The sequence below is a fragment of the Elaeis guineensis genome, chromosome 4 (assembly GCF_000442705.2).
Source record: "Elaeis guineensis isolate ETL-2024a chromosome 4, EG11, whole genome shotgun sequence".
Classification (NCBI taxonomy): domain Eukaryota; kingdom Viridiplantae; phylum Streptophyta; class Magnoliopsida; order Arecales; family Arecaceae; genus Elaeis; species Elaeis guineensis.
The window spans coordinates 3,830,454-3,902,325 of NC_025996.2; the positions used below are offsets into that span (position 1 = coordinate 3,830,454).

Sequence of the window (71,872 nt, forward strand, 5' to 3'; positions counted from 1 at the left end):
TCAGTTCCGATTCTGATACAGAATGTGCACAAATATACTAGTGCAAATTTTGCTGGCTTCCCTTGCTGCAATTTGAGTCCAGTAAAGACTCCTACTTCGGCTCCATTATGAGTCGACTGTAAAGTGGACGGGGCGGGCCATATTACATTTGGACTCGAGTTTGATTTAAATTTTTTTTCAAGTTGAGGTTTGGATATAGATTTTAAAATTTTTAAAAAATTCAATTCCAAATCTGACCGATAGAATTAGCCTAGAAGTTGAATGCCAAATTGGAAGTTGTATCAATGTCTTAACAAACCGTTAAATAAAAGCAGCATGTCAACTCATCTCGTGATTTGGACCCAATGCAACATTGTAAATCAAAAGGAATTTCATTTGCATCTAAGTAACGAGTACAATATGACAGGAAATCAACAATTTTGTCAAATGTAATGCATCAATGATATACCCAGATTATTCAAAAAGTAAAGGGCTGCATTGTTTATGCATGGGAAGGAAAGAAATCAAAAAAGTAAAAAACTTTGTATCAGTCTGAATTTGGGTTCGAGCTTGGGTTAAACCAATTATATATTTAGATCGGCTCAAAAACATGGACTCATAATTTAAGTCCAAATCTGGCATGAAATTTTTTGGCCTAGTCTATAGCTCGACCTCAAGTTGGCCCAGTCCAATAGGCTTTGAGCATGTCCGAATCTATTTCTAGCCCTAATTATAAGAGAATAGAGTCTTACTAACTTGGAATAGGAAAGAGCTCTCTTTGCTATAGGCGCTAAATAGTATAAGTAGGATGTAATTAAGTCACGTCAGATCGGATCAATATGGATTAGGTCAAAAAATCGTCAATCCGAACTTAATATATTTATTAAATAGGTCAAAAATTCAGATTTGAATCTGACCTGTTTATTATATAGGCAACCCAATCCAACCTGCTTAATTTGTTTATTAAATAGATCAAGTTAAGTTAAATAAATTTTTAATGGATTAAACAAGTTAAACAGATCGGAATAAACAGATCAGAAATCTGTTAAGTAGATTTTAAAAAGATCTTAAATAGATTAAATAGGTTAAATGTGTTAAACGGATTATCTAACTTGATCCAATCTGAATAATAAGTAGGTTAAATGGGTTGAATTGATCAAATATCTAAAATTCAAATTCGACTTAAATATTAAACGGATCGATCTATTTATGATCCAAATTATTTTTGTTTAAATTCAAACTTATTTATAACGGATCGAACATGGATCAAATTGATGTGTCGGGTCATATTTTGTCGGTCTTAGTGTGAAGCAATGTTCGGTGGAAAAAAAGAAGAAAGAGCAGGATTAAAAAAAAAAAAAAAAAGGGTGTCAATGGGGACGGTTTTAATTAAAATTAAATAAAAATGATTTCAATGATGTTTTTAGAAATGAAAAACCATTTGATTTTGATAAATTTTTGATTTAAATCTGATACGAAACCAAACCCGACACTGTAACTGGCATCAAACCCAAAACCAAATATATCCAAAATTTATTATTATCTTTTATATTTAGTATAAATCCTAGCCATCTATCTAATTCAATTTGTACCATTTATAGACCTTGGATGGGTAAAGGACTAAAATAGACAAACCCTAGATGCTAGAGAAATGGCTTTTGTCTTCCCTTTGGTTCTTCTTCAAATGCTAAAGAAGCTAAAGGACATATGCTAATTATAAATTTTTAGTTTTTTATCTAAAGTTTTAAGAAAAAGCACTTTCATTTTGAGTCTTATTAACTTGTTTTCAGCAAAATCTGCGAGCCAGAAAGCCCCTTAATTAGGTTCCAATTATCAGGATCAACTTAATTGTTAGCAAGCTTGGGCACAACTTCTTGGACCAAATAGTCTAAAGTCTGATCTACAATGCAATGTTCGGTTATCCGTCATATATGTGTTGATGAAACACATAAGATATCGTACAGGAAATGAGGGCAGTGCCTCGACAGAAAATAACATTACACATCTACCAGAGGTCAAGTTGCTTCCAACAATAAAAGGTAAAAAGTAAGTAGCCTAAACATACACCAGCATGAAGCAAACCATTTAGGGTGATCCAAAATTTCATCAAAAGAATGCCTCCCATATAATTTTTATTGTCCATAACTTCTGGACCCAACTAAAAAATTCAAGTTTCGCTCTCCATCCATAGAAATTTTAGTCCAGCTCATTAAGTCCAACTCATGGAACACCAACCTACTAAATTGAAATGAATTCATCCAAATTTCTTGGATCATTTTCAAATAATTTTTATAGATAGTCGGTTTTGGTTTTAGTTTTAGAGAATCAATTTAAATCAGTTCAATTTCAGATATACATCCAAACCAACCCGGCCTATTACATCTTATGAGTGCTTTTCAAAAATCAGCGAATGCCATGGAGAGTGAATAATATGAGCAGACCGACTTACGGATGTGGCGGTTGGAGACTTCAAAGTTTTTCCATGAGAAATAGAGCATGGCCGGCTGGTAGACCCGGACAGAGAGGTCCGAGCCCACTTATCCTAGCAATGATTAGTCACGGCGTCATGACGCGTCAAAGTTCATCCAATGGCTGCTGTGAATCTTGAGAAAATAGGACCCCAAAGAGATTTTCTCATTCATAACGAACTCTAGAACGAGTCGAACAGAGCTCTAAGAACATAGATTTTGAAAGAAGAAATTTTTTTTATTCGCTCAATATCTGATTAGAAGACCTATCTTTTTCTTTATATATGCAAGCATGTAACGATAAGAGCTAAAAAAAAAAATCCTACCTTTCTCTTAGCCTTTTTTCCTTCTTTCTTCTTCTGAGTATATCTCCTTTCTTCTTCATGGGTCGCCACAGGATCCTCATCAAGATGATCGAGAAAGAAAACGAGAGAAAGGCAGGGGTTTTTTTTTTTTAGCTCTTATTGTTGCATGCTTACACATATAAATAAAAAAGTAGATCTTCTAATTAGATATTGAGCAAATAAAAAAAATTTCTTCTTTCAAAATCTATGTTCTCAGATCTCTGTCCAACTCGTTCTAGAATTCGTTATATATGAGGAAACCTCTTTGGAGTCTATTTTCTCAGGATTCACAGCAGCCATCGGATAAATTTTTACGGCATCATGACGCTGTGACCTAATCATTGTTGGGATAAGTGGCTCGAACTTCTCTGTCAGGATCTACCAACCGGTCACGCCTCTGTTTCTCATGAAAAACTCCGAAGTCCCCAATCGCCACGTCCGTAAATCGGTTTCGCTCATACTGTTCACTCCTCATGGTATTCGCTGATTTTTGGGAGCACTTACAAGGATGTAACGGATCGGATTGGTTTGGATGTATATCTGAAATTTAACCGATTTAAATTGATTGTCTAGAATTAAAACTAAAATCGATTATCTATAAAAATTATTTAAAATGATCTACAAAATTTGGATGGATTCGTTTCAATTTAGTAGGTTGGTGTTCCATGAGTTGGACTTAATGGCTTGAAAGCAAGTGCCAGACCTTGGGAGTCCCATCCAAAGCCTTGGTGTAAATTCTTAGCAGAGATGACCAAAGACAACTTGGGTTTCATCTAATGTTGTAACGTGCTGCCCTCCAACAGTGAACATTCATTGGTAGAGAACCTTACAATGCCCTTCTGCATCTCATACAAAATGGTACACGTATGAAGCACGGAGCGTGTCTCCCATCTCCGCCCTAATCAAAAAGTCATAGAAATTTATCAAAAAGAAAAGAAGATTTACATTCTTTCTATGAAGCATTTCGCCAAACATTTTCTACTCGCCTCACAGCTGGGCACCAGGGGCCAACACATGGATCCTGGGGTGATGAACGATGACCTCGCCTCCTTATCATCGCCAGTGAAGAAGTTGTGGAGTTGTGCAGATCCTGGTCGCCTCAAGACCTCGATATCAGTGGTGAGGATGAAGACAACTAATAAAGAAGACGCCAACTGGAAGATGACGGTGATACGGGTTCGGACGTCGGTGGGAAAAATTTTTATTGGCTGGACGGTTCAGATTTTTCTATAATTTTTAATAAAAAATTATAAAAGAGCACAGTAATAAGTGCAAACAAATGGTGTCTGGATAAGCACGTCAGGATCCAAGCAGAAATTTTTCTTTTCTTTTTTTGCGCTGCAGTTTTTAAATATTTTTGGGTAAGCCGGTTTCTATTTTTTTTTTTTTTGGATAAAGTCATTTTCTAATTTAGAACACCCAATCTCCACAACCCCCACCCACCCCTCCCTCTCTCTCTCTCTATCTATATATATATATAAACTCTTAACCAGGTGGATTCCCATGGAACAGTCTTTCCCACTCCTTGTTCTAATCCACCTTAGATAAGTTGGTGCTGAAGCATGGAGAAGAAGAAAACGTGGATGTTGGCATGTGCTTTGTTTCTTCAGCTGCTCTGCTCGGTTTCTGAGCTGGACCGGAGCCAGTTCCCTTCATCGTTTCTGTTTGGAACTTCGACTTCTTCTTACCAGGTAACATCCATTAACTTGTATCTTTTGGCGGTCTTGATTTTTGCCATGATCGATCTAAAACCATGGCCACTGTAATGACTTCACAGGCCAGCCACATAGGTATTTCTCTGGTCCAAGGCGATTGTTTTACTGTTTCTGTTATTTGTTTATTTATTTTTGAGAAAGTTTCTGTTTCTTAATGACTAACAGTCACTGTAACAAGCACCATCTCATCCCTAAAGGCTAAAACATCTAATTATTTCGAGTTGATTAACGGGGCACATAACGGTCGTTATGTTCATTATAATCGTCTCTTTTTTCTTTTTTTTTTTTTTTGAAAGGAATATTTTCATTATACTCGCATCATAGGCTGAAACTCCACCATACTGTTACTTTATCATAGGCCACAATTCCACCACCGTGTTACTTTACCTCTAGGTCAAATCAAGCAATTGAGGTCGGCTGCGGGTTTAACATTATCTTTAGCACCCATTTTAGGTTGGGTAGGTTTAGCTTGGCAAGATGCCAAGATATGATTGTCTCTTGCCATCTAACATCCAAGTGGATGGTGGTTGCAAGTGAGTTTAATAACAAAGAGAGATTGGTACACCCTTTTGGCACGATGCTTTTTTTTTTTCTTTTTTAATGAGGTTTGTTCGTCTTTTAATTTGGTGGGGAGGGTGGGACTAGTGGAACAAAACGCCGTGAACGCTATGTTGGACAGTGACGTTCCAAGTGAGGCCAATCTCTTTTTGATCGATTGAAGTGTTTGACGGGGAAGCCATGCTGGTACTCTAAAATTCTCGAGAGGGGACCTTGCCGAGTTATCCACCGTGCATTTGCTCCACGATTTATCCTGATTCACTTAGATCCGATCCATGCAATAATTTCTCGCCCTGCAGCTCCACCGCTAGATTTATCAGACGCTCATTACTGATGGGTGAAAACATCATCACATCAACGGATGTGACATCAAATCTTTTTTACCAGATACTTATTGATTTGCTACATCAGGTCTTGGCAAGTGGGATGAAAACAATACGCTCGTGAGAATGCGACGGGAAAGGCACCAAAGGCTACTGGAGATATTAAACGCCTACCAACATCACGGAGGCTTATATGGGCCCTGTAGTTATTTTCCTCGCATGCCCCTCAAATGTAACGCTAAATATTGATAAATTATGGATACAAAATCAAGCTTGCGGGATAAGCATCAATTGTTTGTGTTTGTAACATTTTTTTATTATTTTTTTCTCACTGTTTGTTATTTAAATCACGTGATAAAATTATTTTATATACAAAAATAAAAAAATGTAATTTCATACTAGGCTTATGGTCAATATGATGCATCTAACAAGTTCTCTCTCAAAGAGCTATTTACCATGGCATGATGGCTCAGCCTGGTCCAAAGCAACACGAAACCCAAAAAAAAATACTCATTAAGTCGTGCTTGTTATGCGGTACGCATTGTTATAATAATCTTTATTTGCTCAACGATACGAACAATAGCATTGTTCGTGCGGTCACCATTCACCGGACAAATTCTAGTCAAATTTAATAATATTATTTAATTTAGATAAACAAAATAAAAGTTAAGTAACAGCCATTATTTAATTAACAGGTATTGTAACTTCACATTCTTATTTTTTAATATATATATATATAATGCAGTAGAATAGATAAAAGAATTTATAGATAAATTCAAAGGGTTCAGTGAATTCTAGGGCCAATACTGATATTTGATATATCTCATAATTTGTTCAAAAGCCTTTTGATGACTCACAATTATCTTTCAGATAGAAGGTGCATACCTAGAAGGTAACAAAAGCTTAAGTAATTGGGATGTATTCACTCATATACCAGGTAAGTTATTTCCCTTTCCACATTTCAGTAATGCGTTACTTGTAGTGTTAAATTGAGCTTCAGAAACTGGATAAAAAGGATTTTGGAAAAAAGGAAAGCATATACGGCTTCTAGCTTAGGGTTTCGGCACAGTATTCCTCAAAATTCAAACACTATGCGAACAAAAATTAGTTGAACAAGCCTTTAATTATGCCGTTTGTACCTCATGTCAGATGCCCCAAGCAGTGGTAGATGTACTTCGTTCATTCATTAAATCGATTTGTCTGTGCTCACTTCATGGCTAGCCACCTGGTCTAATTGACGAGGACTTTACCAGCTTGAAAAGTTGGCATTTTTGGCCATTTCTTTTTTTTAAGAGAGAAAAAAGAAATAGATTATGCATTTCAAAATCAAGAATATATTATTAAGTTGGATAAACAATAAAAGGATGCCCTTTTTTTATGTTTCAAAAAGCCATCCATTATAGCTATTACATGCAAGTCTAGTCTAGTATTGAAAACATGAAATCTATGAGACCTTGAGCAGACTAGAACTCATGAACTGTTCCAAACTAATTAGCGGATATCTGCCACTCAGGGCTACAAATTGACTAGTTCAATTGTCTGGTTTTATTTTATTTGCATTCTCTTGCATCCTTTATAATGAAATAATATTCGAATTTGTAAGATTTTATTGTGCATGACAAGTCAAACTTGTGGTGGTTGCACAAGCAATCCCAACTCATGGCGATGGTAGATCACAATTTGTTAGCTCATAGCATTGTATTCTCTTAAAAATATCGTGGCATCATATATTTTTCAGAGCTTAAAATTTCATGAAAAAAGGCTTTTTTTTTCTTTTCCTTTTTCTGCAAAGGTCTAGTGTTTTAGAAGGATCTTCAATATCTTTTTTTTTTTTTTTTGCTTGTCGGTATTTTATTTAGGTCATATCCAGGACAACAGTGATGGAGATATTGCTGACGATCATTATCATCTCTACATGGTGAGGATATTTCGGAGGCTTGGATTATCAAAATATCATCCACCGCAATTCATACAAAATGTTTGTAACACAAACCATGCAAACTATACTGATTTAGGATAGTTGCACCAAAACATGATGTGGATAGGTAGGAACATATGGTGAAATTTCAAAACTACAGTTGTTAGTTACTTGGGCCTATGGAGCAATTAACTCATTGTATAAATTGAGAATTCACTATTACACTATGAGTTGTTATGTAGTGGTTTATTAAAAATAGTATTTGATATGGAAAGACTTTTCCTTTCAAAATAATACCATAAGATTTTACATACTCGAGTGTTGTTGCATACAGGAGGATATTGAACTCATGCATCACCTTGGTGTCAACTCTTACAGATTCTCTATATCTTGGTCAAGAATTTTACCAAGTGAGTTATAGTCTAGTGATGGTACCCTAATATGTTTTCAGTGACTGATGATTTAGTTTCACTAAGGAAATTTATCCTACTGGCAACAGGAGGCAGATTTGGGAAGGTTAATTCAGTGGGCATCACGTTTTACAACAGACTTATTGATGCTCTACTACTTCAAGGTATTACTTCTCTCTTTTTTCCTTTTTTGTGGCCGCTTTTCTTGTTTCGTAGCATTAAAAAAAATGAATCTAAATTGCATGTTTGTCTATATAACAATTGATTTTGTAATTTTAGCATAGTCGATATTCCTTCCTTATTATTGATGCAGGGATACAGCCATTTGTTACATTAAATCACAATGATGTTCCTCAATATCTTGAAGATCGATATGGTGCATGGCTGAATCCCCAAATACAGTATAGTCTCTTTCCTTCACTACAAATCATTTTTCGCTTCTAGTTTTCTTTTTGGGACAAATAATAAAAATATCACCACATCAGGAATAATATGAAGAAAATATGAATAATAGTACATAAGCATTTATAAGGATGGAGAATCCAAAAGTATGACACACCGACACATACCAAGTGCTTGAGCTAAATATCACCTCATCAATCAATCTTGGTACATCTAATTGAGCTCGTGACTATTTCAATTTCTTTCTTTCTTTTTTTTCTTTTGTTTTTTTTTTTTTAAATACAGAAAAGACTTCGGACATTATGCAGATGTTTGTTTCAAAGCATTTGGGAGGAAAGTTAAATATTGGATTACATTCAATGAGCCAAACAACGTTGTGGTAAAAGGTTTTATAAGTGGAGTATATCCTCCTCAACGTTGCTCGAAGCCATTTGGTGATTGCCTCTCTGGCGACTCAAACATAGAACCATATATTGCTGCACATAACATCATACTAGCCCATGCAACTGCAGTCGAAACATACAAAAAGGAATATCAGGTAGATGTCAGAGTGTTAGAATCAAAGTGATTTTGCTTAGCTTTTATTATGAGAAAGTGGGGGAAAAAAGACAAGACAGAACATATCTTTTAGAGAGATTTTGGGCCAGTGTGTTTTGAAACATTCAATGGCAGCAACATAATCTCAGAAAAATGCCCTATTTATATTCTTCAAATCTATATTTATTTGATGGTGGACAGAACGTTAATCTATTGTTTTATCTTTTAGGCAAAGCAAGGAGGTTCTATTGGTATTGTAATATCCACAAGATGGTTTGAGCCACTTAGGGACATTCCAGCAGATCGTTTTGCAGTTCAACGGGCTTTAGCATTTGATATCGCATGGTAAATTGATAATCATACTTCAAATGGGTGTTAGTGAAGAATGCACCAAGCACTTAAACTATTCATATATTTATTACCAAATGAGACATTCCATCGTTTGCTGGTGCATTACATAAATTTATCCGAGTATTCATGATGTCTGATATGTAATTATCATGTTTGCAGGTTCCTTGATCCTGTCATATTTGGTGAATATCCTCCTGAAATGCGCCAGGTCCTGGGTTTAAGATTACCAACATTTTCGTCTGAGGATGGAAGAAAATTGCAACATAAATTGGATTTTATTGGTATCAATCATTACACAAGTAAATATATACAAGACTGCATATTTTCTCCATGTGAGGAAGGCAGCATAGAGTCAACTGCATTTGTGATCAGCACCGGGGAAAGAAATGGGATTCCAATTGGTACTCCGGTAGGAACAGAAGAACAACAGTACATTTCTTAAGCAACAGAATTAATCAGACTAGGAGAACTAGAACGATCATATGTGTGCAAGCTTTTTCTATTTTTATTTTTTTTGACTGGATAAGGAGGTATCAATCAATACCCCCACTTTATTGATAGAATAGCTGTGTACAAACAGAAGGTTTGGGGAAATGGGAGAAGTATTCAGAAGAGATAGGGAGAAGAATTACATGAACAAACAGAGAAGTTATGTATGCCAGCTTTAAATGACAATATAAAGCTTTTAGAATTCTAGCACCTAGCAGCATTAAGACAATACCATTTGATTTTGGACTTCTTCTACATGTCCTGAAAAGTTACTTACCAATTGAATCTTTCCTTGTAGACTTCAATGCCAGATAATTTTGTGTTTCCAGATGGTATGGAGAAGATGATCATGTACATTATGCAAAGATACAATAACATCCCCATGTTCATTACTGAAAATGGTAAGTCAAGAAAACATGGCAAGGAAAATGGATTTCTTATTATTGTTATATCTTCATCGATGTAAATTTGCATTTCCCATCATTTAAAATTTCATGATAATTTTATAATTAATTGATTACTCATCTAGATCCATGAACACAGCTACTCTCGTTTAGATGAGCAGGGAAGTCTTGTTATCGTGGTCAGCTAAAATATGGTGAAGCCAAATATTTGGGTATTCAAATAGTCGAACATTTAGTAACAGTGCGAAAAGAAAAGTGCTGCATTTTCACCCTCCCCCTCTCTTTGCCCTCCACTTCTAACACATAAACTTTGATTACTCCAATATATATTTTAGGTTCATGTGGATACTAATATAGATCTGCACAGGTTACGCACAAGGGAGTACCAGTAATGATCCAACAGCAGATATGCTGAATGACGAGGGCAGAGTGGAATATTTGCATAGCTACCTTACTTCTTTGACAAGAGCCATGAGGTGATTAACAATCATTAGGTTGTTTCATTAAAGAAATTTTTTTTGGCTTTAGACAAAAAAATTAGATATTGATAAACATTGATGTTACATCCATGAGGATGCTTGTCAAATGCAATGAACCTACAATATGTATAAGAAATTAAGGACATAATAAACATGAATGAATTCATAAAGAACAACATTCTGTAATGTAATCCATATTTCTGATTTATAAAATATAGAAAGTACTTCTTTCGACTTTGCTAACAAACTGCAACTTGTTTTCAGAATATAATATACATGGAGATTTATTTTATTCTAAGTTTACCTACAAAATAATTTGATATATGTTTGTGTGGTTGCAGGCAAGGAGCTGATGTCAGAGGCTACTTCATATGGTCTCTCCTTGACAATTTTGAGTGGCTCTTTGGCTATACTCAAAGGTTTGGGCTCTATCATGTGAATTTCGAGACACAAGAAAGGACTCCAAAACTATCTGCAAAATGGTTCAAAGAATTCCTAGAAGGTCCCGAAGTAATTGAAAGTGAATAGAGATTTGGAATCTCTACGATCCATATGCTAGTTGATACGGAGTGCTGATGTCTTATATGTAATATCCCAGTTAACAGGGAGCATATGGAGATATGAGATACAGATGATCTCCTCCATTCATAATCCAATCACTTTGCTTCCCTCAACCAAATGTTACGTGTCAACGCTTGATTCTCGCTGCTGGCATATTTTCATTAGCTTGGTTGTAAATATTTGTTATGCTGTAGCAAAAGCACTCTCACGGATAGCAAACTTTTATATTAGACAGAGACATGCAATCACACTTTTATGCTACCTGGAATGACTGAGAAGGAGAGAATGAAGCAGTTTTTGATGAGTATTAGCTGTTCAATCGATGGGAGAAAAATAGCAGTCTGAGCTTGTCTGTAACGGCTCAGATTTATATCATTCCAATAATATCTTTCTTTGTTTGAGCCATGACAGCCAATTATATACCAACATTTGGATGGAAGCCTAAAATTCACATTGAATGGATAAGTGACTTTGGATGATTTGTTGTCTGTTCTTACCTATGGATATAGATTCTCCAAATAATATGCCACACTATTATATAGTTGTTCACTTTCCCATATTCAATCCTAATCAATCTTCTTAGGGGGTGTTTGATTGGGGAGTGAGGGTCTGGAATCGGGATCGGAATGGGTGACTCTCATTCCAACAGTTTGGTTGAGAGGAGTTCCATTCTGATTTTAATTTCGAGGTGGAATGGGAATAGCTCAATCTATATAGAACTCAGGGGATGTTTGGTTCGCAATCGGAATTAGAATGGAAATGAGAATCGGAATGATTTAGAATCAAAATCGAAATGACCAAATTTTCTGAAGTATTTGATTTGTGATCGGAATCGGAATTGGAATGAAAATTTGAATTCACAGAGGGGGTGTTTGGTTGGAGAGAGTGGGGGTCTGAAATCGGAATGGGTGACTTCCATTCCAATCATTTGGTTGGGAGAGTTCCATTTCGATTTCGATTCCAGGATGAAATGAAAATGGCTCAATGTATATAGAACTCAATCCCTATTCTCCTCCATGGATTCAAATTTTTATTTTGATTTCGATTTCGATTCCGGTCATGAACCAAATGCTTCGAAAGATTTGGTAATTTCGATTCTGATTCCAAGCCATTCTGATTTTCATTCCCATTCTGATTTCGGTTACGAACCAAACACCCCCAGAGAAGAGTAGGAATTGAGTTTTATATAGATTGAGCCATTTCCATTCCACCTCAGAATCGGAATAGGACTCTTTCCAACCAAATGGTTTGAATGAGAGTCATCCATTTCGATTCTGATTCCAGACCCCCACTCTTCCCAATCAAACATCTCCTCAATCTCTACTCTTCTCTGTAGATTTCGATTCCGATTTTGATTCCAGTTATGAACCAAATGCTTTGAGGGATTTGGCTATTCCAATTTCAAGTCATTCCAATTTTTATTTTTATTTTCATTTTGGTTATGAATCAAACTCCTTTTTAATTTCTATCACCTTGACTCTCTTATCAATATTATGCATAATAATACTTGCTCCATGAGATGATTTATAAAGCACAGATATTGAAATCAAGCGTTACTTGAATTCTTTCCCCTCTTCAACCCTAGGCCCTCTTTTGCACCATTGGATCTGGTAAGCTTAGCACATCAATGAATCTTGTATCATTTTAGGCCTCTACGATGTTGAAAACCCTCTTGAAGGTTAAGAAGCCATCGATGTTGCCATGCCTCCGCCAACATCAAAACTTTGTGCATGATAAGCAATCATCTGGATATGGGCCCAAACTCTCTTGGAATTCACACCTTCCAAGAGCATATCTCCAATAGAGTTGGTGAAGTCATCGGAAGTTGATATCAATGACTTGGGTTTAGGTCCCACCCTCATCCCAACTTCAATTCGGTTTCCTGACCTAATTCACAAAAAAAATGGAAAAAGAGAAAAAGTGCATATAAGCTGTTTAAGAAAGCAATCCAAAAAAAAAAAAAATCCTAAATCTTCATTTGGTTCTGTTTCCATAGTCCGGCAACGAAGCATAGAGAATGGGAGCAGGGCATGGGAAGGCTGGGAACAGCTGTAGCATCGCAAAGATTAACTGATGCAATAATGATATAAATTCACTTGTCTCTTTGTGGTTGCTTACCAAAGCAAACCATGTCAAAAGAATGAATTCTTACCAAACTTATTTGAACAACATCAATTTACATAGAAGTTCAGAACAAGAAGATTGAGACATTAATGCTTCACAGAATACCTCAGATATGCTCCATGCCTTCAGCTTATGAAAGCTGATGGCAAACGTACAACTTAATAATACCAAATCAATAAAAAAAAGGAAAAAAAAATGAAAAGGAAAGGCTCAAGGGGAAAAGTTGGTCAGTACAAAGAATTAGACAATTAGCCCCAACATAAATAGTTGCAAGAATGACAAATGACCTTGAAACAGAGAGGTGATAAGGAGAGGGAAAATTCCAATTTTTAGTTCATGGACAGATAGAGCAGCTAATTGCCTGAATAAAAAGCACTGACGAGTACAAAGGAGATAAAAAGGAGAGAAGAAATGAGATTTTAATTTAGAGAGATTGTGTCAAAGAAAATGCCCCAAATTGAGAGAGACAGGAGGGTGATCAAAGTCTTATATCCGTACAAAGAAGAAATTCAGTTCTCGGAGATCCCAATGCCGCCAATAGAGGCGAGAGGGTGGGAGATTGCAGTTTGGTGGGGAGAGGATGGATTGGGAAAGCCAGAGACGCCGAAACTAGATTGCGCCAAAGATCATTGGGATGGAATTCAGAGCCACAGATTGAAAGTTTAGGGATGATGCTGATGCTGCCGCGTGTGCTCTCCATCGGCCGTTGACAATGTGAAGCCGTAAAGAGAAGATGAGGCAACCGGAGAGGAAGGGAATGATGCGTGCATAGATGTCAAAGTGTTGCGGCCAATCCCCTCGTCGCCTCGTCACCGGGAGCGAACGCCTGCAAAAAAAAGTCCGCACTGATCGGAGGTGGCTCCGGCGGGGACCCTCCGACGGTCAAGTCAGAGAGGAGACTAGACAACAGTAAAAAAAAATAAGGAGCTCAACGGGAAAGGGAGAGAGAGCTAGAGAGGAGGGAATTTCAGGGTTTCGAAAGGACCTTCCCGCACTGTTGCCTTCCCTGATATATATATAGTGAGAGAGGGTATGGTCCCACCGTCGGTGATGTAGACAACTGAAGAGTTGTCAAATCGCCAGGGTTGTCACGTCGTTGACGAGCTGACAGGTCCTAGAATTAATTCGCGTCCTTGGCAGGACAGCGCTCCGGACTTCTGGCAGGACAACGCCCCCTGGCGGTTGCACGACATGTCCTTGATAGGACTGCAGCCCATGCCGCTTATTCGGCGTCTAGAAGGGCCTGCTGGAGTCGGACGTTGGTTGTCCAAACCGATGGTGAGTCGGCGGTGTCCCACCCGACAGGGGGTCGGTGACGGGGGATCGGCCTTCGGGCGATCGGTAGTAATTGTCGGTGTTGCCCACGGTCGGTCAGACAAAGTCGGTCGGTCCATCCCGGTGGATGGGCCGGCATCGGGACCCGCCATTGAGTCGGCGTCGAGGACCGGTTGGCGCTGGTGAGTCGGCATTAGGGTCGGTCGGTATATCCCAACAGTTGCCCCCCCACTCCTGAGCTTGATGTCACATCGGTTCGCGTTTCCATGCGGGTGGGGTGTTGGTCGAAAGGAGTGGATTCTTTGTAGCATCATGCCTTGATTTTGCTGATCTCACCAGCTAATGGTCCGGACAAATCGATGTCAGGTGTCCTGATGTTCGATGATTCGACGTCAGATGATCTGGTGTCAACGATCCGGTGTCAGATGATCCAGTGTCGGACGATCTGGTGTCAGACGATCCAGTGTCGGACGATCTGGTGTCAGACGATCCCGTGTCAAGCACCTTCTGGGGAACGCAAACCGCCACCTAGCGCCTTTTTTGGGAGCGCGGACCACTGTCAGGCATCCCATCGGGGATGCGGATCGCCGTCAGCGATTTAATTCTGAGGTGCGGTCTCCTGCCACGCTTGGGAGGTCGTTGGGCTGGCGTCATTCGTATTAATGAAGGCGACGTGGCCCGATCTGGGAAGGGTGCGCCGAACCGTCGGGCCGAAGGAGGGCCTGGATGCCGCCACGCGTCGATCATCCAAGAGGTCTTGGTCGGCGCGGCCACATCCCGGCCGTCGGAAAGCCCTATATATATGGGGCCGCTTGTACTCAAAGCCTCACTTCTCACGGTCTTGCTGCGGAGACTCTGCCCAAACGGTCTCTCCTCCGTCGCAGGTAGCTACCCCCATCCCCGTTTTTCGGAAGGTTCATCCAGAGTTTGTGTTTCCTTTTGTCTTGCTCTTGCTTCCTTTGAAATCTTTTCTTCTCCTTCTTCTCTGGTTTTCCCTTCTTCTTGGTTCTGGTGTCATGGCCAGGACCTCTCCTCGGGAGGCTCGATCGGGGAACCCGACCGATGATCTTCGATCGACCCCGGAAGTGGAGGCTTTCTTACTTTCGGGGCCGAATGTCGATCGGCTTCGGGATCAGTATTGTATCCCGGAGCAGTTCCGACTCTCCGCCCCTGGGGCCGAGGAGCGGGTCAACAACCCGCCTGTGGGCCAGGTGGCTCTGTACATCGAGGACCTCTGGACTGGTCTTCAGCTTCCGATTTCGGAGTTTGTTCGGAATCTGCTAGATTATTACGGACTTTGTCCGGTGCAACTGGCGCCGAACTCAGTTTGGTTGATAATCAGCTTTACCCTGTTGTGTCAGCTCTTGCCGACCAACCCTCGGATTTCTCTCTTTTAGGCATTCTTTGTCCTCCGACCCCACCCTAAGGCCCGAGGGTGGTGGCTCTTCAACCCCGGAAGGATCTTTCTTTCATTACTGGTCTTCCATCGTCCATCCACGGGTGGAAGAACTAGTTTTTCTTCGTTTCCTATTCTTCTCCCTGGGGTTTTCCTTCTTGCTGGGGCGTGCCTCGGACCGAGGCGAACGAGAACAGCCGAGTGGAAGCGGACGACCGGAAGGATCTCCACCGGCTCAAGGACATGTCGGTACCGAAGCAGAGGGAGCTTGTTACCGAACAAGCCCTCTATGATGCTGGCTTGAGCCTGATCCCCCGTCTAGGTACCGCCTGATCCATCAGTTGTCTTTTGGTTTCGCGTTGGTCTCCGAACATGTGCTAATTCTCTTGTTGAAATTACAGGGACGCCGCCGAGGATGAGGCCGACCGACGCCAAGATCAGACAGTACGCGGTGAGGAAGAGGCCGGCATCCGGTGTCGGGCCCTCACGACCTCCGAAGAAGCCCTCGATAGTAGCGCCGGCCGCCACAACGTCGGAGGCCGATCAGTCAGAGCCGATCATCGCGCTTTCGGCTCCGACAGCGCTACCGGAGGAGCGGTCGGTGGAGGGAGTGACCGAGGGAACATCGATGGTTTCGCTAATGGAGGAGGCGTCGGATACCGTTCGGGAACCCGAATGTCATCCGTCGACGCCCGCTGCTGCCGTTGGGGGTGCTCAATCAAGCTCGAGCATCCCCTCCTTCCCCGACCTACGGGCCTGGGCGGCCGATCGGGGGAAAGCCCCGATGGCCCCTGCTGACGACCCAAGGTCGGAAAGTCGCACCATGTCACCTGACGCTCAGGCCCCCGAAGGAGCGTCAGCCCTGGCTGACCACAACTTGGCCTGGAGGCTATGTCAGGGAATCCTCCTCCCAGCCGACGTGGAGGTTCTGAAGGCTCGGCAGGTGACCGAGATGCTGTCTTCGTTTTACCCGACCATGGTCGGGGTAAGTTCCGCCTTGCCCCTTTCCTTCTTATTGTCTTTGTTATTTCGCCTTTCTGACGGTTAGCTCTCGTTTGCAGTTGATCTACACTATGTCCGAATTGGAGGCCGGATACCGAAGATTCGGGGACATCCGGACGGCCTGGAAGGATAGGGCGACGGCTGTCGAAGCCGACAGGGTGGTACTGGTCGAGCAGTTAAAGCTGTCGACCGACCGTGAGGTGAGGTTGGAGGATGAGATTTCTCATCTCGGGGCCGAGCGCAAGGGTCGGACTGTGCGCCGACTGCGGCGCGAACGAGACGGCGTTGCCACCGAGCTCGAGGCCAAACGCGAGCAGCTCCAAGTCAGCCTGGAGAATCTCGCCAAGATCGAGGAGGATATGTTGATCGCCCAAGCTGACGCCGACATAGCGAAGGTGGAAGCAGAGTCGGCGAAGGAGTCCTTCGATCGGGTGGAAGCGGAGGCGAGGTCGGCGAAGGAGTTACTGAGTCGGACGGTGGAGGACTTTCGCAGCTCCGACAGATATCGAGAAGAACTCCTGGAGAGCGGCTTCGCATCGTACCGGGTGGGGTACGAAGACGGTCGGGATGTAGTCCAGGCCCTGTACCCGGAGCTGGACCTCAGCGGTATCGTCCCCCCAGGAGCCGAGGACCAAGCCACGGAAGAGGTGGCCGACCCATCGTCGGGAGATGCCGCTGCGGTGGAGGAGACCATCCCAGAGCATATCACCGAAGAAGAGATGGTCCCGACTCCCGACCCGGCTCCGACCTCCGATCCAACGCCGACCTCCGATCCAGCGCCAACCGTCGATCCAGTGCCGATCATGGTGGATACACCGATCATCCCCGAGCTCTTCCCGGTCGAAGAGATCGACTCCGAAGAATGATCAGGGTCTTGTCGCTTTTTTGTTTTGCTTTACATATTTGTAACTGGGCTTCGGCCCAATTTTGTAGACTTGGATATACCTAAGAGTACTTTCAATTTCATTCTCAACTTCTTCCCTTCGCCACATTAGGTCACTTAGCGATGTCCCAAGTCGTTAGCCGAGGTAGTCGGTAACATACGTCGTAGGAAAGGCAAGACGAACTCTAACCACGAGCCGTCCGTTCGGTGGTCATAGTGTGCGTCCATCGGAGGCCTGAGCCGAATGTCCGTCGCTCGGTCGTGAGTCACAGGTCAAAGTCGAATGTGCATCGTCCTGACACGAGTCGGGCACGTTTGCTAAGTCAGGGGTCGACCGACTTCCAGACACGCGCCCGTTGAGTCGGGCACGCTAGCGGAGTCGAAGGTCGTTCACTGGGTCGAAGGTCGATCGACCTTCGGGCGCACCCCGATGACCTGAATGTCATCTGATATGATCAGTCGGACGGCGCCCGACGCATTTAGTCGTACGGCGTTGACGCATTTGGTCGGGAAAACGATGGCGAGTCGAGTTTCCGTTATCTAGACTTAGGTCGGGTACTTACATCGCGTCGTGTGATAAACAGTGGTAAGCCGAATATCCTTCGACCGAAAGTGACCTGATCGGTAAGTTGCGAACGCGACGTTGGTCGCATTGGCGCTTTGCCTTTCTCGATCGGGGTCGAGTTAGCAAGTCGGCCGATCGTTTTGCCCGATCGTTTTGGTCGAGAGTTTTAGCTGTAGAAGGAGTGTAACTCCCGTCGTCACAGATGCGTCGGTCTCTTTAAGAGTCCGATGCATCGTCGACGGTCGGTCCGTCGGTCCGTAGTGGAACGTTAGGTCCGAGTTGGGACGTCGGGGGCTCGCACTCCTTGGCGAGCGCCGAACAACAGTCGAAGAGTCGAAATTCCAGACTCCAAAGTTTGAAACTGAATTCGTATTCCAAGTGAAGGGATACAGGGTTCATTGGTAGTACAACCTCAGATTGTCGGTATTTCAAGTCCATGGGACGACCGTCCCTTCTAAGGTCTCTAGCCGGTAGGCTCTCGGCCCGTAGGTGTCGGCTATCTTGTAAGGTCCCTCCCAGTTCGGGGATAACTTTCCCCGGTCCGGGGGCTTCAAGACTTTCGCCTTTCTTAGGACTAGATCTCCAGGCCTGAAAAGCTTTGGTTTGACCTTGGCGTTGTAATATCGGGCTACCTTTTGTCGGTAGGAAGCCATACGAAGTTGTGCTTCGCGTCGGAGTTCGGGCAAAAGATCCAAGTCGGCTCTCCGACACTCAGAGTTGTCTGGCTCGCGGTACTGCTCGACTCTGATCGATGGTAACCCGATCTCCAGCGGGATCATGGCTTCCGTTCCGTAGGCCAAACTGAAAGGTGACTCCCCGGTCGGGACCCGGGGCGTCGTCCGATACGCCCACAGGATGGAGTTCAACTCCTCGACCCAGAGGCCCTTGGCTTCATTCAGTCGGGTTTTGAGCCCATGCAGTATGGTCCGGTTGGTCACCTCGACTTCACCGTTAGATTGCGGGTATCCGACCGAGGTCAGTCGGTGCATGATATGGAATCTCGCACAGAAGTCTCTGAAGTCCTGGTTGTTGAATTATCGTCCATTGTCGGTGATAATGGTGTGCGGCAATCCGAACCTGAAAATGATGGACTTCTGAATGAAGTCCTCCATCTTCCGCTCGATAATCTGCGTCAGGGGCTCAGCTTCCACCCACTTGGTGAAGTAGTCGATGGCGACGACAATGAACTTCCTTTGTCCGGATGCCAGAGGAAAGGGTCCGAGTATGTCGATTCTCCACTAGGCGAAGGGCCACGGGGCGATGACTGGAGCAAGCTGGCTGGCGGGTCGGTGTTGTACGTTGGCATACCTTTGGCACGGTTCGCACCTCCGAACCAACTCAGTTGCGTCCTTCTTCATAGTGGACCAGTAGTAACCCTGTCGCAGGACTTTGTAAGCCAGAGACTTGCCCCCCAAGTGATCACCGCAGATCCCTTCATGCACTTCTCTGAGGGCATAGTCTGCATCGGTCGGTCCCAGGCACTTCAGCAAGGGAAGGGAGAATGACCTTTTATATAGTCGGCCGTCGATCATCATATACTGGGAAGCCACCCACCGGAGTCGTTTGGCTTTCGCGGGGTCTTCGGGGGTAGACCCATCAATCAGGTATTGAGCGATCGGATCCATCCAGCTCGGCTCTGTCGCCAATTGTAGCACTTCTTCGACCTTGTCGATGCTCGGTTGTTCAAGACTTTCTACGAACGTCCGACCCAAGGTGCCATAGTCGGATGTTGCAGGCCTAGAGAGTGCATCAGCCCGAGCATTTTCCACCCTGGGGATGTGGAAGATCTCGAAGTACTTGAAGGGTGCCACGAGATCTTTCACTTTTTGGTGGTATTTGGCCATGGTCGGATCCCGCGCTTCGAACTCGCCTTTGACCTGTCCCACGATCAGTTGAGAGTCAGAGAAGACTTTGAGTCGGTCGACCCCGAGCTCTAGTGCCAACCTCAAGCCCGCGACGAGCGCCTCATATTCGGCCTGGTTGTTGGAGGCCTTGAAGTCGAATCGGAGGGCGTGTTCGGTAACCATTCCCTCTGAGTTGGTGAGCAGGAACCCGGTTCCGCTCCCTCGAGCGTTGGAGGCTCCGTCGATGTGCAACACCCAGGTCGAATCGGAGTCACATTCGGAGGTCCCAACCTCTTCGGGGCTTCCTTCTCCCGTCGCTAGCTCGATCGTCGGGCATTCCGCGATAAAGTCGGCCAGAACCTGGGCTTTCAGAGCAGGTCGTGGCCGGTATTGGATGTCGAATTTGCTCAGTCTCACGGCCCACTTCGCAAGCCGTCCTGATGTGTCAGGGTGGTGCAGGATTGCTCTTAGGGGTTGGTCGGTGAGGACCATGATTGCGTGCGCCTGGAAGTACGGACGGAGCCGCTGTGCTGAAATGACTAGAGCGAAAATTATTTTCTCTGCCTTTGAGTACCGAGTCTCGACTTCGTGAAGTACTTTGCTGACGTAGTATATCGGTTGGTGAACTCGGTTCTTGTTCTCTCGGACGAGCACCGAGCTAACTGCTTCCGGGGAGGTAGCCAAGTAAAGGTACAGTATCTCCCCGACCTCCGACCTCACAAGTAGGGGCGGAGAGGTCAGGTATTTCTTCAGTTCCTCGAAGGCTTGTCGGCACTCGTCCGGCCAAGAGAAATGCTTTGCTTGCCACAGGGTTTTGAAGAACGGGAGGCATCTCTCGGCCGAACAAGAAATAAATCGGCTGAGCGCGATGATCCTTCCGTTGAGTTGCTGCACCTCCTTTTTGGTGTTCGGATGTCGCATATCGATGATGGCCTTGATCTTCTCGGGGTTGGCCTCGATTCTTCGTTGCAAAATGAGGAACCCAAGAAACTTCCCTGAGGTCACTCCAAAGGCACATTTAGTCGGGTTCAGCTTCATCTGGTGTCGTTGTAGAGTGTGGAAGATTTCTTCGAGATCTCGCATATGATCCGAAATTTGTGCACTCTTCACCAGCATGTCGTCGACATACACTTCCATGTTGCGCCCGATCTGGTCTTTGAAGACCTTGTTGACAAGTCGCTGGTAGGTGGCTCCAGCATTTTTCAGTCCGAAGGGCATTACTCTGTAGCAGTAAAGGCCCTTGGCAGTCACGAAGGCGGTGTGTTCCTCATCTTCGGGTGCCATTCGGATCTGGTTGTATCCGGCAAAAGCATTCATGAAGCTGAGCAGTCGATGGCCGGACGTCGCGTCTACCAACTGGTCGATCTTCGAAAGTGGGAAGCTGTCCTTCGGACAGGCCCGATTCAAGTCGGTGTAGTCGATGCAGATCCTCCACTTTTCGTTGGCTTTCTTCACCATAACAACATTGGCGAGCCAGTCGGGATAGGTGGTCTCTCTAATGAAGCCCACCTCGAGTAGCTTATCCACCTCCTCGTCGATGGCCTTTTGTCTTTCAGGAGCAAAAGACCGCTTCTTCTGCCTTACCGACCTCATCGCTGGGTCGATGTTGAGTCGGTGTGTCATTATCTCCGGGGGAATGCCCGGCATATCCGCTGCCGACCAAGCGAATATGTCGGAATTGGCCTTCAGCAGCTCCGCCAACCGTCGTCGCTCAAGGTCGGGTAATTGTGACCCGACCCATACCTTGCGGTCGGGATTCTCCGCTATCGGGATGGGAACAAGCTGCTCGGTCGGTTCGCCTCGTTCTTCTTCTTTTCGTTGGTCCAACTTGTCGACCGTCAGAGAGCTCTTAGATTCTTCGCTCTGAGCAGAGATCTGAAAGCACTGTCGGGCGAGTTGTTGGTCTCCGCCATCTCTCCGACTCTGTTTTTGGTCGGGAACCGAACTAGGAGATGATACGTCGAAACAATCACCTTGAGGGCGTTTAGTCTGGGTCTTTCAAGTATGGCGTTGTAGGCCGAAGGCACTTGGACGACCGCAAAAGTCAGGTGGACTATACTTTGTCGTGGTTCGGTTCCGACCGTTACGGGCAAAGTAACTTTTTCTTCCACCGTGACAGCATCCCCAGCGAAGCCTATCAAGGGTGTAGAAACTTTCTTGAGTCGGTCGGCCGACAGTCGCATCCGGAAGAAGGTCGAGTAAAATAAAATGTTCGTTGAACTTCCATTATCTACAAAGATTCTTTTTACATCATAATTGGCTATCGTTGCCGAGACAACAACAGCATCATCATGGGGAGTTTGGATGCCCCGAACATCTTCTTCTGTAAAAGTAATTATATCGTCTGGGCGCGGCTTCTTCGTCGGCTCCCCACCGGCAGACGTCCCTGGGCCGAGTCGTTTGGAAATCATGTTGATGACCCCGGCCGTGGGTTGATTAGTCGTTGTTTCTTCAGTCGGCTGGGGTCGTCCATCGGCAATGGGTTGGGTCAGCGGATTCCTCCGGAACTTGCCGAGATATCTCCGACGTATGAGGGCTTCAATATCATCCTTAAGTTGGATGCATTGCTCGGTATTGTGGCCGTGGCCCCGGTGGAATCGATAGTACTTCCGTCGATCGAGGCCCTTTGCCTTCAGAAGCGGAGACCGGCGCAGGTATTCCTCCCCTTCGATCTCCATCAAAATCTGCGCACGAGGAGCAGAAAGGGGAGTGTAGGAGTTATACCTGGGGCGTGTCGGCCTTGAACTCCGCCGTCAAGGCGACCTCTGATTCCGTCGTGGGGGCGAGACCCGACCGTCGGTCGGGGGCCTGCTAGGCACGGCAGGGTCCCGACCCTTCCTCCGCTTCTCCTTCGGGCCCTTGGGCTCGGTCAGGCGCTGGTCGGAAGCTCCTTCGTCTGTGCGCATGTACTTGTAGGCGCGCTCCAGTAATTCAGCGTATGTTCGGAGGAGGGTTTTGTCCAAGGAGTAGGTGAATCGGGATGCCCTCAGCCTCTGCTTCATGGCTGAGATGGCCATGTCTTCATTGAGGTCCCGAACCTCAAGCGTGGCCGTGTTGAATCGCACAACGAAGTGTCGGAGCGTCTTATTTTCTCCTTGTTTGAGGGAGAAAAGGCTGTCCGACGTTCGCGGCGGCTTCCGGCTGGTGCTGAAGTAGGCCACGAAGGAGTGCTCGAGCTGTCCGAAGGAGTGGATTCTTCTCGATCGAAGATCAAAGTACCAGGCCCTGACAGCTTTGCGGAGCGCAGTGGGGAAGCCGATGCAAAAAAGAGCGTCGGTCGTCCCTTGGATCATCATGAGAGCTTTGTAGCTCTCCAGGTGGTCGATTGGGTCGGTGGAGCTATCGTAAGGCTCCACGTGCGGTATTTTGAACCGATTGGAGATCGGTTCATCGAGAATAAGTCGGGAGAGAGGTTGGGCGGTCTGAAAGTCGACGTCGTTCGAGGACTTCTGTTCGTCCACCTGCAGCTGGGCAAGCCGACGGTCGATTTCTTTGAACCTGCGTTCGTAGTCGTCGATCCGTCGGTGCTGAGAGACCTCAGGGGTGGAGTCTCCGGAGGAGTCCGAGAGAGAGGCGGACGGTGTTCGCGGTCGCTTTTCCTTCCTCGCTCGTTCCAGCCGGGAGGGAGATGGCCGTCGAGACCGACGGGTGTCACGCTGTGGCTGCCCCTCCTCCTCCTCTCGACGGGAGCACTGAGATAGGTGCTCCGGAGGAGGCGATGGAGATCGATGCGGACGTCGGTGGCTGCTCCTGGAGGGCATCGGACGTGTCGTCAGTTGCTCGGTCGGCGAGAGTGGCAACCGGATCGATTGTTGCTGAAGCTTTTGACCGCGTCTGTCAGCACGATCATCTGCCGCACGATCGTCGCGATCTGTGCCTCCGTGGTCACCGCGGGATGCGGAGAGCTAGGTTCCGCCATGGAGGGTGGAGGAGAGGCCTCTTCCTGACGGGAAGAGTGCCTCGCCGATCCAGTAACCCTTGACCGCTGAGCTCTTGTCTTTGTCATCTTGGATTCTGTGGGGTTTTAATCCCTGGTGCTGTTGATCGTCGGGCCGCCCCTACCTGGCGCACCAAATCTGTTGCGGCCAATCCCTTCATCGCCTGATCGTCGGGAGCGAGCGCCTGCAAAAGAAAGTCCGCACTGACCGGAAGTGGCTCCGACGGGGACCCTCCGACGGTCAAGTCAGAGAGGAGACTAGGCAACAGTAAAAAGAAAACAAGGAGCTCAACGGGAAAGGGAGAGAGAGCTAGAGAGGAGAGAATTTCAGGGTTTCGAAAGGACCTTCCCGCACTGTTGCCTTCCCCGATATATATAGTGAGAGAGGGTATGGTCCCGCCGTCGGTGATGTAGACAATTGAAGAGTTGTCAAAGCGCCAGGGTTGTCACGTCGTTGACGAGCTGACAGGTCCTAGGAATTAATTCGCGTCCTTAGCAGGACAGCGCCCCGGACTTTTGGCAGGACAACGTCTCCTGGCGGTTGCACGACATGTCCTTGATAGGACTGTAGCCTATGCCGCTTATTCGGCATCTAGAAGGGCCTGCTGGAGTCGGACGTTGGTTGTCAAAACTGATGGTGAGTCGGCGGTGTCCCACCCGACAGGGGGTCGGCGATGGGGGATCGGCCTTCGGGCGATCGGTAATAACTGTCGGTGTTGCCCACGGTCGGTCGGGCGAAGTCGGTCGGTCCATTTCGATGGATGGGCCGGCATCGGGACCCGCCGTTGAGTCGGCGTCGAGGATCGGTCGGCGCTGGTGAGTCGGCATTAGGGTCGGTCGGTATATCCCAATACAAAGCAACCATAGATGATCCATATAATTATCCATCTTCATTGATCTCAAAGAAACGGGATAACCTAGATTCATTTTCATCTATACAGATCTCAAAGTAGTTCCTGTATGATCAGGATTATCCATCCGTTCGTATAAATCTCGAAACAATCTAAATATTCATTCACATGCACAAATCGCCAAGCAATCACTTGGGTAATTTGGATATTTATCCAGGTGCATAGATCTCAAAGTGATTCATGGTTGGATTATTCATCCCTCAACATAGATCTTGAAGCAATCTAAATATTCATCTATATGTATAGATCTTAAAACAATTATGTGGATGATCTGAATATTCATTCATCTACATATATCTCAAAGCAATCTATAGATGATCAAAATTATTCATGTATTTGTATAGATCTTAAAAGATGTTGGAATAGGCCAAAAAAAAGAAGAATGCATTTTTGCCATTTGAAATGGTAGGCTAATTTCACCTGCTAGTCGAAAAGTCGAAGGACTATTTTTTATCAATTGAAGTGGTAAACTAACACCATCCACTAGTCGGAAAGTTGAAGGACCAACTCGGAGTAATTTGAAAATTTGGATGAACTGTTTAAAATCTTTTAAAGTCGAGGATATCTTTGAGATTGACCTTAATTTGTGTTGCTTAATCCAAAATTATCAATAAATAACTTTGCAATTTTAATATTATATAATTATTATGAGGTTGTTCACAAACAATCAATCTCTAATTTGAAACTAAAATTTGGCAAACCATTTGCTGATACCAGTTAGTTACATCACTGCAGATTACTTCCTATAGAGATGATATTCTTATAAAGTTCTCATGTTCTGCTATTACGAGCCATCTTTGCAAACAAGCCCTCTAATATTAAGCCAACTTCCGCAACGCAGCGGGTTATTTGCAAGTAAGCCGCTATGGACTTCAATATAGTTCTGAGAACCTATGCGCGATTGAAGCACAGCTTAGGGACCTCGATAGTTTCCTCTTAATCTCCGGCAATTCGGAATCCGACAAGAAAGGGCTGGGTTTCCGTCGCCTCTTCCTGCTTCCTCCTTATCGCCTTCCCCTTCGCTTCTTCTTCTGGAATCGGCCCATGGCGACCGCCGTTGCTCCCAAATTGGAGTCCTCTCAAAGGCTTAGGAGCTTCTCTCTTCTTGGAAGCAGGTAACCTATCCAACACTAGCTCTTCTCAATTCCACTCTACGTCTATATCTCTTCAGGGACATCCGATAAAATTGGAAGGACACTCTACGTCTATATCGTCTTGTTTCCATTTTCTTCCGCTCAATTTCACTCTTCTTTTTCCACTTTCTTACACAAAAAAATTGATAATTTCTTTATTATATGAACTTTTATTTAGCGTTCCTCAAAGATTTCATAGGTTTTAATGCAAGTTTTTTACTTTCTTTCGCCCATTTCTATCCCCCCAAACAGCCACCTTCTTGGTTGTCTCCTTTGATACCCTCGGATCGAGAGATATTTGGAGCTTCAAGACACATACTTACCTGCCTCAAATATGTGTTCTTGAGTCATAACTCCTGAAAGGAAACTGGCTTTGTTTACACGAAATTTGAATAGTCAATTATGTTTTAATAGGACACCTGAGACGAAACAAACTGTTAATCTAGCTTCAATATTAGACAAGAACTATGTAGAATTTATTCAAAAGAAAACAAGGCAAACAGGTGCCATACAAGTGAGCTGGCCATAAGAGATTCACTGGAGGAACCATTTCCATGAGGAAGACTCTCATTATGCATGCTAGGAAAAGAGTAGAAGCTAAAGGATGCGTCAAGAAATTGAGCGTAAGCATGATAGGGTTATTGGTTACTATTGTGGCCCACTCCCCGTCGTCTGTCACCGAAAACGAACACCTGCAAGACAACATCCGCACTGACCAGATTTGTGTCCGGTGGGGACCCTCCGATGCTTAAGTTAGAGAGGAAAGTTGGTGAACAGTAGATGTCAATATTCAAAGTAGCAGAGTTCTGGTTAGAAGTGGCTTATCAGCCTCATTTTCTTTACCTCTTTTTATAGACAAGGTTCTTGTAACCGTCGGATGTGGTCCTGCATTTTATGGCGCTAAATCATCGGGCCATAATCGCGTAGTGGGTCATTGATTTTTCAATTATGACGCCGTGATGTGCAGCCGGTAACCATTCGCGACGGTTAAGGCATATTGAACAGATTAGCCGACTGTATGTCGGTAGTAGGCACAATCGTCAGTTGGTGATTCTGTCGTATCGTCGATCATCGGTCATAAGTCGGTGACATTTGTTCAATCGATTAATGAAGAGTCGGAGTCGTCAGTTTAGTCGGTCGGCTATTGCTGAGTCGGAGTCGATCAGTTGGAGTCATACGTTCGATCGGTCGGCTATTGCCGAGTCAGAGTCGATCAGTCGGAGTCATAGAGATCAAAGTTGGGGTCGATGGATTTACCCCAACAGTTGTCCCCCACTCTCAAGTCTAAACTGATCCAACATGTAAATTATCACGTAGTTTATCACATTAGACGAAGAGAGCTCTATCACATCGAGCTCCAATTTTGACGTCGTTTCCTTCGAGATACGGATGATCGGCTATTTTATCGTATTGGCAGGTACAATCGTCAGTTACACTGATCGGACGATTCGGTATCAGTTGTCAGTGTCAGGCGTCATTTCAAAAAGTGGATTCGGCATCAAATGATATAATTTTGACAAGTAGATCTGTTCCACGTGTTCGGATGTTATTGGGTCGGAATTGTTCACACAGATAGGGGTGACATGGTTTAATCTGGAACAGGTGCGTCGAACTGTTCGATCAATGATTGGTCCAGATGTTGTCACGTGTCGTCATCTGGTGGATCTTCGATTTGACCGCTCTCATCACGGCCGTTGAGGGATCTTATATATATATATATAGGGTTGCTCTCAGTCAAATTTTTATTTTTCACTGTCTTTGGTGGTGCTGGGACTCTGTCGGGTTGTTGCTCCAATGCCCAAGGTTATCGCTCCCAGCTTTCAGGTCAACTTTGCCTTTCTTTCGAGTCCTTTCTTTTTTCTTTTAAAGTCTTCTTTAGAGTAATTCTCATGGCTAGGGCTTCTCCTTCTCGAAAAGATCGATCGGAGAATCCGACTGATGAGTCCCAGTCGAGTCCAGATGTGTTCTCTTCACTTTCGGAATCGAATATGGAACGGCTCCGGGAGCAGTTTCAACTTTTCGCTCATGGAGCCGATGGTCAGGTGAATAAGCTATCATTATGTACTTTATATCCTCGTTTAAGCTACGCAACCAAGGATGCTAATGATGGTGGACGAAAATCTGAAGTCCTCTTTGTTTCTGTATGAGTGGGTCAGGCTGTTGATGTGGTCGGTCAAGCGAAATGATCGGAGAGTTGTGTCCAGATCTCGACTTGAGCGGCATCATCTTTCTAAGATCGGAAGACGGAATTGCTGAAGAAGAAGCCACTCCGATTCAAGAAGAAGCACCGACTGAGCCCGAAATCATTCAAGTCAGGGATACTACACCTGAACAAAGGAATGATAACGAAGCTTAGTCAGTGTATTTTGTTTTTTTTTTTTTTTGTGTAATCTGACACTTGTAGTCGAACTTCGGTTCAATTTTGTAACTCTTTTTGATAATGAATTAAAGCATTTTCTTTCAAATTTTGTCTCTTATTTTGCTTGTTGATAATGCCTGCAATGTCTGCGATGTAGAATAATCACCGAACATTAATTGGTTGTCCGATCATTCAGTAGGACTTGTAGAATATCCATTAGTCATATAATCATTTTGACGTACTTAACAAAATTAGGATAAGATTGTAGGTCGAATATCTCGTGTCCGACATTTAATCGGGCTTGTACGTCAAATTATTTGATAATCGATGGCAAGCCGAATATCTTTCGACTGGCCGTAGCCTAGCCGGTATAATTCCATCCGATCTTGATCGTTTTGGTATTTTTCATTCCGCTTAGTTGGGACTAAGTTGGCATATTAATCTTTCGACTATAGTCAGCTTTTGCAATGGAAAGCCGATATTGAGAACCGAAATATAGTCAGTAATTCGATTTTTGTAGCGAAGCCTGTAGTCGATGTCGGTTATTGCAGGAGAACTGAGATACAATTCTCACTGAAGTAGTTGATTCTTTGTGCCTAAGTACAGGAAACAACTCGGCTTTGAGAATGAAAGCTGACATTCAGTCGGTAGTTGATAAAACTTGTCAAAAATTTGTGATTCTGAAATTTTGATTGTATTTCAAATAATGTACATTTTGACGACTTTATTGATAATACATCTTCAAATTATCGGCATTCCACGTTCGGAGAATCGCCGACCCTTCGAGAGTTTTCAGTCGATATGCATCCGGTCTAAGAGTCTCGGATATTCTGTAAGGTCCTTTCCAGTTTGGAGATAGTTTTCTTTGATCCAAAGGTTTTGATACTTCTGCTTTTCTTAAGATCAAATCTCCTGATCGAAAGACTTTCGGCTTGACTCTTGCATTATAATACCAGGCTATCCTTTGTCGATATGCAGCCATTCGAATTTAAGCTTGCTGTCGGAGTTCTGAAAGGAGATCTAGATCGGCTCTCCAACATTCAGAGTTGCTCGGTTCACATATTGTTCGACTCTTATTGATGGCAATCCGATCTCGAGCGGTATCATAGCTTCTATTCCATAAGATAAATTGAAGGGGGATTCTCCTATCGGTATGCGGGGAGTTGTCCAATATGCCCATAAGATCAGATATAGTTCTTCCATCCAGAGATCTTTGGCTTCATTCAGTCGGATCTTCAGTCCGTGCAAGATTGTTCGGTTGGTTACTTCAACTTGACCATTTGACTGTGGATGGCCGATCGAAGTGAGTTTGTGCGTGATATGAAATTTAGCACAAAACTCTCTAAAATTTTGGTTGTCAAATTATCGACCATTGTCGATAATGATGGTGTGTGGCAAACCGAATCTGTAAATGATGAATTTCTAGATGAAGTCTTTCATCGTGCTTTCGGTGATTTGCACCAGAGGTTCGGCTTCTATCCATTTAGTAAAGTAGTCGATGGCGATCATTATAAATTTTTTCTGACCAGATGTTGGGGAAAAAGGATCAAGTATGTCAATCCTCCATTGTACGAAGGGTCATGGTGCTACAATCGATGTCAGTTGACTAGTCGGCTGATGTTGTATATTCATATACTTTTGACATGGTTCACATCTTCGGATGAGTTCAGCTACATCTTTTTTTATGGTGGGCCAATAATATCCTTGTCGCAGGATTTTATAAGCTAGAGACTTGTCCTCCAAGTGATTTTCGCAAATCCTTTCGTGTACTTCTCGAAGTGCATAGTCGGCATCTGTAGGTCCCAAACAGTTCAGCAAGAGGAGAGAGAAGGATGTTTTGTATAGATGACACTTATCATCATATATTGAGAGGCTGTCCATCGGAGTCGTTTGGCCTCTGAGGAATCCACAGGAAGGATCCCATCATTCAGGTATTGGACGATCGGATCCATCCAACTCGGTTTGATAGTAAGCTGCAATACTTCCTCAATTTTGTCAATGCTCGGCTACTCGAGACATTCGACAAATGTTTGACCCAGTGAGTTGAAAGCAGTAGTAGCCAGTCGTGAAAGTATGTCGGCCCGAGCATTCTCAGTTCTGGGGATATGAAAGATCTCGAAGTGTTTCAAACTCGCCGTAACATCTTTCACCTTTTGAAGGTACTTCATCATAGTAAGATCTCGGGCTTCAAATTCACCCTTGACTTGTCCAGCAATTAGTTGTGAGTCGGTGAAGACCTTCAAACTGTCGATCTCGAGCTCTTTGGCTATCTTCAAGCCGGCCAAAAGTACTTCATATTCGGCTTGGTTATTTGAGGCTTTAAAATTGAATTGAAGGGCGTATTCGGTGACTACTCCTTCGAAATTTATGAGTATAAGGCCGGCTCCACTATCTTGTGCATTAGATGCTCCGTCAATGTGCAGCACCCAGATCGACCCTAGGTCGGGGTCGGGAGTCATATCCTCTTTTATTGTGTTGCCATCTGTGTCTTCTGGCTTATTATCGGATATGGTACATTCGGCAACGAAATTAGCTAGGACTTGTGCCTTCATGGACGGTCGTGGGCGATATTGAATGTCGAATTCACTAAGCTTTACTGCCTACTTTGCCATCTGACTTGATGTGTCAGGCCGATGTAAGATCGCTTTCAGCGGCTGATCTGTCAAAACTATAATTTGATGGACTTGAAAGTATGGACGAAGTTGTTGTACCGATAAAATCAGGACGTAGATCATTTTCTCTGTCCTTGAATATCGAACTTCGGCATTGTGAAGCACTTTGCTGGTGTAGTAGATTGATCGATGAATTCGGTTCTCATCCTCTTGGACGAGCACCGAACTAACTGCTTCTGCTGAAGTTGCCAAGTAGAGATACAATCTCTCCGACCCTTGGTTTTGTGAGCAAAGGTGGAGAAGCCAAGTATTGTTTTAAGTCTTCGAAGGATTATCGGCATTCATCTGACCATAAGAAATCCTTCGTCTGTCGTAAAGTTTTGAAGAATGGAAAGCATCTTTTGATCGATCTAAAAATAAATCTGTTGAGCACGACAATCCTTCCATTGAGTTGCTGTATCTCTTTCTTTGAACTCGGGTGCTTCATATCGATGATGGTTTTGATCTTTTCGGGATTAGCCTCGATCCCTTGTTGTGAACAAGAAATCCGAAGAATTTTTCGGGGGTTACTCCAAATGCACATTTGGTTGGATTTAATTTCATCTGATGCCGTCGAAGTGTGCTGAAAGCTTCCTCCAGATCTCGAACATGATCTGAAGTTTGGAGACTCTTCACCAACATGTCATTCACATATACTTCCATGTTCTGTCCGATCTGCATCTTGAAGATCTTGTTGACAAGCCGTTGATAGGTAGCACCGATATTTTTTAGACTGAAAGATATTACTTTGTAGCAGTATATACCTTTGTCGATCACAAAAGTCGTGTGCTCCTCATCTTTTGGTGCCATACGAATTTGGTTATATTCGACAAAGACATCCATAAAACTCAGAAGTCGGTGGCCGGAAGTCGCATCGATCAATTGGTCAATCTTTGGCAAAGAAAAGCCATCTTTCGGACAAGCTACATTCAGATCAATATAGTCGATGCAGATCTTCCACTTTCCATTAGCTTTTCTCACCATTACCACATTGGCAAGCTAGTCGGAATATGTAGCTTCTCTGATGAAGTCTGCTGCAAGGAGTTTATCTACTTCTTCATCAATAACCTTTTATCTTTCAGGAGGAAAAGGTCGTTTCTTCTGTCTTACCGGCTTAATATTTGGATTGATGTTAGGTCGGTGAGTTATTATTTCTAGAAAAATTCCGAACATGTCGATTGCCGACCAAGCAAAAATGTCGGCATTAGTCCTGAGCAATTTTATTAGTTGTTGCCGCTCTAAATCGGCAATTATGATCCGATTTAGACCATTTTCTCGGGATCTTCTTTTAATGGGATGGAAACCAGTTGTTCAGCCAGTTCACCCCTCTTTTGATTTTCTCTTTGGTCTAATTTGTCAACAGACAAAGAGTCTTTAGATTTGTTATTTTGAGTGGAGACAAGGAAGCAACGTCGAGCGAGTTATTGTTCTCCATGTATTTCTCCGACTCCATGTCTTGTTGGGAATCGCCGAATCGGACTAACAGATGGTATATCGAAACCACTGCTTTCAGGACATTAAGCCCGGGTCGTCCGAGTATGGCGTTATAAGCCGAGGGTACCCGAACTATCATGAATGTTATGAAAACAGTGCTTTACTGTGGTTCAGTCCCAGCAGTTAAGGAGAGAGATTTCTCCTTCCACTGTGACAGCATCTCCTGTGAAGCCGACCAATGGTGTTGAGACTCTTCTGAGTCGCTCATTCGGCAGTCGCATTCGGGAGAAAATCGAATAAAATAAAACATCAGTTGAACTTTCATTATCTACAAAGATTCTTTTTATATCATAGTTTGCTATTGTTGCTGAAACAATAACAGCATCATCATAGGGAGTTTGAATCCTCCGAACATCTTCTTCCGAAAAAATTATTACATTGTCGAGTCATCGTCGCTTTGTCGACTAGTCTTCAGAAGTTGCCCCTCTGTCCAATCGTTCGAAGATCATGTTGATCACCCCTGCAGTCAGTTGATTATTTACAGCCTCCTCAGTTTGCAGTTGAGGTCGTCGATTAGCAGGAGGTTGAGTCGGTGGATCTCTCCGGTATTTGCCGAGGTAGCCTCATCGAATCAGGACCTCTATCTCATCCCTGAGCTGAATATATTGTTCGGTATTGTGACCGTGATCACGATGGAACCGACAATATTTCTTCCGGTTGTGGTTCCTCGGCAACGCCTTCATTGGTGGGGGTGTCGTAGATATTTTGCTCCTTCGATCTCCATGAGGATCTGTACATGAGGAGCGAAAAGAGGAGTATAGGAGTCATACCTGCCGTAACTCGACCTTGGACTCCGTCGTCGGGGTGAAGCCCGCTTATTGGATGATGGCCGACTTGATTCGGCCGAAGCTCCTTCCTTCTTTTGCTTCTTCTTCTTCTGACTTTTGCCTTCTATCTGGCGTCGGTCAGAAGCTCCTTTATCTGCGCGAATGTATTTGTATGCGTGCTCCAGAAGTTCAGCATAAATTCGAGGGAGAGTTTTGTCCAAAGAATATGTAAATCGAGATCTCCTCAGACCTCTTTTCATGGTCGAGATAGCCATATTTTCATTGAGATCTTTGACCTCAAGTGTGGCCGCATTAAAGCGAGCCACGAAATTTCGAAGTGTTTCAGTCTCTCTTTGTTTAATCGAGAAGAGACTATTAGAAGTGCGTGGCGGCCTTCGACTGGTGTTGAAATGAGCCACGAAAGAATGTTCTAACTGTCCAAAAGAGTATATGCTTCCCAACTGAAGCCCGGAATACTAGGCCCGAGCAGCTTTCTGAAGAGTTGCCGGGAAGCCGATGCATAGAGGGCATCGGTGGCCCCCTGAATTGTCATGAGAGCTTTGTAGCTCTCACGGTGGTCGATCGGGTCGGTGGATCTGTCGTACAGCTCCACTTGAGGCATCTTGAATCGAGATGGGATCGGTTGGTCTAAGATATGTCGAGAAAGCGGCTGGATGGTGTGAAAGTCGTAATCGTTGGAGGATTTCCGACCTTTCACTTGAAGTTGAGCAATTTGGCGATTGATCTCTTGAAATTTACGTTCGTAATCATTAAGTCATCGTTGGAAAACTCTGGGGGTAGAACCTCTCGATGAGTTAGAGGGGGAAGTAGATGGTGTTCGTGGTCGTTTTTCCTTCTTTGCTCGATCCAATTAAGAAGGAGAGGGACGTCGTGAATGGTGGATGGCGTGTCGAGAGTGCCGTGAGTGTCGCTGCTCATCTCGATGAGAGAGCTGAAATATCGCTCTGGTAAAAAAAATTGTGATCGTCGTGGATGACGGAGGCTGTACCTGGATGATATCGATTGCGCTACCGGTTGCTCCGTCGGTGGCTATGGTGGCTGAGTCTGCTGCTATTGGAGGCTTCTGACCGCCTCCGTAAGAACAGTCATCTGCTGTACGAGTGCAGCGATCTGGACGTCCGTGGTGACCACAGAACGTGAGGAACTAGGCTCTGCTACTGGAGAAGGGGGAGGAATCACTTCCCGACGGGAAGAGTCTCGCTGATCCGGTTGCAGTCGAATGTTGGGCTCTAATTTTCACCATAGTGAATATTGTTTCTCTTCTCCTGTTCCTAGCGTGCCAATCTATTGCAGCCAACTCCCCGTCGTTTGTCGTCAGGAACGAACACCTGCAAGACAACGTCCGCACTGATCAGATTTATGTCCGGCGGGGATTCTCCGATGCTTAAGTTAGAGAGGGAAGTTGGTGAACAGTAGATGTCAATATTCAGAGTAGCAGAGTTCTGATCAGAAGTGGCTTACCAACTTCGTTTTCCTTACCCCTTTTTATCCCGTATTTTATGGCGCTAAATCATCGGACCATAATCGCGTAGTGAGTCATTGATTTCCCAATTATGGCGCCGTGATGTGCGATTGGTAATCGTTCGTGACGGTTAAGGCATATTGAGCAGATTAGCCGACTGTATGTCGGTAGTAGGCACGGTCGTTAGTTGGTGATTCTGCTGTATCGTCGGTCACCGGCCATAAGTCGGTGATATTTGTTCTATCGGTTGATGAAGAGTCGGAGTCGTCAGTTCGGTCGGTCGGCTATTGCTGAGTCGGAGTCGATCAGTCGGAGTCATACATTCGGTCGGTCGGCTATTGCCGAGTCGGAGTCGATCAGTCGGAGTCGTGGAGACCAAAGTCGGGGTCGATGGGTTTACCCCAACAGTTACTTAGAGGCAAGACTAGAGGAAGCGATATGCATGGGGGGTGCATGAGTGACAAGAGAAGGGTAGGAAAAGTAGAAGGATTTTATGCAACAAAACAAGCCAAAATCAACCAAAAGGTTCGCGACAATCCATAAAGGAAAGATCCTGGCAAGAGTGGAATGCTTGAGCACCTAACAATGAAGGTGAAGTGCTAGAACTGGTAAGTTGAGTAGGACCATGATATCGATAATCCTCCTTTGTTTGTCAGAAGATGTATGCATGAGGAGACTTGTGGACCTAAAACTTCTTGTGTTCGCCTGAATGGAGATTATGTGTATAGGTTACCTGCAGTGGGAGAATTAGAATAAAGCCACTTAATTATAAGGTGATTGCAAATAAAAGCTAAAATCTGAAACTATGTACGTGTAATGGTGGCGTTTGGAAATAAAACACCCAGTCGGAGCAACTTTTTCTTCAAATGCATGGATCTTCATTGTCCCTGAGCCAATGATCTCACAAGCTGCTTTGCGGCTTAAAAGAATAATGCCTTCGCTTTCCTTAAAGCAAACATATTGATCTCTTCCATCACCAACTCAATAACAACTATGGAAATCCAAGATCCATTTATTTGAAGTGTTAACACTTGTGGGGGACTGTGAGAGCATTTTCATCATGATGTCCACACAACCTCAGACACCACCACTGCATCCAGAAAACCACAATTGCCTCTGTTCTTCTTTGTATGTTATGAAAAGACAACCTAAAATGTTTTCGCATAAGTAAAATTTTTCAATGCATACACAAACAAAGGTTTCAATGTAGAAAAGCATAAATAGCTAGCGTGGAGGTTTTGGAGTCTCACACCTAGTTATTTCTGGATTAGATGCTAGAGCTGGCATCAAGACAAAAGGAAATTGTACTATACCAACAGAGTTGGTTGTTCCGGTCGACAAATATCCACGCTACATCCTCAGCAGTAAATAGGATCCTCCATCAAAGCCCTGAAGAGGCTCTTCCAGCCAGGACAGCTCACATGAGAGGGTTTGAGAGTCACAGGAATCATCCATGTGGCACTCAACACAGTAGCATCAATCGATTGAGGAACAAAGCCTTAATGAAGAACCATGAAAACATATTTGAAGAATGGTTGGCCAGAGGTTTGAAAGAAGGAAGAAGGGCTTTGAAAGAAGTATTGAGGTTTGGTGTGAGAATAGTGAGGAGTCTCAGAGAACATGGACATGTAAACAGTTCCTAGAATAGCCAGCGGGAAACCTTGCTTCTCAGGGTAGTGCCTTGTATGATCTGATTAAATAGTTTTAATCCATATGTTATTCGATTTGAAGAAAGGTTGGTCTGTGTCAGGCATAGTTTATTTGAGAACATGTGATGTTCTCAGGATTTCTCATGTTCCCCACCACTGATAACTGTTTGATGTTGTGTAATGGCTGATGATGGTAAGTAACCAGTTCACAATCATCTGTTGGTGGATGAGACATATTGGATCTTTGTGCTCAGCCGCTTGAAGTTCAATGGCACTACTGGAAGCTTGTGGACTGATTCTAGATATAGTCTTATTAAATACCGAAGTAAAGATAGAACATGTAAACATTTGTTTGGGTGCAAAAGTACATGTTAATGGTCTTCACAAGCCGTCAACTTCTGGTACCATAAGCTAGCAGGGAAACTTAAACATTGAGAGAATCCTCTGATTAGCTATCAACATAGTATATATCTAATATATTGCCTAGTTTTGTACCTGTGCTTGTTATATTAGAGAATTGCCCTTTGGGTTGGAGTGTATTCATGAATAATTTGAATAATACTGCATGTGTTTGGCAACTTTGGTCAATGATTGCACAAGATTTGTCCATTGACTACCCTGTCTGTTTCATTGGGATGTAATGCTAGTGCTTGACAGGTCTTCAAGTGAAAGTTGAGTGAAAATATTAGCGTAGTATTGTTGCGTAATGGTGCTGTTGATAATGGTAATAACGGGGTTTTGTCTTCTTGTTGCTTTGACAGACCCCTTCACATTAGCTTCCTTTCACCATGGAGATTGTCTGAAACAGCAATTGAAACAGTAGCATTGTTGTCGCATAAGTAAAATTTTTCAAGTTATACACAAGCAAAGGTTTTTCAGTGTAGAAAAGCATGTATAGCTAGTGTGGAGGTTTTGTAGTCTCATCGTGCAAATCAGATCTCATTGAATTTGTTTAACTGCTGATACATAAGACTGTCTTAGTTTTGTAAAAGTTTCAGAGAAATTATTTGACATTTTCAGAAGCCTTTTTCTTTTTTTGCTTTTTATTTTTGGCTTTGGCAGATGCTTAAGTTGGTTTGAACTTTGAAGACAAAATGATTAGCAATATGTCCTAGTTAGGTACTTCTGGATTAGATTCTAGAGCTAGCATGAAGACTAAGGGAAATTGTACAATGCCATCAGAGTTGGTTGTTGCAATCAACAACCATCCATTCCATGCCACATTCTCAGTTGCAATTGGGATCCTCCATAAAAAGCCTGAAGAGGCGCTTCCAGCCAGGTCAGCTAACATGAGAAGAGGGTTTCAGCGTGACAGGAGTCCTCTATGCGACACTCAACACAATAGCATCAATCAATTGAAGAACAACGCCTTAATGAAGAACCGTGAAAACATATTTGAAGAATGGTTAACAAGTTTGTTATTGTTACATTTATTTCGAAAAAAGAGTAAGGGCTTTAAAAGAAGTATTGAGTTTTGGTGTGAGCACAGCATTTCTCATGATAGAGTGCCTGTGGTGGGTGAAGTCTCCGAGAACGTGGACGGATAAAAAGTTCCAAGAACAGCCTTTTTATGATTTGATTCAATACTTTTTATCCGGTTCTTATTCAATTTGAAGCAAGTTTGGTATCGGTCAGGTGTAGTTTATTTGTCTTATCAATTATTTGGTCGGCTGCTCTCACTGGCTTTTTCTTGGCTTCAATTGGATATGTTTAGGATGGGCTTAGTTGGGTGGAAATTTTCTTGATGGAACGCTGAGCAATAACAGTTGAGCCAACTTCAGTCTGTGTTAGTTTAATCCAAGCCATTTTGAGCCCCACGCTTTGGATTTTGGAATACACCATTGTCGTCTGCTAGCTTCACATGGCAATATCTTTTGCTGTGAAATGGCTCTCACATTTTATCAGTTGCTTTCTTTAAAGCCGTGCTTTCTGTTAGCAAGGGGCTAATATTATTTTTCAAATGGTCAGAGTCATTAGAGAAAACATTACAGGGCATGAGGAACCTTGAATGAGAATATGGGCATATCGATATTGAATGGCCGAAATGAGGAGATGGTTGCAGGGCCCGAGATATAAAGTCGGGGTTAAGTAGGCTTTCTTTAAGGTAGTATAGTCGCAAAAGAATCGTATTCTACTTACTACTAACATCGTTAGCTATTTTAGATGGCTTCCAAATTTGCAGAAGCATATCAGAGGCATCTACTTACTACAAACATCGTTAGATACAGCCCTTGCAACAAGCTGTAAAGTGGATGAGGTTTTCCTGCCCTCTTCTTTGGTTACTTTTTTTTTCCCCTTCTCCTCCCCGTTTTAAGGGACCTGCTGCAGGAGCTAGCAGGCTTTCTATGCAAATAATGCATACATTCCTGTTCTACAAAATGGGCGTTAAAATGGATCACTTTCGGCAAGAGACATCTTAATCTTATTAGATTAGGCTTTGTCTATCCTTATCCGAACAAAGGAAAAGACAACTTTATGTATTAGCATGGTCAAGCGAGAATCCATGGCTTTAACCAACCTTGAAATGGTAAAGTGAATAATGACTAGCAGCAACGGTTTGGTGAATAGGCTCCATGGGCTTAATCAATCTTGAACCACAGATCTAAGAGAGTTAAGATACTATTACTCTCTGTTTGGTACGAAGGATTGATGGAGAAGGAAGGATGGATAGATTTTCTATCCATTCTGTCATATGTTTGGTAAAATATGGAATGATGGGTGGAAATGATTCTCTCCTTTGTTTGAAATAGGAGGAATAAGAAAAAGGATGGATGATATTTTACAAAACTATCTTTTGATAAAAATATTATTATGATCAATTTATAATATTTATTTATATTAAAAAATAAAATAATCTATAAATTTATAATCTTTATAATCTATAATTATATTAAAAATTATATAAATATTTAATTTAATATATGATTTCATAAATTAATTACTAATAAATTAATTATATAAATAACTAACTAATTTATAATTTAATTTAAATAGTTAATTAATATTATATAAATAGTTAATTAAAAAATAATAAATATAAATAGAGAAACAGAAGATAATCTAATTATTTAATTAAAATTATGAAAACTATATATTAAAATTAAAATAATAATAATAAAATTTAATAGTATATAATTAATAGTATATATAAAAATATATATAAATAATATTAATGAAAAATAGAATTATATTTTTATCAAAAAATTAATGAGGGTAATTTTTCAATATTAAAATCCATCATTCAATGCTCCATCCATCCTTCCTTCATTCTCTCTATTTGGGAGGATGCAAAATGGTGGGCCAGGGTGGATGGACAATCCATCTTTTTCATCCATCCTTTCTGTAACTTTTTGAACTAAATAGTGGATGGAGGCCATCCATCTTTCCAATTTCATCCATCCACTCTTTCATGATCCCAACCAAACACAGCATTAGTATCCATGTGGATCTTGAATGGATTAAAATTCATAGTTAAATTAGGGTATTTCAAGTTTAGAGTGTTTGTCAGAGAAATTACTTTAGGTGGCTTTTATCTAGAAGAATTTGATCACATAGGAAAGTTTTAGCATCATCTAAAGTAGTTTCTAGGATTTTTACAGGTCTGTTGATATGTGTTCTATGTCGTGCCCTAATGGTTTAGTTATACCTATTATGACTAAGGATTACATTGTCTTCTTTATAGATTCCTCAAATATTTCTCTTTCCCTTGTCTTTCCTATTTTCTTATTTATCCAATCATTAAGTAAGATTCAAAAAAAAAAAAATTTTGAAAAAAGCAGTTAAAATTCATTAATTGTTAATTCTTCTTCCAAGAGTCATACTAGAAATTTATCTCGCTAGTCTTGCTCAACCATGCTTTTGTCAATTTGACAACTAGCTATGACTATGCATACAATTCTAAAAAGAAGCCTCCTTTGTATTTAGAATTTTTGAATGTTGCCATGTTTATATCATAGTGATCCATCACAGTCTTTTGTATTTCCCTTCTCTTTTTAATACTCATTGATCCATCAAAAAAATCATTCCATTTGAAAATATAACATAGATCATGACATCATAGGCCATCTATGAAGTGGCGGCACTACATATAAAAGAAAATTAAAGTTTTTTTTTTTGGTGCAAAAATGGAGGAAGTGAGACACTTCCCTCAAATTTGTTGAAAAGAATAGAGAATGAGAACAATAATATGGAGGTTCATATGATGGTGTCTCTAGAAGGTAAAATCAGAATAGAGTTACAAAAACTTATACCATGCGACATGAAAGAGCTACATTAGATTTTTGTAGCTTTTAAGCACTACATATATATTGAAAACTCCACTAATTGATGTAATTTAATTGAATTGAATGGCTCGTGAATAGTTGGAATATTGCCATTTATGAATAAGTGAGATACCCTTTGCATGGTTGGTCGTGCTTGTGGTGTACCATGGATGCACGAAAATGCTATAATAGCCAGCAACAGCACTTCTTTTACCATATAAGCTGTAGGAGGTGAGATACGTTGATCTAACACATCAATGAATAACATCTGCCGGATGTCTGACGATGATAGAGAGAAGATAAGATCACCTGGATGCCTTCCCATTATTATTTCTAATATTACTATGCCAAAGCTATATACATCACATTTCTCATTCGCCTTTGTTGTGTATGAAAGCTCTGCAAAAATGTAAAAAAATGAATATCCTTTTTGTTTCCAATTTTAATAATTTTTTGAAATTTGACAAAAATGCCAAAATCTTGCTTCCACTTATCAGATGCAATTTTTGGCTTCCTTAAGTTATATATTAATTTTTGGAAATAATTTGATATTTGTAAAATAAATGTTATTATTGATGAATAGAATTTTATGCATAGTAGTGGTTTTTATTTCTTTTACTTTCCTAAAATGATTACCAGTTACATAATATAATTGTCATTAAAATAATTAATTATCTATAGGCACTAGTTTTTATTTAAATATCCAAGTTTTGGTATAGATAGATTCATAAATGAAAGATATAAGATACTAATCCTATTTTCAAATGGATGGCCAGCTATGTAAGACATTGAATTAGAAAAATAATGCAAAGTATAAGACATATAACGTACAAATAGAATTACTAAAATAATAAGGAGAAATTGGAAGCATGACTTACCTGGGGCAGTATATCCAATTGTGCCTGCTAGCATGCTCCAATTTGATAAATCAGGTCTTAAAATTCTTGCAGTGCCGAAGTCCGAAATATAGGCCTTGAAATCGGAGTCTAATAATACATTATTACTAGAAATATCCCGATGCACTATGGATGGATTGCAATCATGGTGCATATATGATAGAGCATGAGCCACGTCTTTGATAATATGAGCTCTTCTCTCCCAATTCAATTCCTCTGCTATTTCTTGACTATGAAGGTTGCTAGCTAAACTTCCTTTCTCAATATACTGATATATAAGAAATTTACAACTTGAATTTGAGCAAAACCCATGAAGTTTCACAATGTTGCGATGACGAATTCTAGTTAATGCTTGAATCTCGCTCTCGAAATCTTTCCCATCAAACATTCCTTCTATTGGATGAAGTTTTTTAACAGCCACCACTTGTTCCATTGGAAGTTCTACTTTATAAACTTTGCCATATGTTCCACTCCCGATGCAATATTTCTCATCAAAATTTTCAGATGCATTGATGATATAGTCATAGGTGACTCTTCCATCAAAATTCAATATCGAAAATAAATCGCCGACAATAACATCGTTATCCTTTTGCTTTGTAGGTTTTTCTCTCCTACAAAGAGCTATAGTGATGATGAAAGACATGCCTAAAAGAACCAAGCTGCCTAATATAGGAGTGATAGCAAAGAGTACAACATGGTTTTTAGTTGAATGTCGAGTGCTTGCAGTGGCTGATCCACAAGAAGGCAAACTTGGCACTTCACCACATAAACCTTTATTATGGATGAACCATTCTACTTGAGCATTTTGAAACAATTTGCTTCTTGGGATTGGGCCTTCCAAATTGTTGTATGATACATCAATTGATGACAAACTCAACATGCTTCCAAAAGATGAAGGAATGGCACCTGATAGATTATTGTGGGACAAGTTCAAAGATATTAAATATGTCAAACTTGCTAGTTGTGATGGTATCTTTCCTCCAAAAAAATTATGGCTCAGGTCAAGTAAATCTTGCAATCTTTCTAACTTTCCAATTTGAGAAGGAATGCTCCCATTGAGTTTATTTTTTCCCAATTTCAAGGTGCGCAAGTTAATGCAACCCTCTAATTGTTGGGGTATTAGGCCACTGATGTCATTGTTAGATAAATCAAGAATCTCTAGATTGGACAAATTTCCAAACTCTTTGGGAATTACTTCAGATATTTTGTTATTGCTCAAGGTTAAGTTGAACAATGACCTCATGGTACCTAACTCTCTTGGTATATCTCCTGTAAGTTGATTTGAAGAAAGGTCCAGGACTCTTAGTTGAAGCAATTTCCCTAATTCAGAGGGTATGTTCCCGGTAAGTAGATTTCCTGAAATCCTGAAGTATGTCAAATTTTGACAATATGCCCAACTTGGCGAGATTTGGCCGTATAATTGGTTGTAACTCATGTCAATGTAGTCTAGATTGGGGTATATCCCAAAGTCTTCAGAGATATTTCCTTTAAGATTGTTTCTTTCAAGACGAACCCTAAATAAGCTAGAGCAGGTTTTTAGACTTCTTGGAATGGGGCCCTCAAAGTGGTTGTTTTGTATAGTAAAATGTTGAAGTGCACCTCCTTTACAGATTTGTGAAGGTAGGTAACCAAATAAATTATTATCACTCATGTCTAGGACAACCAAGTTGGTGTGATTACCCAGTTCCTCAGGTAAAGAGCCGGACAATTGATTGCTAAAAGCACGAAAATCTATTAAAGTGGTGACGTTTCCTAAAGTAGAAGGGATGGAGCCACATAGTTGATTTTCAGTGATATGTAGAATTCTTAAGTTCACTAGTTTGCCTAATTCATGAGGGATGATGCCGGATAAATTATTTACACCGAGGTGCAAGGTGTTGAGTTTGGTGAGATTGCCTACACTAGAAGGGATGGAACCTCTTAAATTATTGTATGAGATTGCTAGATTCGTGAGGTTAACTAGATTGCCAAGTTCATGGGGTATATTACCAGAGAATAGGTTTCTATGAAGATAAAGCAATTTTAGGTTGGTTAGGTACCAAGGATTGAAGGGATGGAGCCCGATAGTTGATTTTCTCCGATATCTAGATCACTTAAGTTCACTAAATTGCCTAATTCATAAGGGATGGTGCTAGAGAGATTATTTACGCCAAGGTGCAAGATTTTGAGTTTGATGAGATTGCCTAAAGTGGAAGGGATGGAACCTATTAAATCATTGTATGAGATTGTTAGATTCGTGAGGTTAACTAGATTGCCTAGTTCATGGGGGATATTACCAGAGAATAGGTTTCTGTGAAGGTAGAGCTGTCTTAAGTTGGTTAGGTTAACAAGGATTGAAGGGATGGAGCCTGATAGTTGATTTTCTGCGATATCCAGATCACTTAAGTTCATTAGGTTGCCTAATTCATGAGAGATGGTGCCAGATAAATTATTTACGCCGAGGACCAAAGACTTGAGTGTGATGAGATTTCCTAAACTGGAAGGGATGGAACCTATTAAATAATTATATGAGATTCTTAGCTCCAAGAGATTAACTAGATTGCCTAGCTCATGAGGAATATAACTAGATAATTGGTTTCTATAAAGGTAAAGCAACCTTAGGTTGGGTTGGTGGTCCAGTGAGATTGTTTTGGGATAAACGAAGTGCATGTAGACTCTTGAGCTGACCAATCTCTGGAGGCAGTGCGCCTGTGAATTTGTTCGAGGAGAGATCGATCTCAATCAGGCTAGAGAGGCTGGCAAAAGCGATGGACAGATTGCCGGAAAGGTGATTGTGGGAGAGATCGAGGGAGGTGAGAGCGAAAAGCGTGCTGATGCGGGGCGGGATTGTTCCAAAGAAGTAGTTGCGTCGGAGGTGGAGGTGAGTGAGAGATGGGAGGGCGGAGAAGTTGAGGCTATCGAGCTTACCTACCAAGCCCGCACGAGGTAGGCTGATGCCAGTGATCACAGCTCGGCCTCCATTATTCTCCGTGCAAGTGATACCATACCACATGCAAGTATAGTTGGAGAGAGACCAAGAACTGAGTTGTTGCGCATGTGAATTTTGAAAGGTGGATTTCCAGTGAAGCAGAACTCTCGCTTGGGATTCAAGGATTGAAGAAGCAGTGGTCGCAGCAACTGCCATCGCTGATGAGTAGTGAAGAATTAGGAAGAAGGATAGCAGGAGGCGGCCGGTGGATAGGAGATTCAGAGAGAGGGATTGGGAGTGGGAATGCCTGCGACCAGGATCCATAATTAATTAATTAATATGGCTCTCTAGGGGGTTTCGTGGGCTCTAGTTTTGTTGGTTGGTACCGAAATGCGGATTCGAGCGCCTTACTTATAGACCGAGGGAGCACGTTCCCCACGATTCTTGGGCTGTTCATCATATCAAAAAAAAAAAAGACTCTGATCAAACTGATAGGCATATATGTTTCTTTCAGTGGCCATGAACGATGAGTCGGTGATCGTGAAATAAAAATATATTTCTTTGACTCTCCTACGTAGTGCTGCATCTTTCATGGAAAAAAAAAAAAGAAAAGGCCAAAGGAAGCAAGCTGTCTCTCAGTGGTCCCCCCCGCCTACCGGGTCATGGTTTTGAAGCACCCCACCATGGCCCTCATTCACGGCCTTTTGGCTTCTCTGCAATCCATGACCCTTTTCATTGTCCATGTAAAAAGGATCAACGAACGAGAACAAGTATGCAAAATCTGCTATCCTATAGAATTGATCTAATGAGCACAATAGAAGTCTCCAAAGTTACAAGACGAGTAACATTTCATGATTTTTTTTTTTGGTAAATAGTAACATTTCATGATTGAAATCCTGTAGTTCTCACAGAACATATTTCCAGTCAAGAACCAAGTCCATGTTATTCTGTTTTCGATAATATGTCAAAAATCGTGCATTCCAATTTGATTAATAAAATTAGGGAGAAGTGTCTCGCTGCCTCCATTTTAACTCGAAAAAAGAACAATAAGTCAAACATCAGTTCATATTAGTTGGTTTATTGGTCAACTTTTTTTTTCTCACAAATGCTGTTTGATTAATGCTAGATTAAAAAATCCTCCCTAACCATCCAGTGGTTGTGCAAAGGCTAAGCAGCCTATCATCTCTATTAGATTAGAAATTTGAGAGGCTTGTAGCAGCCAGCGGAGCCAGGGGGTGATTTTTTTTTTTTTTTGGGGGGTAAAACAGCCAGGGGGTGATTGAATGCAATGCAAGTCACCTTGGTAGATGAGAGCAAAACTACTTATAAACCATTCTTGGCGCTTGGCACTTCAATCACCCACTTAAACCTCCAGGGCTGCCCAAAAAAAAAGAATGCAATGCAAGGCGACATCTACTTATGATTCTCTCTTGCATGGCATGACTTAGTTATACTTATGCCCAGTCTTTCACGGTGGGGTGTGGGGCCTCGTGCATTCCATCGTGAGGAAGGACAACGTCTTGGACTTGGCAGCGGCCAGATATCAGCCCTTGCAGCATGGTTTCTTTGCTTTCCATATATTTCCAACTGAGAGTTCGGTAAGTCAAGGGACTTCAACTTTCAAGAGTCCCCACTGCCTCAGAAACGGACGTTTACTAGATTTATCTAGGTCTTTCCTTTTTTTTTTTTGGTAGAAGATTTATCCAGGTCTTTAAAGGAAACAACCTATGAAGGGGACGAGGTTTTCCTGTCCTCATCTTTGGTTCACTTTTTTTCCCCTCCTCCCCCCAGTTGTAGTGTACCTGCTATGGCTTTCCTACAAAAATACCCTTTTTCTTTTTTTCTTTTTTTGGGCATGATGGACACAAATAATACATACAGACCTGTTCTACCCGAGTTATTTGACTCTGAACTAACTAGAAAAATTTCTCTAGGATTTTGGTTAACAAGTAATGGAATGCTGAAATGGGCATTGAAATGGATCACTTTCGGCAACTGACATCTTAATCTTAGTAGATGAGGCCTTGTCTAGCCGAATCCAAGTAAAGAAAAAGAAGATTTTAAGTAATTAGCATGGTGAAGCAAGAGTCCGATCTGAAAGGATAGGCTGACTTCCAAAGCAAGCACTACCTCTATTTCTTTCAAAAATGATATCATGTAAATTATTTAGTTTTTTTGCCTCCAAGGTGTCAGGAGTGCATAAAGATTAGAAGGCTGATCATCAAGATTTAAACTGGGGGTCAGAGAAGGCCATATGCCTATAGTAAATGGAATCTTCTAGAAAAAATGAGATGGTTAGCTCCACTCTTGCGCCACACACTAGATAGCCCAAGTTAATCATCCAGCTCTTTTTCGAAAAAAAGCTTGCTGGTCTGTAATGCATTCTTCTATACTGGTGATAGAAATATTTTAACTTTTTCCAATATAGCTACCTTTTAGAGTGCTTTGTAGTAAGGAAAAAGGAGACCATCATTATTGATAAATTATATCAAGAATCAACCATGAGGTATCATTCTTTGAAGTTTTCAAACTAGTAAATCTGCAATCGGGAGTGTTTGATTGGAAAAGGAAGGACCTCAAGAGTTTCAAGTTGATTTGATTCGTAAACGAAGAGCAGCCCATGCAGTCTGATATTCTATACTTCTATCTTAGATTTCTTCAACTCCATTTTGAGGCAATTAAAGGATTAAGGGACCGTAGCTCCCAGCGATGTGGCCGTTCTAGCTGCAAAGGAAAAAGCAGGGCAAAGGGGAAAACAAGGGATTGTTGCCAACTATTATGGATCATTTTTTTGTGGGTAAATACCATAAGAAAGTTGATCAATTTTTTTATTGACCAACTTACCCATGTTCTTACACTTTTCAAGATCGGTAAGTTACTTTACCCCGAACAATATTTACCCATAAAATGAAAAAAAAAATTTATCCATCCAAAGGATGGCTAAATCATTTTTCTATCAGCTAGTAAAGTAGGCATTTAATGCAATACCTAAAATGCCCATCTTCATTTTCAATATCTCCATCGTTCATACTTAATAACATAGTCAAATCTAAAAAGCATAAGGGACATCACGAAGAATATGGTTAAATTTTACCAACTTATTAAGAAAGTAGTAACGTAAAAAAATATAGGTAATAAATTTCGAAGCCACTTTTCTATATTAAAAGAACATAGGTAAATTATTTTTTATCTAAATATTATCCGAAAAATATTTATCAGAAAAGTATGGATTCTCAAGCAAATCTTTTACTGCAAAAGAACGGCCCTCTAGGATAAATGGTGGTGGTCATTTTCTCTTCTCTAAATAATGTTACAGAATTTGGATTTACTTTCAATCAAAAAAAAAAGAGGATTTTTTCGAAACAAGATTGCCCACATTCTAATGACCAGCTTCTTATGGTTTTATTCAAAAAATAATTGTAATCTTAATTTTGCTATTATCATAAAAAGATTTCTGAAATAAACATTTCACTTGCCACTCTTCTTTCATATAAGGTTGTATTATATGGATGAAAAAATTGTTGTGGAACAAAAGATGATTTTAGAAATTGTAGTGCTTCTAAAATCGAAGTGGATTTGGAAAGGTGGAGCAGCCCATGGCTTTATTTCTATTAGGTTAAAAATTTAGCTCTCCAACTCTCTAACTCTCTTATATTCAATTCAGCTTTTGCAGAGGCTTGCTGCAGCCAGTGGAGCCACAGGTGGATTGAAAGTTGAAAAGGACTTTATCGGGCGATGCGTCAATGTCTTATTGGAGGGGGAATGGAAGCGAGATTTTTCTTTCAAGCAGTACGATGCACGAATTAATCTTTTGTAGTGCTATTTTACAACCTATTGCTATTTACTGTGGAAGAGAAAGAAGAAACAGGGGATCAGAAAAAAAAAAATGAAAAGGCGGCGGGGGGGGGGTGGGGGTTTTAGCTGAATTAAATGGGAATGATTTCGATGACATAATTGTACATTGTACAATTATGTAATGCCTGTTATAGCAGAATAATGATTAAATAATGCCATAACTGAATTCCAAAATATGGAAATAGGCTGACATCCTAATTGGTACGTATATTCCCTATCAATTACCAAAAGTAAATTTGCATATAGGAAGTTTCTTTTTTTTTTTTTTGGTACTAAAATAGGAAGTTTCTTTAGTGTAACAATTGACGCATCAGTATGTCCTCGGTCTCCAGTGAGTTGTTTTTTTTCGGTCTCAGTGAGTTGTTTTCTGACTGTAGTCCGCAATGATGGTAGAGTTGGAAAAATTGCATGGTTTAGCGGATTATATATCACATCTTATATAAATAAACAAATGCATGAAAAATTTGCAGATCGATGCATAGACTACCAAGCTTAATACATGTAGTATTGATAACCAATCCGTTGGAAAGAAATTCAGTTTTTTCTGCCAGTTCAATACAGTTTTTTCTTCTTTTGCCTCATGCCCTCATGTCTGTAAATTTAAAATACTTTTCTGTTATTGTAGGACTTACTATTTCAGCTTGTCTCTGGGGTTGTATTTATAACAATACAATTGATTAGAACTACTTTAATTAAGGCCAATAATGCTAAATCTTTCTTTCTAGTATACTTGGTTGGGAGGTCTTTTAGTATTTACAAGGACAGGGACATGGCTGTCTTTAGCTGGAGCTAAGACTTGCTATGCTTTTTCCTATTTTGCCATTTTTCTTTTTTTCTTCAAAACATGAAAAGAATGATTCAGAACAGTTCAGCACTGTCGATTCTGGATGCAAATGAAAGGAATAGAAGATATGATCTGATTGTTTTCACTTTATCCTGTCTGATCTTTTCTACATGCTACTTTGCTTCCCACTTAGAATCCTTGGTCTTTTTGAGTTGCAAGGCGTCACTCACCACACACGAAAGCTTTCAACCCCACTGGATCTGTTGTGATTTTTTCAGGATTTCTCATATTCCCCACCACCAATAACTGTCTGACGTTGGGTAATGGCTGATGATGGTAAGCAACCAGCTGCGATCATCTTTGCTAGATGAGATATATTGGATCTTTGTAAGGGTGAGCAAAAACAGAACCTCAACCATCAAACCAGTGAAACCGAACAAACCATAGTTTGGTTTGGTTTAAAATTTTATTCGGTTTGATTTGGTTGGTTTTTGACATATAAAAAATAGGTTTGGATTCATTCAATTTGTCAATAAATAAAGCCGTTCTCAAACCGAACCAAACCAGCCTTAATAAAACGATTCATTTTGATTATGGTGTTATTTATGTTGAGTATTAATATATTAAAAAATAATTCTGGATTTATGGTGTTGTTTATCCATTTGGTTTTGTGTTGATTAGCCTTAAATCCTAGTGACTTACTTGCTGATTATTTATTTTTATTGTAATGTATTGGGATCTTTATTTAATCTTAATGATGGTATTTGTTTAAAAATTTTATTTTGTTGAGTGACAATATCTTATGTCAATTTAAATCATTTTACTTGATAAATTCTCTTGGTGTACTCTTATATGAAAAGAAAATAAGTCTTCATGAATCACAATATAATATATATATATATATATATATATATATAAACCGGTAAACCAAACCAAATCAGACTGTTTAAACTATGTTGGTTTGATTTGGTTTCAATCTTTATTGGTCAGTTTGGTTTCTAGAAATGCCAAACCGTTCAGGGCTGGTTGGCTTAGATTTGAGCATGAAACCAGTCCAAACCAAACCATGCTCACCCCTAGATCTTTGTGCTCTGTGCTTGAAGTTTAATGACGCTACTGGAAGCTTGTGGACTGATTGCAGATATAGTCTGATTAAATGCTGAAGTAAAGAATGTGGTTCCAGGTGGAACATGTAAACATTTGTTTGGGTGCAAAAGATCATGTCAATGGTCCTCACAAGCTGTCAACTTCTGGTACCATAAGCTAGCAGCAGGTAAAACTTAAACATTGAGAGAATCCTTTGATTAGCTATCAACATATTATATATCCAATATATTGCCTAGTTTTGTAGCTATGCTTGTTATATTAGAGAATTGCCCTTTGGCATGGAGTGTATTCATCAATAATTTGAATAATACTGCATGTGTTTGACAACTTTGGTCGATGATTGCACAAGATTTGTCCATCGACCGCCTTCTGTTTCACTGGGATGTAATGCTAGTGCTTGACAGGTCTTCAGGTGAAAGTAGAGTGAAAATATTAGCACAGTATTAGTGCGTGATGGTACTGTTGATAGGGTAATGCATCGGGGTTTTGCCTTCTTGTTGCTTTGAGGGACCCCTTTGCATTTGCTTCTTTTCACCATGGAGATTGTCTGAAACGGCAATTGACACCCATTACTAGCATCAATACAACATAAAAGCTATAGTAGCATTATTTTCGCATAAATAGGTTTTTTCAATTTTAAAGGTTTTTCAACTTAGAAAAGCATTTATAGTTAGTGTGGAGGTTTTGTAGTCTCATCGTGCAAGTCAGATCTCATTTAATTTGTTTATCTGCTGATCCCAAGACTTTCATATTTTTGTAGAAGTTTCTGAGAAATTATTTCACATTTCCCGATTTTTTTTTTCTTTTTTCTTTTTGGCTATTTGTTTTGGCTTTTGCAGAGCTTAAGTTGGTTTGAACTTTGAAGACAAAGTGGTTAGCACAATGTCAAGCTACGTGCTTCTGGATTAGATGCTAGAACTGGCATCAAGACGCAGGGAAATTGTGCAGTACGACAGAGTTGGTTGTTGCAATTTTCAAATATCCACGCCACATCCTCAGTAGCGAGTAGGATCCTCCGTCAAAAGTCTGGAGGCTCTTCCAGCCAGGTCAGCTAATGAGAGGGTTTGAGAGTGACAGAAATCGTCTATGTGAACTCACCCAATGCATAAATCAATTGAAGAAAATGCCTTAACGAAGAGCCGCGAAAACATATTTGAAGAATGGTTAGCCAGTTTGTTATTGTTACATTTATTTCGAAAAAGGAATAAGGGCTTGGAAAGAAGTATTGAGGTTTGGTGTGAGCACAGCATTTCTCATTATAGAATGCCTGTGGGTGGGGTAGCCTTTTTTATGATTTGATTAAATACTTTTTATCCGTTCTTATTCAATTTGAAGCAAGTTTGGTCTCGGTCCGGTGTAGTTTATTTGCTTATCAATTACATGGTCGGCTGCTCTCACTGGTTTTTTCTGGCTTCAATTGGATATTTTTGGATGGGCTTAGTTTGGGGGGAATTTTTCTTGATGGAATGCTGATCATTAACAATTTAACCAATTTCGGTCTGGGTTCGGTTTAATCCAAGCCATTTTGAGCCCCACACTTGGATTTTGGTATGCACCATTGGGGTCAGCTGTCTTTACATGGCAATGTCTTTTGTTGTGAAATGGCTATCACATTATATCAGTTGCTTTCTCTAAAGCTGTGCTTTCTGTCACCAAGGGGCTAAGCTTACTTTCAAATGGTCGAGTCATTAGAGAGAATATTACAGGGCATGAGGAAACTTGGATGAGAATATAGGCAAAATATCAATATTGAATGGCCGAAATGATGAAACATTTGCACGGCCTGAGACATCAAAGTGCGGGCTACATAGGCTTTCTTTAAGGTAGCATTGTCGCAAAAGAACCCTATTCCAGTTGAAAAGCTCTATACGACATTCTTAGGCTCACATCATCCTGCATTTTTGATAGCTTGCAAATTTGCAGAAGGATATGGTTGGCATCTGCTTACTCTAATCAGCCTGAAGTAGCACCGAACTCTTGCCTTACCCCCCCCCCCCCCTCCCCATCCTCCCCCCCCCCCCCCCCCTCCCCCCCCCTCCCCGGTTTCTTCTTTTTTTTTTTCGCCTCCCCCTCCCCTCCCTCCGTCCCCCCCCCCCCCGTAAGTTTCTTCATTTTTTTTTTTTCGCACTCCCCTTCGCTCCGATTTGCCGGCCGCCCGGTCGCTTCGTTCTCGAAAGCCGATCCGAAGAACCCTCCTGCCCGCCTTCGTTTAGCTTTAGCTCCAAATGTTGAGCCCTTCCTAAGTAACATGTTTAGCAAATTCTTAGGGACCAGATACAGACCTTGCAACAAGCTATGAAGTGGATGAGGTTTTCCTGCCCTCATCTTTGATTACCTTTCTCCCCTTCGTCCCCCTGCTGTAGCGGACCTGCTACGAGAGCTTGCAGGCTTCCTACACAAATAATACATACAGACCTGTTATACCTGAGCTATTTGAATGTGACCCAAAATCTTCCGAGAGTGAGCCCGCACTAACTTGAAGAAGTTCTCCTAAATTTTGATTAACAAGCATTCGAATGATGAAATGGGCATTAAATTGGATGACTTTCAGCAATAGACATCTTAAATGTAGTACTTTTGGCTTTATCTATTTGAATCCAAGTAAAGAAAAGAGAATTTTAGGGGGTCATTGGTTCATGACTGAAATCAAAATGGAAATCTGGATTGGAATTGAAATCGGAATGGCCAAATTTCTTGGAGTGTTTGATTCGTGACCGGAGTTGGAATTGGAATCGGAATAAAAATTTGTATCCTTGGGGGAGAGTAGGATATAATTAAGTCTTAGATAAATTGGCTATTCTGATTCCACCTAGAATCGAATGGAAAAAATTTATTAGAGTAGAGATATAATTAAGTCTTAGATAAATTGGCTATTCTGATTCCACCTTAGAATCGGAATGGAACTCCTCCATCAGATGGTTGGAATGAGAGTCATCCATTCCCATTCCGATTCTAGATGCCAACTCCCTTCGATCAAACATCCCTTAAGTCATTAGCATGGTTAAGCAAAATTCATGGCCTTAACCAACTTTGAAATAGTGAACTGAAAACTGACTAACAACGATAGTGCGGCGAATAGGCTCCATGGTTTTATTCAACCTTGAACCATGGACCCAAGAGTGTTAAGAGCAAGCTTGGATATCTATTACTTTCTATGTAGTGTTGAATAGATTAAAATTCATACGTAAGTTAGGATTATAATCCTACTTTTTAGTATTTGTTAGCGAAATTGCTTTAGGTAGCTTTTATCTGGAAGAATTTGATTATATGGGAAAGTTTTAGCATCATCTAGACTAGTTTTTAAGATTTTAGCCTAATGACTTAGTTATATCTGCTATTGACTAAGGTTTGCTTTGTCTTCTTTATAGATTCCTCAAATCCTTCTCTTCTTTTATCTTTCACTTTTTTTTTTTCAACATTTATCCAATCTTTAAGTAAGAATAGTAAATTTATTTTTTTTAAAAAATCATGTAAAATACATTAATTGCTAATTCTTCTCCAAAGAGTCATACTACAAGTTTATCTTGCTAGTCTCAACCATGCTTTTGTCAATTTGACAACCAACTGTGACCGTGCATACAATTTAAAGGGAAGTCTCTTTTGCAGTTAGAGTTTTTTGGATGTCGCTATAGTTATATCACAGTGATCCGTCATAGACTTTTGCTTTTCCCCTCTCTTTTTAATACTCATTGATCCATCAAAAAAATCATTCCACTTGAAACTATAACATGGATCATGACACCATAGGCCATCTATGAAGTGATGATGCTACGCATAAAAAGAAAAGTAAAGAAAACATTTTGTTTTGTTTTTTGGGGAATAGTTAATGAGAACAATAGTGCAGAGGTTCATATCATGGTGTTTCTAGAAGGTAAAAATGAGTTACACTAACTTACACCATGCAACATGAAAGGCCTGCATCGGATTTTGTAGGCTTTAAGCACTACATCTATTTTAAAAAGTCCATTAATTTATACAATTTAATCGAAATGGGGATTGGAGCGCCTTACTTATAGACCCAGGCATATGCGTTCACGACGACTTTTGGGCTGTTCACCAAATTTAAAAAAAGACTCTCGGATCGAACTGATACTGTGCATGTTGCTTTCAGTAGCTATGAAACATGAGTCCACCATGATGGAGAAATAAATATATATTTCTTTGATTCTCGTAGTCTTGCATCTTTCATCCGAAAAAAGGCCAAAAGAAAGCAAGCTGTCTCTCGGTGACCCCCGCCTACCGGGTCATGGTCCATGCGTTCTTGGAACAATAAATTAAGGACCATAACATCATTATAGGCTGTTTGGAATATGGCTCCAATGCAAACCAAATAATAACAAATATGATGTAACTTCAAGATATGGGCTTCCAAAATTTGCAGCAGGATATGGTAGGACATCAACTTCACTCCTAAATAACATCTTTAGTAAACTCTTAGGGACTTGGACGCAGCTAGCTAGCCGCTGAGCTTCCTGTAACATTTGCTGACTAGATTCAATCAAAAACGTTTACTGACTAATTGCTTATCTTAGTGGTTGTAATAAGATGTACAGCTGCTGGTGCAAAGTCTCTTTTGTCTGAGATCATAACCTGACAAATTTCAGCATTTGAGTTGGACTAATTCTATTTTCTTATCTCGTGGATTATGAAGACTCTAGATAGCTTGGAGAACATGATTGTAATTTGTTTTAGTAGGCTAGCTTTTAGTATTTCCAAAAAAAAAAGAAAAAAAAAGGGAATGCAAATCAACATCTACTTATAATTCTCTCTTGCATGGCATGACTTGGTCATACTTATGCCCAGTCTTTCACGGTAGTGTGTGGGGCCTCACCGCAATGCGGTGCACGTGTAGGATATAATATTATAAAGTGCTCTGATGGGAGGGGAGGTATGGAAACGAATGGCTATGATTGATATGGTACACTGTCACATAGAACATGTGGTGTAGGATATGATTTCTCCCACCAACCAAAAAAAAAGAAGGCTAGAGCATGACTTTAACCTTCAAGATTTCCCACTGCCTGAGAAAGCAAACGCATCCTAAATGTACCCAAGTCTTTAAAGGAAACAAACTATGAAGTGGAGGAGGCTTTCCCACCCTCATCTTTGGTTCATTTTCTTTCCCCTTATCCTAGTTGTAGTGTACCTACTACCCAAATAATTTTTTTTTTTTGATGATAGGCACAAATAATACAAACAGACCTGTTCCACTCGAGCTATTTGACTATGACCCACACAATCTTTCTAGAGCGAACCAGAGCCAACAAGAAGTAGTTCTCTTGGATTTTGGTTAACAAGCATTGGCATAATGAAATGGGCACTAAAATGGATCGCTTTCGGCAACTGACATCTTAATTTTTGTACATTAGGCCTTGTCTAGCCGAATCCAAGTAAAGGAAAGGAGGATTTTAAGTCATTAGCATGGACAAGCAACTACAAGGTTAGGCTGAATTCCAAAGCTAGCACTATCAAGAATATTGCTTTAATAAATGATATTATGTAAATTATTGAGTTTTTGATGTTGGACTTCGTTCTAAAAAGTAATGAATTCGTTGCCAGATAATTGATTACTAAAAATGTGTAGGTCAGTGAGGCTTCTAAATTATCAAAAGGCTGAGGATGTTTGCCAGGAATCTGATTTGTATGGAGGTCCCGGGCGGTCAGCTTGGTCAGGTTTTCTAAACTTGGGGGAATAGAACCTGTCAAATTATTATCACAGATTATTAAAACGATCAAGTCCACTAGGGTGGATGGTGCCAGAGAAGTTGGTGAGGTTTCCAAGGCTAGGAGTGTGGAACCTGTCAGATGGTTATCACTAACTCCCAATTGCTCTAGTCTGTAAACCATTCCTGGTTCGCTGTGAATGTGACATTGTGACCGGATGGTTTGTTCTGGTAAAATCTGAAGAGTTCATGGATTGGTCAGTAAGTCACCAAGGGCTGAAGGGATGGAGGCAGAGAGATTGTTTTTGGCCAAGTGTAGTTCACAGATTGTAGCAGCCACCGAAGCCACGGGGGGGAATGAAAGTTGGTAGGGGATTTACTGGGCGATGCATCAATGCCTCATTGGATGGGGAATGGAAGCGATCGAGACTCTTCTTTCAAACGCTACGATGAAGAAAATGAAGTCATGATTCGTCTTCTGTATTGCTGTTTTACACATTGGCCTTTGCTATTTCCCATAAATTTATTTTTACGAGGAAGACTGATGTATATCTGAAATATAAAAATAATGTATGTATTTTTCTAATAAATCTAGGTTAGAGAGTATTTGGTTTTGAGTATGGAGCAATGCAGGGCTATGGTTGTTTCTTTCACGTGAGTTCGGGCTAACCTCATCCCGCCACCCTCCATCCCCCCTCACACACGCCTCCACTCATCCCGCCACCCTCCATCCCCCCTCTCACACGCAGCCACCCACCAACCCATTAAATGTTACGACCTACTTTGACGTGAGTTTGGACTAAAGTCCAGCGCTTTCCCACTTCATATCTCTCTCCACAGACACAAACTTGGGACAAGCCATCCAAAAAAAGATGACTCGTCTCTCGCTGCCTCGCATGCTTCTCGGTCTTTTCGCTCCCACACGTTCTTAGCTTCGAAATATTTCCTTCTAGAATTCTACAGAGCTACAAGTTTTCCTTCTTTAGTCAAAGTTTCACTTATCCATTTTTTTTCACTTTAAAACTAATCCTCTGTAACTAAAGAAGTCCGTGGATTATTCTTATCTGTAAATTTCATTTTACTAAATTTTGACTCGGGAAAGCAAGATCCTTCCCCCATTTTGATGAGAAAAATTTTTCGTGCACCGCACATGGTGCGGAATAAGTGTGCACGGTGATTGGCAAATTTTCTAATGCTCCGTGCGTGAGCTAATCACCGCCCACTATGCACAAAAAATTTTTCTTTTGATGATAGTGATTGCAGGCATGTTTGAGATCCACGAGGCACGGCCCAATTAATACGCTCTCCAGCGAGTGGGCTCGCTCCTCTAAGAAAACCCAATAGAGGAGTCGGATCCATGGGTCTATGTAGAGTGTTAATGCAAAGCTGGGTTGTTTGATTAAAAAAATTAAAAAAAAAAAAAAAAAAAAGCAAGGCAGGGGTGCGAACATGTCGGATCGGATTAAGTTGGATTCGATAACCACGGAACAGAATAATCACTTAAGAAGCTAATAGTTAACAAAGTAGGATGCCATCAGTTGTAATGTTAGAAGACTAGAGGAGAGAAGGTGAGTATGATGCATATGGAGCTGAAACATCAAATTTAGAATTTACGGCCTGAGATTAGATTAACTGGGAGCATGAAACTTTGTGTGCACGTATGAGCACAAAAATATGATGCATAAACGCAGGACCTGAGGCCAATCGAGCTCTGGGTTTGAAAATTTAAGCAGGGAACTATGGCCCTGACGACTTGGTGCGGGCCATGACTACTTGGTGCGGGCCATGTGAAGAAACTAGACCACAAGCTGGTTCCTGGATCCAGTCATCCACTTGATCGAATAGATGATGGGCGTTAGTGACATAGTGAAGGAAAAAACGACTAGCAGTGATGATGCAACGGATAGGCTTGATGGCCTTAACCAACCGTTGAATCATGGACGAGCTAGGAGCGGGCCTATAAGATAAATTATTCTGTATAAAAGGTGGAATAGATTAAATTCATACTTAAATTATGAATATTGCTAGTTTAGAGTGTTTATCAGAGAAATTATTTTAGGTGGCTTTTATCTGGAAGGCTTACATCATGCATGCTAGTTTCTAGGGTTTTTACATGTCTGTTTACATGTTCCATTTCATGTGCTAATGCTTTAGTTATGTATGTTATCTTCTAAGGATTGTTTCTTCTTCTTTGTAGATTCCTCCAATCTCTCCCCTTTGTCTTATTCTCTTCTGTTGTTTCCTTTTTTTATTTCTCAATATTTATTCAACCTTAACTAAGATTCAGCAACTTAATTTTTTTAAAAATTCTCAGTTAAAATACATTAATTGTTATTCTTCTTCCGACCAAAATTGGTTACATGATTGAAGATTCATGCTTTTGCATGCATATGGATGGACTCAACTAGCTGGTCCTTAGGGTCTTCAACGACCACCTGCTACCTGCAATTGGCCAGAGACATTCATCACTAGAAACTTCCGCTTTTAAGAATTTAAAGATGCATTAGAAGGTTGTGAACTAAGAGGAAGCCAAGGGATCTGATCTAATAATTTCATAATTTATCCGAGGTGGATCTTTGGCACCTTCCTTGATTAGGGAAGTTCAAACAGAGAACAGTATACTAAAAAAAGAACGTAATGACTGATCAAGAAAAATAGACAGAAATTATATAATCAACCTTTCTCTATCTTATTGCCGGGAACTCTTTCAGGTTAAACGAAAGCAGATTTATATCGTGCAATTTATTGTGTCACTTAGAATCACACCTAAAGACATTTATCAGCATTATAAGAACGTTTCCTTAAAACTTCTGATGTATGACAAATTGAATAAATATGAAGAATGTTTGGACTACAATCTACCTAGGGGGTGTTTAGTTCACAACTGGAATCAGAATAGGAATGAGAATTAAAATGGCTTGAAATCGGAATCAGAATAGTCAAATTTTCTGAAGTGTTTGGTTTGTATCGGAATCGGAATCAGATTTGGAATGAAAATTTGAATCCATAAAGAAGAATAGGGATTGAATTTTATATAAATTTTGCCATTCTCATTCCACTTCGGAATCGGAATGGGATTCCTTCCAATCAAATAGTTGGAATGGGAATCACCCATTCCGATTCTGATTCGATTCCGATTCTGATTTCAGACCCTACTCCTCCGAACCAAATATTCCCCTAATTCATTCATTTGTGAAAGATAAAAAAATTAGATACGAGTCTAAACTCTCCTGGAATCCACACCTTCCAAGAGCATGCCCTCCAATAGAGATGGTAAAGTCGTTGGAGGTTGATATCAATGACTTGAATCGAGTCCCACTCTCACACAAGCTAATCCAGTTTCTGTCCTAATTCTCACAAAAAGGATAAAAGAGAGAAAAAAAAAAAAAAAAAAAAGACATAAAAGCTGTTTAAGAAAGCATCATTCAAAAAAAAAAAAAAAAAAGAGAGAAAACTCATAAATCTTCACTTGGTTTTGTTTCTGCGGTCCAGCAACCAAGCATGGAGAATGGGAGCAGGGTGGGAAGGTTGGTGTTGCGCCAATCCCCTCATCGCCTGATCGTCGGGAACGAGCGCCTGCAAAAGAAAGTCCATGCTGATCGGAGGCGGCTCCGACGGGGACCCTCCGACGGTCAAGTCAAAGAGGAGACTGGGCAACAGTGAAAAGGAGATAAGGAGCTCTACGAGAGAGAGAGAGGGAGAGAGAGGGGGAGCTTGAGAGTTTTTTCCGAAGAGACCTGTAGCGCTGTTGCCTTCTCCGATTTATAGTAGGAGGTGGTATGGCCTCGCCGTCGGTGATGTAGACAACTGGAGAGTTGTCAAATCGTCGGAGGTTGTCACGTCGTTGACAAAGCTGACAGATCCTAGGAATTAATTCACGTCCTTGCAGGACAGCGCCCCAGGCTTCCTGCAGGACAATGCCCCCTGGCGTTCGTACGGCGTTTACCTGATGGGACTGCAGCCCATGCCGCTCATTCAGCGTCTAGGAGGGCCTGTAGAGGTGGACGTCAGTCATCCAAACTGATGGTGAGTCGGGGTGTCCCATCCGATAGGAAGTCGGTGATGGGGGGTCGGCTCTCAGGCGATCGGAGGCGATGTAGGCTCGTTAGGCCGATCCGCTCCGATCGGGGCACAGTCGGTAGTCGGTCGGTGTCGCCCACCGTCGGTTGAGCGGAATTGGTCGGTCGGATGGAGTCGGTCGGTCGGATGAAGTCGGTCGGTATATCCCAACAGTTGCCCCCCCACTCCTGAGCCTGATGTCGCATTGGCCCGCGTCTCCACGCGGGTGGGACGTTGGGCGAAAGGAGTGGATTCTTTACTGCATCCTGGCCCGAGTTTGCTGATCTCACCGACGGACGATCCGAGCAAATCGATGTCAGGTGTCCCGTTGTTCGATGACGCGACGTCAGACAATCCGGTGTCAGGCGATCGGGTGTCAACGATCGAGTATCGGACGATCCGATGTCAGCGATCGGGTGCCGGACGATCCGGTGTTAGGCGATCGGGTGTCCGACGCTTTTGGGGAACGCAAACCGCCATCCAGTGCCGGTTTTGGGAGCACGGGCCGCTGTCAGGCGTCCCATCGGGGATGCAAATTGCCGCGGGCGATTTAATTCCGAATCGCGGCCCTTCCGCCATGCGTCAGAGGTTGTTGGGCCGGCATCCTTCGCATTAATGAAGGCGACGTGGCCCTTCCGGGATGGGTGCGCCGAACCGCCGACCGAAAGAGGGCCCGGATGCTGCCACGTGTCGCCCATCCGAGAAGTCTTGGTCAGCGCGGTGACATCCGGCCGTCGAACAGCCCTATATATATGGGCCACTTGTACTCGAAGCTTCATTTCTGACAGTTTTGCTGTGGAGACTCTGCCCAAACAGTCTCTCCGTCGTCGCCGGCAGCTGCCCCCACCCCCACTCTCGCAAGGGTTCGTCCAGGGTTCGGCCCCCTTCTGCTTTGCTCTTGCTTTCCTTAAAACCCTTTCTTTTCCTTCTCCTTCTTCTTCGGTCTTGTCTTCTTCTTGGTTCTGGTGTCATGGCCAGAACCTCACCTCAGGAGGCTCGATCAGAAAATCCGATCGATGACCTTGGTCGACTCTGAAAGTTGAGGTTTCCTCGCTTTCGGGGCCGAATGTTGATCGACTTCGGGATCAGTATCATATCCCGGAGTAGTTTCGACTTTTCGCCCCAGGGGCCGGGGGTCAGGTTAACAACCCGCCCGCGGGCCAGGTGGCATTGTACGTCGAGGACCTCCGGACTGGTCTTCGGCTTCCAATTTCAGAGTTCGTTCGAATTTGCTAGATTATTACGGACTCTGTCGGCGCAACTGGCATCGAACTCGGTTCGGCTGATAATCAGTTTCACCCTGTTGTGTCAGCTCCTGCCGACCAACCCTCGGATTTCTCTCTTTCGGGCATTCTTTGTCCTCCGACCCCACCCTAAGGCCCAGGGTGGTGGCTCTTCAACCCCCGGAAGGGTCTTTCCTTCATCACTGGTCTTCCATCGTCCATCCACGGGTGGAAGAACCAGTTTTTCTTTGTTTCCTCTTCATCTCCCTGGGGCTTCCCTTCTCACTGGGGCGTGCCTCAAACCGAGGCAAACGAGAACAGTCGAGTGGAGGTGGATGACGGAGAGGACTTCCACCGACTCAAGGACATGTCGGTCTCGAAGCAGAGGGAGCTTGTTACCGAACAAGCCCTCTATGATGCTGGCCTGAGCCTGGTCCCCCGTCTAGGTATCGCCTGATCCATCGGTTGTCTTTTTATTTGGCATTTGTTCTCGAGCATATACTGATCCTCTTATCGAAATCGTAGGGACACCACCGAGGATGAGGCCAACCGACGCTGAAATCAGACAATATGCGGTGAGGAAGAGGCCAGCGTCCGGGGCCGGACCCTCACGACCGTCGAAGAAACCCTCAACAGTGGCGCCGACCGTCACAGCATCGGCGACCAACCAGTCGGAGCCGGTGATTGCACTTTCGGCTTCGACGGTGCAACCGGAGGAGCAGCCGGTGGAGGAAGCGGCTGAAGGAACGTCGGTGGCTTCGTCGATGAGAGTGGCATCGGATGCCGTTCGGGAACCCGAACGTCATCCGACGCGTCTGCAGCTGCAACGGGGGGTGCTCAGTCAAGCTCGAGCATCCCCTCCTTACCCGATCTACGGTCAGGGCGACGATCGGAGAAAGCCCCGATGGCCCCCGCCGACGACCCAAGGTGGGAAGTCGCACCGCGTCACCTGGCGCTCAGGCCCCGAAGGACCGTCGGCCCTGGCTGACCACAACTTGGCCAGGAGGCTATGCCAGGGAATCCTTCTCCCAGCCGACGTGGAGGTCCTGAAGTCTCGACAGGTGACCGAGATGCTATCTTCGTTCTACCCGACCAGGTCGGGGTAAGTTCCACTTCGTCTCTTTCCTTCGTACTGTTTTATTATTTCATTTTTTGACATAGCGTCCATGTTTGCACTGATTTATACCATGTCCGAACTTGAGGCCGGGTACCAGAGGTTCGGAACATCGGGCGGCCTGGGAGGACAGGGCGACGGCCGCCGAAGCCGACAAGGCGGCACTGGTCGAACACCTAAAGCAGTCGACCGATCGGGAGGCGAGGCTGGAAGATGAGGTCTCTCATCTCGGGTCCGAACTCAAGTCGGCCCGAAAGGAGGCCAAGCGCAAGGGTCGGACTGCGCACCGTCTGCGGCGCGAACGGGACGACGTCCCGCGAGCTCGAGGCCGAACGCGAGCAGCTCCGAGTCAGCCTGGAGAACCTCCCAAGGCTGAGGAAGACTTGTCGATTGCCCAGGCCGATGCTGACATAGCGAAGGCAGAGGCGGAGTCAGCAAAGGGCTCTCCGATCGGGTGGAAGCGGAGGCGAGGTCGGCGAAGGAGTCACTGAGTCGGGCGGTGGATGACTTCCGTGGCTCCGACAGGTATCGGGAGGAGCTGCTGGAGACCGGCTTTGCGTCGTATCGGGTGGGGTACGAAGACGATCGGGATGCAGTCCAAGCCCTGTACCCGAAGCTGGACCTCAGCGGTATCATTCCACCGGGGGTCGAGGACCAAGCTACGGAAGATATGGCCAACCAGTCGTCGGGAGACGCCGCTGCGGTGGGAGAGGCCGTCCTAGAGCAGATCGCCGAAGGAGAGACAGTCCTGACTCCTGACCAGGCTCCGACCCATGATCCAGCGCCAACCGTCGACCCGGCACCGACCGTCGATCCAGCACCGACCGTCATCCAGCGCTGGCCGTCGACCTAGTGCCGATCATTGTGGATACACCGGTCATCCTCGAGCTTTCATCAGTCGAAGAGATTGACTCCGAAGGATGATCGCGGCCTTATCTTCCTTTGTTGTTTTTTGTTTTCCTTTGCGCACTTGTAACCGGGCTTCGACCCGATTTTGTAAACTTAAATGGACTTAAGGAATTTCTGATTTCCTTTTCAACTTTTTTTTCTTGCCTGTCAGGATGTACTTGTAGTCGTGGGGTCGTAAGGTCAGAGAGTCCAGTCCCGACGTACCCATTAGGACACTCAACGACATCCCAGGTTGTTAGTCGAGATAGTCGGTAGTACGTCATAGGTAAGCAAGACGAACTCCGACCGCCCGACCTAGGACCCGAACCGAACGCCCGTCGTTAGGTCGTAAATCGAACGCCAGAGTCGAACATACGTCGTCTTGGTATGAGTCGGGGGTCGACCGACTTCCAGGCATGAGTCCATTTGAGTCGGTCGTGCCAGAGGAGTCGGAGGTCGTTTGTGGGGACGAAGGTCGACCGACCTTCAGGCGCACCCTGATGACCCCAATGTCGTCCGATGGGATCGGTCGGATTGCGACTGACACATCGTCATACAACGTCGACGTGTTTGGTCAGGAAAGTGACGTGTTTGTGTCGCACCGTGCGATAAATGGTGGCAAGTCGAATATCCTTCGACCGATCTCGATCCGGTCGGTAAGTCACGAACGCGACGTCGGTTGCGTTGGCGCTTTGCCTTTTCCGACCGGAGCAGGGTCGGCAAGTTGGCCGATCGTTCCGCTCGATCGTTTTGGCCAAGAGTTTCAAATGCAGAAGGAGTGTAACTCCCGTTGTCGCGGATGCGCTGGTCCTTTAAGCATCCGTCGCACCGTTGGCGACCGACCCGACGGCCCTCAGTGGAATGTTAAGTCGAAGTTCCAGACTTTGAAGTTTAAAACTGAGATCGCATTCCAAGTGAGCGAGATACAGAGTTCACTGATAGTACATCCTCAGATTGTCAGCGTTCCATGTCCGTGGGATGGCCGTCCCTTCTAGGGTCTCCAATCGATAAGCTCTCATCTGTAGGTGTCGGCTACCCTGTAGGGTCCCTCCCAGTTTGGAGATAATTTTTTTCGATCCAAGGGTTTCGAGACCTCCGCCTTTCTCAAGACCAGATCTCCAGGTCGGAAGAGCTTCGGCTTCACCCTGGCGTTGTAATATGAGGCCACCTTTTATCGGTAGAAAGCCATATGAAGTTGTGCCTCGCATCGGAGCTCGGGTAAGAGGTCCAAGTCGGCTCTCCGACACTTGGAGTTGTCCGGCTCTCGATACTGCTCAACCCTGGTCGATGGTAACCCGATCTCCAGCGGGATCATGGCCTCCGTTCCATAGGTCAGGCTGAAAGGCGATTCCCCGGTCGGGACCCGGGGTGTCGTCCGGTACGCCCACAGGATGGAGTTCAGCTCCTCGACCCAGAGAACCTTGGCTTCATTCAGTCGGGTTTTGAGCCATGCAGTATGGTCCGGTTGGTCACCTCGACCTCACCGTTGGATTGTGGATGCCCGACCGAGGTCAGTCGGTGCATGATTTGAAATCTTGCATAGAAGTCTCTGAAGTCCTGATTGTCGAACTGTCGCCTATTGTCGGTAACGATGGTGTTTGGCAGTCCGAACCGAAAAATGATGGACTTTCGTATGAAGTCCTCCATCTTTCGCTTAATGATTTGTGCTAAGGGTTCAGCCTCTACCCACTTAGTAAAGTAGTCGATCGCGACGACGATGAATTTTTGTTGTCCGGATGCCGGAGGAAAAGGTCCGAGTATGTCGATTCCCCACTGGGCGAAGGGCCACGGGGCGATGATCGGAGCAAGCTGGCTGGCGGGTCGGTGTTGTATGTTGGCATATCTTTGGCACGGTTCGCACCTCCGAACCAACTCGACGACGTCCTTCTTCATAGTGGGCCAGTAGTAGCCCTGTCGCAGGACTTTGTAAGCTAAGGACTTGCCCCCCAAGTGATCGCCACAGATTCCTTCATGTACTTTCCTAAGGGCATAGTCTGCGTTGGTCGGCCCCAGGCACTTCAGCAGGGGAAGGGAGAACGACTTTTTGTATAGTCGTCCGTCGATCATCACATATTGGGAAGTCGCCCACCGGAGTCGCTTGGCTTCCGCAGGGTCTTCGGGGGTAGATCCGTCGGTCAGGTACTGAGCGATCGGATCCATCCAGCTCGGCCCTGCCGCCAATTGCAGCACCTCTTCGACCTGGTCGACGCTCGACCGTTCAAGACTTTCCACAAACGTTCGGCCCAAGGTGCCATAGTCGGATGTCGCGAGTCTGGAGAGCACATCAGCCCGAGCATTTTCTACCCTGGAGATATGGGAGATCTCGAAGTACTTGAAGGGCGCCACGAGATCTCTTACTTTTTGGCGGTATTTGGCCATGGTCGGATCCCGCGTTTCGAACTCGCCTCTGATTTGCCCAATGATCAGTTGGGAGTTGGAGAAGACTTTGAGTCGGTCGACCCCGAGCTCCAATGCCAATTTCAAGCCCGCGACGAGCGCCACATACTCGACCTGATTGTTGGAGGCCTTGAAGCCGAATCGGAGGGCGTGCTCGGTAACCACTCCTTCCGAGTTGGTGAGCAGGAAACCAGCCCGCTCCCTTGAGCGCTGGAAGCTCCATCGATATGCAACACCCAGGCCGAATCGGGGTCACAGTCGGAGGTCCCGACCTCCACGGGGCGCCCCTCCCCCGACGGTAGGTCGGTCGTCGGGCATTCAGCGATAAAGTCGGCCAGAACCTGAGCTTTGAGAGCAGGTCGCGGCCGGTATTGGATGTCGAATTCGCTCAGTCTCACAGCCCACTTCGCCAGCCGTCCCGATGTGTCAGGGCGGTGCAAGATGGCTCTCAGGGGTTGGTCGGTGAGGACCACGATAGCGTGTGCCTGGAAGTTCGGACGGAGTCACTGTGCTGAAATGACCAGAGCGAAAATCATTTTCTCTGCCTTCGAGTACCGAGTCTCAGCTTCATGAAGCACTTTGCTGACATAATATATCGGTTGGTGAACTCGGTTCTCATTCTCTCAGACGAGCACCAAACTAACTGCCTCCGGGGAGGTAGCCAGGTAAAGATACAGGATCTCCCCGACCTCTGGTCTTACAAGGAGCGGCGGAGAAGCTAGGTATTTCTTCAATTTTTCAAAGGCTTGTCAGCACTCGTCCGGCCAAGAGAAATGCTTGGCTTGTCGCAGGGTTTTGAAGAACGGGAGACATCTCTCAGCCGATCGAGAAATGAATCGGCTGAGCGCGATGATCCTTCCATTGAGCCGCTGTACCTCCTTCTTGGTGTCTGGATGTCGCATATCGACGATGGCCTTGATCTTCTCGGGGTTGGCCTCAATTCTCCATTGCGAAACGAGGAACCCAAGGAACTTCTCTGAGGTCACTCTGAAGGCGCACTTAGTCGGGTTCAGCTTCATTCGGTGTCGTCGTAGAGTGCGGAAGGTTTCCTCGAGATCCCGCACATGATCTGAAATTTACAGACTTTTCACCAGCATGTCGTCGACATATACTTTCATGTTGCGCCCGATCTGGTCTTTAAAGACCTTGTTGACTACTCGTTGGTAGGTGGCGCCAGCGTTCTTCAGTCCGAAAGGTATTACTCTGTAGCAGTAGAGGCCTTGGCGGTCATGAAGGTGGTGTGTTCCTCATCTTCGGGCATCATTCGGATTTGATTGTACCCTGCAAAAGCATCCATAAAGCTGAGCAGTCGATAACCGGACGTCGCATCCACCAGCTGGTCGATCTTCGGAAGTAGGAAGCTGTCCTTTGGACAGGCCCGATTCAAGTCGGTGTAGTCGATGCAGATCCTCCACTTTTCGTTGGCTTTTTTCACCATTACGACGTTGGTGAGCCAATCGGGATAGGTGGTCTCCCTGATGAAGCCTGCCTCGAGTAGCTTATCCACCTCCTCGTCAATGGCCTTCTGTCTTTCTGGAGCGAAAGACCTTTTCTTCTGCCTTACTGGCCTCATCACTGGGTCGATGTTGAGTCGGTGGGTCATCGTCTCTGGGGAATTCCCGATATATCCACCGCCGACCAAGCGAATACGTCGGTATTTGCCTTTAGTAGCTCTGCCAAATATCGTCGCTCGGGTCGGGTAATTGAGACCCGACCCACACCTTTTGGTCGGGGTTTCCCGCTATCACGATGGGAATGACCTGATCGACCGGCTCGCCCCTCTCTTCTTCTTCCCATTGGTCCAGCTTGTCGACCGTCAGGGGGCCCCTCGATTCGTCGCTTCGAGCAGAGATCTGAAAGCATCGACGGGCGAGGTGTTGATCTCTGTGCATCTCCCCGATGTCGTTTTTGATCGGAAACCGAACCAGGAGATGATACGTCGAAACTATCGCCTTAAGGGCATTTTGTCCAGGTCTTCCAAGTATGGCATTGTAGGCCGAGGGTACTTGGACGACCGCAAAAGTCAGGTGGACTGTGCTTTGTCGTGGTTCGGCTCCAATCGTCACAGGCAGGGTGACCTCTCCTTCCACCGTAACAGCATCTCCAGCAAAGCCTATCAGGGGCGTAGAGATTCTTTGAGTCGGTCGGTCGATAGTCGCATCCGGGAGAAGGTCGAGTAAAACAAAACGTTCGTTGAACTTCTATTATCTACAAAGATTCTTTTTACATCGTAATTCGCTATTATTGCCGAGACAACAACAGCGTCATCATGGGGGGTTTGGATGCCCCGAACATCTTCTTCTGTAAAAATAATTACATCGTCCGGGCGTAGCTTCTTCGTCGGCTCCCCTCCAGCAGACGTCCCCGGGCCCAGCCATTTGAAAATCATATTGATGACCCCGGTCGTAGGTCGGTTATTAGTCGCTTCTTCAATCGGCTGGGGTCGTCGGTCGGCAACTGGTTGGGTCGGCGGGTTTCCCCGAAATTTATCGAGATATCCCCGACGGATGAGAGCTTCGATTTCATCCTTAAGTTGAATGCATTGCTCGATATTGTGGCCGTGGCTCCAGTGGAATCGACAGTATTTTCGCCGGTCGAGGCCCTTTGCTTTCAGAGGCGGAGGCCGTCGTAGGTACTCTTCCCCTTCGATTTCCATCAAAATCTGCGCACGAGGAGCAGAGAGGGGAGTGTAGGAATCATACCTGGGGTGTGTCGGCCTTAGACTCCACCGTCGGGGTGACCCCTGGTTCCGTCGTGGGGGTGAGACCTGACTATCGATCGGGGGCCTGCTAGGCACAGCAGGGTCCCGACCCTTCCTCTGCTTCTCCTTCGGGCCTTTGGGCTCGGCCAGACGTCGGTCGGAAGCTCCCTCGTCCGCGCGCATGTACTTGTATGCGTGCTCCAGCAGCTCAGCGTACGTTCGGGGGAGGGTTTTATCCAGGGAGTAGGTGAACCGGGACGCCCTCAGCCCGCGCTTCATGGCCGAGACGGCCATGTCCTCATTGAGGTCCCGAACCTCGAGTGTGGCCGCGTTGAATCGCACCACGAAGTGTCAGAGCATCTCATTTTCTCCTTGTTTAAAAGAGAAAAGGCTGTCCCATGTTCGGGGCGGCTTTCGGCTGGTGCTGAAGTGGGCCACGAAGGAGTGCTCAAGCTGTCCAAAGGAGTGAATACTTTCTGATCGAAGATCGGAGTATCAGGCCCTGACAGCTTTGCGTAGCGTGGTGGGGAAGCTGATGCAAAGGAGAGCGTCGGTTGCCCCTTGGATCGTCATGAGAGCTCTGTAGCCCTCCAAGTGGTCGATTGGGTCGGTGGAGCCGTCGTAGGGCTCCACGTGCGGCATCTTGAACCGACTGGGGATCGGTTCGTCAAGGATGAGTCGGGAGAGAGGTTGGGCGGTCTGGAAGTCAACGTCGTTCGAAGACTTCTGCTCATCCACCTGCAATTGGGCAAGCCAACGGTCGATCTCGTCGAACCTGCGTTCGTAATCGTCGATCCGTCGGTGCTGGGAGACCCCAGGAGTGGAGTCTCCAGAAGAGTCCGAGAGAGAGGTGGATGGCATTCGCGGTCGCTTCTCCTTCCTTGCTCGTTCCAGCTGGGAAGGGGAGGGCCGTCAAGACCGACGGGCGTCATGCCGTGGGCGCTCCTCCTCCTCCCGATAGGAGCGGCGTGACAGGGGCTCTGGAGAAGGCGACGGCGATCGGTGCGGGCATCGGCGGCTGCTCCTGGAGGGTATCGGACGTGCCGCCGGTTGCTCGCCCGACGAAGGAGGCAGCCAGATCGATTGTTGCTGAAGGCTTTTGACCGCGTCTGTCAGCACAGTCATCTGCCGAACTATTGCCGCGATCTGTGCCTCCGTGGTCACTGCAGGACGCAGAGAGCTGGGTTCCGCCATGGAGGGTGGAGGGGAGGCCTCTTTCCGACGGGAAGAGTGCCTCACCGATCCAGTGACCCTCGATCGTTGAGCTCTTATCTTTGTCATCTCGAATTTTGTGGGGATAATGTACCGTTATGCCCTTTCCCCCTTCCTGGTGCGTCAATCTGTTGTGGCCAATCCCCTCGTCGCCTGGTCGCCGGGAACGAGCACCTGCAAAAGAAAGTCCACGCTGACCGGAGGCGGCTCCGGCGGGGACCCTCCGACGGTCAAGTCAGAGAGGAGACTGGGCAACAGTGAAAAGGAGACAAGGAGCTCTACGAGAGAGAGAGAGGGAGAGAGAGAGGGGGGGAGCTTGAGAGTTTTTCCGAAGAGACCTGTAGCGCTGTTGCCTTCCCTGATTTATAGTAGGAGGTGGTATGGCCTCACCGTCGGTGATGTAGACAACTGGAGAGTTGTCAAATCATCGGAGGTTGTCACGTCGTTGACAAAGCTGACAGGTCCTAAGAATTAATTCACGTCCTTAGCAGGATAGTGCCCCAGGCTTCCTGGCAGGACAATGCCCCTTGACGTTCGTACGGCGTTTACCTGATGGGACTGCAGCCCATGCCGCTCATTCGGCGTCTAGGAGGGCCTGTAGAGGTGGGACGTCAGTCATCCAAACTGATGGTGAGTCGGCGGTGTCCCACCCGATAGGAAGTCGGCGACGGAGGGTCGGCTCTCAGGCGATCGGAGGCGACGTAGGCTCGTTAGGCCAATCCGCTCCGGTCGGGGCACAGTCGGTAGTCGCTGTCGGTGTCGCCCACCGTCGGTCGGGCGGAATTGGTCGGTCGAATGAAGTCGGTCGGTCGGATGGAGTCGGTCGGTATATCCCAACAGCTGGGAACAGCTGTAGCGTCGCAATGATTAGATGATGCAATCATAATATAAATTCATCGGTCTTTTGACCAATCCTAATTGAACAATATCGATTTATATAGAAGTGCCACATCAGATATGCTCCATGCCTTCAGGTTACAAAGCTGATGGCTCGTTTGGTATCATTGTGATTTTTGATTTTTCATTTTTTATCTAAAAATAAATAAATGTGTTTGATTGAGAGCAGCATTTTTTAATTAATGTAGCATTAAAAAAAATATGCTGGCTGTTTTCCTAAATGCTTAAAAGTGATTTTATGTTTTTATTTTTTTTTTTCGCACTTAAAAGCAGAGGATGTCATCGTGGAAATGGCCCCAGCCCGAACATCATGTGCATACGCTGCCTCCACTCCTATGTCGACATCACCAAGGGCCTCCCCCGCCATGCCACCATCATCCATTGCCCCAAGTGGTGCAGATACCTCCACTCCCTACACATCTGGGTCTCCGCCAACCCCGAGTCCAAGGAGCTCCTCGCTTTCAACCTCCGCCGCCTCAGCAAGCCCCTCACCCAAACTTCTCGCCTGGACCAACCCCCACTCCAAGGGCCTCCACCTCAAGCCCAGCGTCCGACGCGAGGTCCTTTGTGGTGCCATCCTCGAGCAATCCCACCTCATCGACCTCACCGTCCACTACCAGCTCTACCCCTGCTTCTGCGCCCACCCCGACCCTGACCAGCGGCTCGCCGCCGTCCAGCATCGCCAGCACATCGCCCACCGCTGCACCTTCTTCTTCCTCCAACAGCTCATCCTCCACCACGGCATCGCCGCCCGTGCCCTCCGTATCATCGAGAACGATTGTGGCCTCGACTTCTTCTTCGACAACCACTCCCACGCCGCCAAGTTTGTCGATTCATCTCCGGCGTCATCTCCTTCCGCTCTCGCTACGACAAGCAGATCGAGCACCTGAGTGGACAAGGAAATGGAGAGGAGGCAAAAAATGATGGGGAGTAGGAGGAGGGTGGATTCCCCCATATTTTGGAGGGAAGAGATGGAAAGAAAAAAGAGTTTTTAAATAAGTTTTAAAAAACACAATACAAAAAAATAGAAACAGTTTTTGATTTTTTAAAAACAGAAAACCAAAAACAGGAAATGATACTAAACGATACCTTAATAAAATATTATTGAGATGCATTGTATCTTTGTATATGGAAACCTGTATTCAGTCAATATTTGCGAGCTTGATTGTAGCCTAATTGATTCAGTCAATATTTGCTAGCTTGATTGTAGCCTAATGGTTGCCTGATTGTAATTTTCTATTTTTATTTTTGGAGAACTAGCTCCTATAAGAGAGGGTATGCTGTATAGAGATGTTTTGTGAATAACATTTACGTCATTTCATCTACAGCTTTATTTTTCTTTATGCTCTGAATTTTTCATGGTATCAGAGCTTGCTTGAGACAAGCAAGTATTTTTGAAGATCGATTCCAGCATTGTTTCTCTAAGTTCGATGGGTGACGGCAAGGACAAGTCCATTGTTGCTGCTTCAACTGATCCAAGTTCGGTTTACTATAT

General features: G+C 43.8%; 2 protein-coding genes and 1 long non-coding RNA gene across 7 annotated transcripts; 2 read left to right on the plus strand and 1 right to left on the minus strand.

Annotated features, from left to right (window-relative positions):
- The first annotated feature begins 4,130 nt into the window (after positions 1-4,130).
- LOC105044226 (beta-glucosidase 18) lies at positions 4,131-11,257 on the plus strand. Of its 5 annotated transcripts, XM_073255337.1 has the most exons (13): positions 4,131-4,152; positions 4,304-4,482; positions 6,258-6,324; positions 7,247-7,365; positions 7,640-7,715; positions 7,805-7,879; positions 8,029-8,116; positions 8,403-8,655; positions 8,884-8,999; positions 9,165-9,414; positions 9,793-9,895; positions 10,266-10,374; positions 10,719-11,257. In XM_073255337.1, the coding sequence occupies exons 2-13, from the start codon at positions 4,354-4,356 to the stop codon at positions 10,903-10,905; spliced, it is 1,572 nt and encodes a 523-aa protein (XP_073111438.1). In that variant the 5' UTR covers positions 4,131-4,152; positions 4,304-4,353; the 3' UTR covers positions 10,906-11,257. The 5 variants fall into 5 exon arrangements, with proteins under 5 accessions (XP_073111438.1, XP_073111439.1, XP_073111440.1 ...); XM_073255338.1 differs by lacking the exon at positions 4,131-4,152 and having other exon boundaries at positions 4,235-4,482; positions 7,247-7,305; XM_073255340.1 differs by lacking the exon at positions 4,131-4,152 and having other exon boundaries at positions 4,345-4,482; positions 5,476-6,324.
- Positions 11,258-25,680: 14,423 nt separating this feature from the next.
- Positions 25,681-37,424, plus strand: LOC140857068 (uncharacterized). Its single transcript, XR_012140570.1, has 2 exons — positions 25,681-25,990; positions 37,173-37,424. It is a non-coding gene; the product is annotated as an uncharacterized lncRNA (long non-coding RNA).
- Positions 37,425-40,473: 3,049 nt separating this feature from the next.
- Positions 40,474-45,011, minus strand: LOC105044262 (uncharacterized). Its single transcript, XM_029264279.2, is given in 4 exon segments — positions 40,474-41,072; positions 41,552-43,606; positions 43,609-44,174; positions 44,176-45,011. Coding segments are annotated over 4 exon segments (3,612 nt in total). The 5' UTR covers positions 44,802-45,011; the 3' UTR covers positions 40,474-40,707.
- Positions 45,012-71,872: the final 26,861 nt, after the last annotated feature.

Bases quoted from the DNA above. Each gene is read 5' to 3' on its own strand.
- LOC105044226 (XM_073255337.1), top strand. From the start codon at position 4,354: ATGGAGAAGAAGAAAACGTGGATGTTGGCATGTGCTTTGTTTCTTCAG. The intron at 9,415-9,792 runs GTAGGAACAGAA...CTTTCCTTGTAG, and splicing joins GGATTCCAATTGGTACTCCG to ACTTCAATGCCAGATAATTT. The intron at 9,896-10,265 runs GTAAGTCAAGAA...AGATCTGCACAG, and splicing joins CATGTTCATTACTGAAAATG to GTTACGCACAAGGGAGTACC.